At 30.8% G+C, this 71,073-nt stretch overlaps 6 protein-coding genes across 27 annotated transcripts; 3 read left to right on the forward strand and 3 right to left on the reverse strand.

Moving 5' to 3' along the window:
• The first annotated feature begins 2,947 nt into the window (after positions 1–2,947).
• Positions 2,948–4,187, forward strand: LOC130949000 (serine carboxypeptidase-like 18). The gene is made up of 7 exons (XM_057877843.1): positions 2,948–3,099; positions 3,207–3,296; positions 3,352–3,377; positions 3,495–3,571; positions 3,687–3,809; positions 3,950–4,052; positions 4,150–4,187. Exons 1-7 carry the CDS (start codon positions 2,948–2,950, stop codon positions 4,185–4,187), a joined length of 609 nt encoding a protein of 202 aa, XP_057733826.1.
• Positions 4,188–16,562: 12,375 nt separating this feature from the next.
• Positions 16,563–24,352, reverse strand: LOC130951131 (disease resistance protein RPV1-like). Of its 9 annotated transcripts, none has more exons than XM_057879754.1 (8): positions 23,138–24,320; positions 21,924–23,007; positions 21,483–21,788; positions 20,148–21,377; positions 18,543–18,907; positions 17,783–17,976; positions 17,589–17,690; positions 16,585–16,747 (listed from the first exon to the last, which is right to left on the reverse strand). In XM_057879754.1, exons 1-4 carry the CDS (start codon positions 24,124–24,126, stop codon positions 20,262–20,264), a joined length of 3,495 nt encoding a protein of 1,164 aa, XP_057735737.1. In that variant the 5' UTR covers positions 24,127–24,320; the 3' UTR covers positions 16,585–16,747; positions 17,589–17,690; positions 17,783–17,976; positions 18,543–18,907; positions 20,148–20,261. The 9 variants fall into 9 exon arrangements, with proteins under 9 accessions (XP_057735734.1, XP_057735737.1, XP_057735735.1 ...); XM_057879756.1 differs by having other exon boundaries at positions 16,617–16,747; positions 17,585–17,690; XM_057879751.1 differs by lacking the exon at positions 17,589–17,690 and having other exon boundaries at positions 16,563–16,747.
• On the reverse strand, positions 24,284–32,023 carry LOC130951129 (disease resistance protein RPV1-like). Of its 7 annotated transcripts, XM_057879749.1 has the most exons (8): positions 31,068–32,023; positions 29,791–30,889; positions 29,387–29,680; positions 26,812–29,273; positions 25,735–26,057; positions 25,386–25,486; positions 25,250–25,285; positions 24,284–24,301 (listed from the first exon to the last, which is right to left on the reverse strand). In XM_057879749.1, the coding sequence occupies exons 1-4, from the start codon at positions 32,021–32,023 to the stop codon at positions 27,861–27,863; spliced, it is 3,762 nt and encodes a 1,253-aa protein (XP_057735732.1). In that variant the 3' UTR covers positions 24,284–24,301; positions 25,250–25,285; positions 25,386–25,486; positions 25,735–26,057; positions 26,812–27,860. The 7 variants fall into 7 exon arrangements, with proteins under 7 accessions (XP_057735732.1, XP_057735733.1, XP_057735728.1 ...); XM_057879750.1 differs by lacking the exons at positions 24,284–24,301; positions 25,250–25,285 and having other exon boundaries at positions 25,293–25,486; positions 26,812–27,032; positions 27,733–29,273; XM_057879745.1 differs by lacking the exons at positions 24,284–24,301; positions 25,250–25,285 and having other exon boundaries at positions 25,293–25,486; positions 26,812–27,040; positions 27,733–29,273.
• Positions 32,024–32,068: 45 nt separating this feature from the next.
• LOC130951133 (G-type lectin S-receptor-like serine/threonine-protein kinase At4g27290) lies at positions 32,069–36,097 on the forward strand. 3 transcript variants are annotated; one of them, XM_057879762.1, is made up of 8 exons: positions 32,069–32,351; positions 32,527–32,627; positions 33,173–34,352; positions 34,615–34,671; positions 34,969–35,073; positions 35,199–35,344; positions 35,423–35,633; positions 35,756–36,097. In XM_057879762.1, exons 4-8 carry the CDS (start codon positions 34,626–34,628, stop codon positions 35,866–35,868), a joined length of 621 nt encoding a protein of 206 aa, XP_057735745.1. In that variant the 5' UTR covers positions 32,069–32,351; positions 32,527–32,627; positions 33,173–34,352; positions 34,615–34,625; the 3' UTR covers positions 35,869–36,097. The 3 variants fall into 3 exon arrangements, with proteins under 3 accessions (XP_057735745.1, XP_057735743.1, XP_057735744.1); XM_057879760.1 differs by lacking the exon at positions 34,615–34,671 and having other exon boundaries at positions 35,756–36,084; XM_057879761.1 differs by lacking the exon at positions 34,615–34,671 and having other exon boundaries at positions 32,527–32,576; positions 35,756–36,084.
• Positions 36,098–39,688: 3,591 nt separating this feature from the next.
• LOC130948622 (disease resistance protein RPV1-like) lies at positions 39,689–51,735 on the reverse strand. 6 transcript variants are annotated; one of them, XM_057877420.1, is made up of 5 exons: positions 50,748–51,735; positions 41,794–41,885; positions 40,821–41,703; positions 40,647–40,698; positions 39,689–40,073 (listed from the first exon to the last, which is right to left on the reverse strand). In XM_057877420.1, exons 1-5 carry the CDS (start codon positions 51,569–51,571, stop codon positions 40,050–40,052), a joined length of 1,875 nt encoding a protein of 624 aa, XP_057733403.1. In that variant the 5' UTR covers positions 51,572–51,735; the 3' UTR covers positions 39,689–40,049. The 6 variants fall into 6 exon arrangements, 4 of the variants coding, with proteins under 4 accessions (XP_057733403.1, XP_057733400.1, XP_057733401.1 ...); XR_009073128.1 differs by having other exon boundaries at positions 40,797–41,885; positions 50,748–51,734; XM_057877417.1 differs by having other exon boundaries at positions 40,821–41,885.
• Positions 51,736–61,493: 9,758 nt separating this feature from the next.
• On the forward strand, positions 61,494–62,873 carry LOC130951701 (uncharacterized). Its single transcript, XM_057880406.1, has one exon. It carries the CDS (start codon positions 61,539–61,541, stop codon positions 62,076–62,078), a length of 540 nt encoding a protein of 179 aa, XP_057736389.1. The 5' UTR covers positions 61,494–61,538; the 3' UTR covers positions 62,079–62,873.
• Positions 62,874–71,073: the final 8,200 nt, after the last annotated feature.

Raw genomic sequence — 71,073 nt, forward strand, 5'->3', positions numbered from 1 at the left:
AAAAAATTAAACTTGAATAAAGTTTAACTAGATTAATCCTATAAATTTAATTATGTATCATTAACCGAATGGTTTGAGGTAGAAAGCGTGTATGAGGTGTTTAAATTTGGGGTAAAAGGTGAGAATATGGTATTTTGAGAAGATTGAGTATGAGAGTTGAGTGAAACTGAAACTTTAATAAACTTTAATCATAAGCTTTGATGTTGGAAATTATTTGTGAACTTTGAATTAAAAATTTTAAAATAATTATTATGGTAAATTATAAAATTTTAAATTTTGTTAGTTTAATCATTATTGAATTTACATCTTTAAAATTATATATTAAATTTTAATTTTTTAAAAAATTAAAATTAAAATTTATCGTCCGTTAAATCTGCTAGCAGTTATTAATTTAATTACTAATAAATAATATATTACCGTCAAATTTCACCGATTACAAATTTATATCCACTGCTAAATTCGTCAGTAATTAACGGTAGATAAAAAAATCTGCCACTAAATAATTACCGACGAGATTTATACCATCAGATTTATTCATCGCTAAATTTGACGGTTCCGAAAACTTTCTTATAGTGTTAAATAACTAAAAAGTTTTTTTTTCAATTTTAAAATTAACATGAAATTTGTAATTTCTAATTTCTTATACAATAAAATAATATGAATTAATTCTAAAATGATAGTATTTTGTAAATTAACCTTAAAAAATTGTTTTATTATTTAAAATCTTTTAATAAGTTTATTTTGCTCAACCTTAGTCTTTTTTATAAAAAAAAATATCAAAATGTTCATGTAATCATGTGTAATATAATTATACAATGTTTTACTCTAAAAAGGTAATTACTCTTTTTTAAGTAGTATTTTAGTAATTTTAAAAATGTTGCTTAAAGAATATTTTAATATTTTTAAAATAAATACTAAAAGTTATTTTAATTATTTAAAATGAACTTTGCGAATATTTTAATATTCTAGAAGTAGAATACAAGTCTTTCGAAATACAATTAAACAATATTAAGACAAAAGATTTTTAGTCTTTTTAATATTAATAATAAAATACTGTTTTTTTAGAATATTATAAAAAATTTAACGCTTTTAATAAATTTATTTAAGAGAATATTTAAGTATTTTTATAATTAATGTAAAGGATATATTAATATTAAAGAATATATAATATATTTTTACCACAATAAATTATTTCTGCGGATAATATAGTCCACATGTTAATTTATCATTAAACAATATATGTATTAAATCAATACGTATTTATTTGTTAATGTATAATAGTAATCAGCATTTATTTTTTAATATATCGTGGCAATCATTTTATTTGTTGTAAGAAATTTACAGCTGTCAAACACATTCAAATGAACCCAGAACCACACGTACCTCCGTCTTGGCTTGTCCATTGATCGGCTCCCATAATAAATAACAGCTGGCTAGCTTCCACGCTAACCATCAAACCACAGGAGGACAAGGCTGGTATTATTAACCTGGATTGTTGGGTGAAGGGAGCAACACGTCTAGTCTCCACAGTGTTCTACATAGAAAGACTTCCATATGAGAAACTATCCTGCCAATCTGAACCTTATGTTTATTTTATTATTAAATCGAACGCCTAATAGACAAGGTATAGCAGTGTTTCAATAAAGTGCAATGGAACATGTGAAAACTTTCCTATAGTTTATACTCTACTAGAGTGTGACCCTCCTACGCTAAGATTCATTGTAAAAGTTATTCTCCTTCCATGTATTATTTTTTGATATCATGCTCATTTTGAGAAGCCTAACAATTTTGTTTTGACAGATAAAAGTGGACTATGATCTGTGAACCATTTTCAGTGAATTCATTCACAACCACTGTTAAAAAGACACAATTTTGTAATGTTTGATGGAACAACTAAAACTCCAATTCTTGCTTGGTTATCATCAAAGGATAATCTCTGAATCCAAAATATTTAATATAGAACAAAGGTTACTTAAATTCTAACATGTAAATTGTAATACAAAGTAAAGTGTTGATTAAATAATTCCTAAAGCTAGATACATATGTACTTTCTAAATTATCTATCAAAAAGATTTTAAAATTAAAAGTTAGTCACAAAAATGACTAGTTTATAGTTCAAATAATTTTCATGTGTTTATTTATATTTTATTTATTATTTTATTATAAAACGGTTTTTTCAATTCAACCACAGTCAAACCAGTTGAACCTATGAACTAATGAACCAGTCGTTAAAACGGTTCAATGATCGATTCGGTTTTCAGAACCTTGGAAAAAAGAGAGTCCAAGAAAACTAAAAAAAAGTAAACCTTTTCACACACGAGGACTTTTATCAGTTTTATGCATTAGATTGAGGATAGAAAATATCCTTCTCTTGGATCAAGGAAAGGAGAAACTTTTAACATTCAATAAAATTTGACACATGGCAATCTAATAATTATCAAATATTTTGTTGTGAATCTAAACATTTGGTATTTAATTATAAAAAAAGTTAAATAATTAATATTTAATTTAAAAATATAAATCTAAATAAACTTTAAATATTAAGATTTATTATAAAAAATAAGTTAAAAAAAAAAGTAAGTATCAAATAATAGATATTATACAATTAGTCTGTTGTCATTCCTTTTGTCTTTTGAATTAAAAAAGATTTTTTTTTGTGGCATCTTAAGAATTATTTTGTTTTCTTGTAATGTGACCTTAAGATTAATGTAGAAAATGACAATTGTACATTGAACTTTTTAAAGTGTAACATTTCAAAAATTTAATGGAAGGTTAAGGTGAAATTATTACATTGATTTAGTAACCAATTTTTTATTAATCCAATTAGGTCCGGTTTTTCAAACTATGCTTTTTATAGTATAAAAATTTGGCACAGGAAAGAACAATAAGAAGCTCCAATCAAAGGCCAGAGCAAATGCTAGCAGAGAAAGTAGAGAAGCCTATGAAAATGACAAGTTTATCTAATTTCATTTGCCATGGGTTGCTAGTTCCCATTCTTTTACTATTAACTACACTTTTCAGCTCAACATGCAAGTGTGGCAACATAGTGAAGTACCTCCCTGGGTTTGAGGGACCCCTTCCTTTTGTGCTTGAAACTGGGTCAGTAACATTTGCCTATGGGCTATGGTTTCTTACTCTATGGAATTTTGCATTCATATATGATAATGATATTAATATATATTATCATATGTGTTGATATTAATCAGGTACGTAGGAGTGGGTGAAAATGATGATGTGCAGGCTTTCAACTACTTCATTGAGTCAGAGAACAATCCTAAGGTGGATCCTCTCATGCTGTGCTCACCGGTGGTCCTGGCTGCTCTGCTTTCTCTGCCCTTGTCTTTGAAATAGGTATATGCCTCGTCTACGATACACAAGTTGGTAAAATAAGAAAGTAAATAGTTAACTATCCTTAAATCATTTACCAACTTATGCACTTTCCAGAAGTCAAATCCTCACTAATTCTTTGTCCTATGATTGAATGAGTGTTGCAGGTCCAATTACACTTAAGATTGAGGAGTACAATGGGAGCCTGCCTAATTTGATCTTGAGGCCACACTCATGGACAAAAGTGCAGATCATAGCTATATATCTTGCCATTTTTTTTTTCCATTTCACCAAATCCTTTGAAAGCCTTGTTAGTTATTTACGGCTAATAATTATGACATCTCTTCCACTTGTGATAGGTAAGTAGCATTATATTTGTAGACTTGCCTGTAAATACAGGCTTCTTATATGCCACAACAGAATCTGCTTCTCACCGGATCGATTGGTCATCAGTTCACCAAACCTATCAATTTCTTAGGAAGGTATCCCCAAAACTCGTGTGTTTTTAGTTTTACAGCATATATTCACAAACAATTTCCTTTCTCTGGTTTCCTTTGAAATTGCTATATCAACAAGTTTAATAGAATATTATCAACTCATGATCATGTTTAAATGTTTGTAGTGGCTAATTGAGCATCCAAAATTTCTCACAAGTGAAGTTTACATTGGTGGTGATTCATACTCCGGCATTCCTATTCCTGTAATTACTCATGAAATTTCTCAAGGTACAAGCATCATCTATGTTTGTCTGGAAAGCTAAACTCTTATAGCATATGAAGTATGTTACCAGATTAATCATTCAACAAATTCCAATGTTTACAGGAAATGAAGGAATACAACCTATTATTATAGCAAGATGAAAGTGTAACAAGTATTCGAATTGAGGAATGCTAGACGACTGGTAGAACTTATTATTTTTAGCTTTTTTATTGAAATAAAAAAAAATATTATTTCCCTAAATACGCACGATTGAAAACGGTTTTTAAAATATGCAGCACGGTATCATGTGAAGCACACACGAAATGGATTAAGCCTCCATCTCAATACTGGCGCCCACGAAATAGTGCCATGCATGGCACAGAAAGCGTTGAACACCAATCTAACCTTGGCAGCAACGAAATGGGGCACCTCACCCGCGGCACACGAATTGAGTTGTTAAAATATTTCCAATAAGATCTAAGATCTTGCTCAATCAGAAGCCATTATTATTCCTCATGAAAAGGTCTTCTAACTTGCGCTGTTGCAAAGAACACTTTTTTTATAATTGTGAAATTATTAGCTTTCTAAAATCTAAATTATTCTCCCAATCATATTTGAATTTCTAAATTTCTTGAAAATTTTTATTGATCTAAAAGGAGAAATAATTAACGAGTATATTGTTTGATTTATCTAAATGCTTTGAAAATATTTAACGGATAATACATTTATGTATTTTTCTTGTTTAGAATTTAGATGAATATTTAAAAAGAAAATAAAAAGTATATATTTTCTTATTACAAAATTATCCATCATATTTAAAAAACTTGAAAAATTTTAATTTTATTCAAATTTTAAATATATAAACAAAATTCAATTAAAAATGAACCAAAGAAGACAATTCTCTAATCTCTACGAACAACACAGACAACAAATGAACCAAAGATGATATGAATTCACCATGCAACAAATCAATGATGAGAAAAGACTCTTCTCGGTTAAAATTCACATCCTCAATTAAAACTCCAATCACCTGAGATAGACTAAAGGGGAAAGAACCAATCAGGACAAAATTCGGAGAAGATGAAATTCTCAGAAAAAATAGATGCAAGGATAACATAAGAAGAAACGTCACAGTAAGCATGCCTTTACTAGAACCTGAATTCTTCAGAAACCAACTAAAATCCGCATTAGCCAGCCTGAAAAAATCCAAAATCAGTTCACGAATTCAAAATTATCCTTTGGACTAATATTTAATTATTTTTAGATGTGGACAACTCAAAGTTGTCTGAACAATTTTTACTGTATTAAAAAGGTACATCAGATCCACACATTTGTTACCTGTAATTAAAATTATTGGACAACTTTGAATATTGGTCAAATTGCATTAGTGTTTTCCTTAAGTTCATAGGCTATAACCTTATTATGATAAAAAAGATGGCCACATATGCACTTTAGCAGGTATAAACTAATGTTCCCGAGTAAAGAGGATGCATATAATTTCTAGCAACATACAGATACATATAAGAATGCAATAACACTTAAGAATAACAATAACACAATAACAGTTAAGAATGCAAAACAATAAACCTAAAGCCGAGTTCAACACGTTGAGAAACAAAGCCAACATATTTTTTCTTCTTTAATTTGTATGTGTGTGTGTGTGTGTTTTTTTTTTTTTCTACCAATCACAAGAAATTCAAACCAAATACTACTTCGTAACACGTGTTTACATTTTGGATGATTGTTACCCTAATGCAGCCATCTTCGCTCATCCTTTTTCGTTAAACCTCCCACACTGCAGCCAACCACCACACACACAGCCCTCTCAAGCATCCTCGTTCATTCATGTTGCAACACCTCAGTGCCCAACCATGACAAACAACTATCTAAAGAAGCTATCACTACGGGTTTATGAGAGGACATGGGGGGAAAGACTAGCAATAGAGATAGTAGCAGTATTACTAGCTAGAATCTGTTATTATTATTATAACCCTTTGTCCCTTTTTGGGCATGTAGTCATAACAGATTCTAGGGAGTTAGTTACATAGGTTGTTAAGTTTCTTGATTGAGTATGCTGATAGTGTGCTCTATATATATATATCAGTGCTCATCCACTCTTGTGATCACCTAAGTTCAATAATCAATATTCATTTACTCAGGCATACTCTCTATTTCCCTTCTCTTGCAATCTCATGCACGGTCATATTTCATAAACTATAGTTTTAATATAAAGGACAAAATACATATATCATATGTCATCTGTTAAAGAGCAAGGAGGTCTAATGCCCTTGAAAACTATGGGGAGCAAAGTGTATTAATCAAAGACCTCAAGGAGAGTTAAAGTAATTGTCCCTATACAATACTCTTTTTTACATTAAAATATTATAAATGTAGGTAACGCGCGCGGTACTTGAGTTCTTTCTTCCGAACAATCTTAACTCTTGGTGAGGAAAAAAACATGTAGCCGAAAAGATGTCTCTCTATAGGTTAATGAGGAAAAATTAATAATAATTGGATAATTAGAGACCAGAGAAACTCGAGTCTAACACATACAAACCTAGGAGAAATTGAATATTATTTACCCAATATTTTGCATTGTTATACTCCAATTGTATCAATAAACCTATATAAATCAATACCTTGGATCCTTATCCAATTTGATAGCTGATTTTCATAGCCTATGGATGGTTCTCCCATTCTGAATCAGGGATCCTCCTCCATTAGTTTCTCCCCTTTATCTCACTGCTCGTATTACGTGGCTAGCAAGGAGAAATAGCAAACTATCCTCTTACCAACTCCTCAGTCTGGTGCTTCCTAGTTCCTTCTCTCCCTCATCATCAGCCCAATTACTTCATTTGGCTCAGTCTCATTTGTACAGATACCTTGCTTTAGTTCTATCAATTAAATAAAAAAAAAACAAAAAATATCAACTCAATGAAATGGAAAAATTAGTTTTATAGACATGAAAAACGTATTATTGCCTTGGTTGCTCATATTACTAAGGGATAAGTATTGTTTTGATCCCTCACGTTGAGGGTCGGAATCGAATCCGTTCCCGATCTAATTTTCGATTTAGAATCATCCTTAACGTTTTTTTTCGTATTAAAATCGTCCTTTTTAATTTTTATTCCTAAATTACCCTTCCTTTTTAATAAAAATTAAAAAAAAAAAACAGTCCCCCTCCCCTTCCCACCCCACCTCACCTCACCCCCGGTCTCCCCCTCCCCGTCTCCCATTCCCGCCACCCCCACCCCACTCCCCGGTCTCCCCCACCCCCGATCTCCCCCTCCCCGTCTCCCCTTCCCCCCTCCCCCACCCTCCGGTCTCTCCTTCCCCCCTCCCCCACCCTCCGGTCTCCCCTTCCCACCACCATCCACCCCCGGTCTCCCCCTCCCTGTCTCCCATTCCCGCCACCCCCACCCCACTCCCCGGTCTCCCCACCCCTGGTCTCCCCCTCCTGTCTCCCTCCCCCCACCCCAACCGTGTTTTATTTTTTTTTATAATTTTTTAAATTTTATTAAAAAGGAAGGGTAGTTTAGGAATAAAAATTAAAAATGACGATTTTAATACGAAAAAAAAACATTAAGAATGATTCTAAATCGAAAATTAGATCGGGGACGGATTCGATTCCGACCCTCAACATGAAGGACCAAAACAATACTTATTCCTATTACTAATAATTAATATTTTTTTCTGTAATAACATTACAAAAACATAAATATTTTAAAACTACAGTAGTCTACTTTGTCCTAACACTTATGTATAGTACAAAAAAATTTATAAAATCAAATTACTTTTAAAAAAAAATGATAGGTTGACAAAAATCTTCAATTAAAAAAATTAATGTCTCTATAGATAAAAAATCAAATAATAAAATTTTTAGTTATTATTTTTATATAAAAATATCTAATTTTTTTATTAATTATTAATTTTAACATTCGTTATCTAAATTTTGAAATAATTTAATGTGTATACTTTTATATTTAATTAGGTGTTAAGTCTATTGCACAAATAAAAATAATTAATTTTTATACTTGCTACTTAAAAATAATATTTTTTCTCTGTATATATAAAAATATAATTAGATATTAGTATAAAAAATTATATTGATAGTTATAAAATTAACTCAAAATTAATTTTTTTTAACAATTGAATCTTGATTCTAACTTTTAATTATAACATTAGTATTCTCTCCAAATTATATGTAATAAATATTTGAAAAAAGAAAAATAAAAATATAAATTAAAAAGATAAGTGATAAAATTTAAAACTAAATAAAAAATAAAAAGATATATATAATAATAATATTTTTTATTTAAAATATATTATTTTCTTAATTTTGTTTTTTGTAGAACAGAAAGAGAAAAAATAGAGAATGAATGAAAAAGAGAGAAGGATAAAGATGAAAAATGAGAGTAATAGTTTATTAATTTTAGAAAAAAAATTTATTTTAATTGTAGTAAAAAAATATCGGATAACATATTTTGATTTGTTAAATTACTAATATAAAATATAAATTATATATAGAGTGAAAATGCTAGAGAGAAATAGAAAAATGGAGAGAGGTAGATGAAAGAATTTAGGAAGTGAATTTATTAATTTTGAAAAAAAATATTTTTTCTAAATTTTAACGAGTGCCATGTGACACATTTGATTATTAAATTAGATAGTAATATATGATACATAATATATGTATATTTTAATTTTAATTTTAATTTTAATTTTAATGCAATTAAAAATGTCATGTTGCACGTTTTGATTGTCAAATTCATAATTAGTCGTTGAAGAGATAGAATGATCGAAAAAATGAGAGAGATAGAGAAAGAAAAAGGGAGGAGAAGAGAACTCTTTAATTTTAAAAGAAAAAAATTTGATTTTAATTATAATGAGGGAGTAACATGTGACACATTTTTATCGTAAAATTAATAGAAATGAGAGAAAAATTCTTTAATTTTGGCAAAAAATATTTGATTTCAATTACAATGATTTTAATTACAATGAAAAAGTGACATGTAATACTTTTAATTATAAAATTAATAAAAAAATTATTAATTTTAGAAAGAGGTTTAATTTTAATTATAATAAAAAAATGATATATAACATTTTAATTGAAAAATTAATAATATATAATAAAAATAGATATAATAGATAAGAGTTCAGCAATAACACTCTGACAATAGGGTACTTTCTTAGAGATCAGTATGCTAGGTACGGTCACTTTGTAAGTTTTATTTTGTCTTAAGTGATATAGAAAAAGATTATTTTATCTTTGAACAGTGATAGAAGAAGAGAAAAAAATTTTAAATCAATCTATTTTATCACCGTATTTTTAAAAGAAAAAAAATATTTTTTAACATCAAATATATAGATACTACGAAGAGAAAAGGAAAAATAATTTTTTTTAGTTTTTTTAAATTAAAATTTGCAAATTTTAATTAAATTGAAATAAAAAAGTTAAAAACCTTATTTTTTATGTGACTTACTAAATATTAAATTTAAATATTCATATATATAACTATATTTTCTATAAAAAATTGAATATGATCATTTTTATTTTAATAATATCATTTAAAAAATACAAATATACAATATAAAAAATTATGTGTAAAATGACATTATCAAAAATAAAAAATATTATTATTTAATTTTTTATGCATTATTTAAATAAAAATATTATTACATATACTAAAATATTTTTTATGTATATATAGTGTATCAATATTTTAAAGAAATAATTTTTATACTTAATTTCATAAATTATGATAATATTGTTGATATAGTATGTCAATTATTTTTTTTAAATTACATATTGTAAATTGAAACAAACTAGTTTGATTTATGCATGTATGTTGTCCTATTAAATCTAATCAGCTGTTTTGATTATGCATGCATACTATCCTAGTAAATCTAAACAGACTGATTAGATTTACTAGGATAGCATGGATGCATGTATAAATCGAAACAAATAATTAGATTTACTATGATAACATGCAAATATGTATAAATCGAATCAAACTGTTTCGATTTATATAGAAAGCTAAATCTAGTTTATTCGTTTCGATTTACATAGAAATGTGATTTGGGTGATTAACATTATATTTTTTATTTTGGGTGATATACGTAATATTCGATAAATGCTGGTTTATTTATGTGAATTACCCTAAATTTTATAAGTTTTTGTGTGCTAAAATATCTAAAATAAGAATAATATTTCATTGAAATTATTGTAAAAAAAATTAATTTCTATTAGAAAAATAGCAAACTATCTCTAATAAAATAAAAAATAAAATCTTGTTTGTTTTTTTAATTGTAAATAATTTAATTCCTCAATAATATTATTTTTTTTTAAAATGAGAATTAATTTATACTTTATTTTACAACAGATTATTTTTTAAAATAAAAATCTTAATTTTTAAATTCGTATTATAAACAAGTAATTTATATTTATCGATATTACTTAATAATTTTATTGTACAGACTAAAGAATTAAGAAAAAAAATGAGTATTTCAAAAACACAAACTACAAAATTATGAAATAGCAAAGAAAATTACTCTTATTTTTACATGTTGTGTAAGCAAAATTATAGTAAAAGATATTCTAATAATAAATTTTAATAAAAAAATATTTATATTTGTATTTAAATAAAATAAAAAGTAAAAACTGATACAAATTGAAATCTAATTTTTTTATTTTAAATCAAATTTATTTGAAAAATTATGTTTTTTATAAATTTATAACTTTAAATTACACATTGTGATTTTAAAATAATTTATTTAATATATAACTTTTTAAGGTGGCACAGAAATTCAAACTTAAGAGTTTAAAATAACAAATAATTATAATAAAATAAAGTAAGAATACTAACTAAGTTTATGCAATTATGATTTTGAAAATAATTAAAGCATAACATTAGTTAAATTACTATTTAATTTGTAAAATAAATATAGTATAACAAATGTTTAGATATTATTATATGTTATTAGTTCAAACTCTAAAAATTTTAACTTTGAATTCATATCTCATATGTAGGATTATATGTTAAGTGTATCTATTCAAAATAAAAAATTTCAGTAATAATTTTATGGAGGATGATAAATTAAATGATGATTTATAATAAAACTTAAGAAATCATAATTGATTTGTTTTAAATTGATAAATTTATAAAAAATATCATTTTTATTGAATTTGAATTAAAATACAAAATTTAGATTTTTATTATATTTTATTTTTATATTTTATTTAAATTCAAATAGAAGTATATATTTTTTTATTGATATTTATATTTAAAGGTTATGAAAAATAAAATAAATGATTAATTTAAAAATATTTTAATATAATTAAAATCTCTTTTATGTGATTTTACGTACATAGTCTGTGAAATAGGCATGAATTTTTTTTTGTTTTTTAATTTTGCAGGAAATACTTAAGAAATATATTTTTTTAATTTATCAATATATCTCAACAAAATAAGACTATTGGTGAAATAAAATTACCCACAAAATTAATAATAATATGTATAGTAATAAATTTGTTCTTTTTAACACAAATTAAAAAATATTTTTTTTAAATAAAAACTCTTAATATGTCTGATATTCTAAAAAATTAAAAACTAATTTATCTAATTTTTTTTTGTTAAAAACTACTTTGTCCCGAAAAAATTTATTAAAAACCAATTAAAGCATTACTAAAAAATAAATTAACAAATTAAAGTCTTAAAATTAACGTTTTCTAATATAAGCCAATGTTGTTTTCTTATTGTGTTTTGCAAATTTTGAATATTTTATCAATTAAAAGTATTATTATTAATTATAAAACAATAAGAAATTGATAAATTGTTAATATGTGTGTATAGTGAATTGAGTAAGAATGCAAGATTAATGGAAATTAGATGAATATAAAATTTGTGATAAACATAATCGAAAATTGACTTAAATGGACAAAATTACGAAATTTTTTGTGTTTTTAGGAAAAAAAATTTTCAGTAATTTTTTTAAAAGGTAAAAATAATTTTATATTTAAATATTTTGTGTAAAAATATTTTATTCTCTTATAATTATGTTTGATACGTTAATATAAAAATATTTTTTATTTATAATATTAAAGTTAAAATATTTTTTAAGTTATTTTTAAAAATTATAAATTGTAATTAAAAAAATATTTTTAATTATTTTTATTGTTAAAATTTTGTCAAATATATTAAAAAATTTATTAAAAAATATTTTTTTAACAATTTAATTACAACCAAATAAATTTGGTGACCATTCAGATAAAGTCGCTTATTTCATCTTTTGCTAAAAATATTTTTATGTTGTGTTTTAATTGGTTTCTGTATAATTTATTCGGTGTTCCTTATCACATATTATTAAATTTCTCAAAATATTTTTTTTTCAAAAATAATAAAAATATTTAATTTGGATAAAACCAAAAAGATAATAGATTAACTATTAGATTTTTTAAAAAATTATTTATATAAAAAAATATATCACATTCATCAAAATATATATATATATATAAAACAAGTTGAAGCCTCTTAAAACTTTTACAAATAAAAAAATAATTAATTTATATCCGTACAATATATAAAATAACTATATTATTATTATATTATAGATTAAAATTTACTAATTTAATTTTTTTCATTTTTAATATAAGTATTAGAAATAAATAAAATTTTTATAACTAAATGTAGTGTAACAAAATATACATAATATTAATTAGTTCTTAAAAAATTATAAAAAATAGTTTCTTTCATTTTAGTAAAATAACTATTTATTAAAGTAGACAAATTAATTATTTTCTTCTCATATACAGTTTTTTTAAGACATTGGTTAAGATAATTAAAGTCACTATTTCATTAAATTTTTAATTTAAAGAGAAATCCTAGTTATTTTTGGTATAGAAATTTTGAATTTGAAAACATTGATAAAAATTATGTTGAATTTTGATTTATTTTATTCTCATTTAAATTAATTACTACATAAGTTAAAGTTCTGTTTTGAAGTTATATTCGAGCTTTAATCTGATTTTTAAAGTTTCAATTTACTTAGTTTGATTTTTTAACTTAGGTATCTGTGACTCATATTAGGGTTTTAAGTGTTTAGTTGAAAAAAATTAAGGTAAAAAAATATTCAATTGTCACATCAAATAGTCGCTAGAACATCTAATGTAGCAGTCGTTAGTCCATCTCAGCATATCGTTACCGATTTTTTGAGACTGTGACAGATCAGGAACCAACGTGAGTCATAACTATTAAGTTGGAAGACTAAATTGAGTAAATCGAAATTTTTAAAATTAGATTGAAATACGAACATAATTTCAGAGACCAATAAGTATTATCTCTTTGTTGACAATTAAGTTGTTTGAATGGTAATTAAGATCTAATAATGGTTTATAATAAAAAAAAGCATTCTTTTGCAACAATAAACCTATAGTAGTAGTTAGAGGTGTTCATAGATTAGATCATATCCATAAATTCACAGTATTTATCCTGATCTGTAATTTGTGGATATGATCTTATCTGTAAGATAATCGGATTAGATCGAACCGAATCCACACTCTAATTAGATAGAAGTAAATATGTTTAAAAAAGTAAAAAAAAAATTGACTTTTTTTATAAAAATAAAATTTTTTAATATTTTTTATTTTATGGATATATTTGATATCTGATCCAAACATGAAAAGTGCGAATATCGAATTTGATCTAATGAGTTTAGTACGGATTAGATCGAAATTTCAGCCATATCTGATCTGTGAACACCCCTAACAATAATAACTAAAAAATTATAATGATTATATTTTTAACTAAGAGGAAGTGCCAAAAATATACTAAATACAAGAACATTTAATCAAATATTAAAAAAAACTTTAATTTAAAACAGTTGGACTTTTTTTGCTTTTATATATATATATATATATATATATATATATATATATATATATATATATATATATATATATATAATAATAATAATATGATAATTTTTTTATATATCACACAAATATAAACGTTTTTTTTTCTGTGAGCCTAAGAAAGGTTTTGTAAGTCCCTAACATTGTTATCGATTTTTGTAGTGTTAGCCCTCATATTATCAATTTGATTCATATATAATTCAGATGATAAATTATTTGGTGACATGCTTCCTTTTCTACTGTGACATACTTGTTTATTATTATTATTATTATTATTATTATTATTATTATTATTATTATGTATATTAAAAAATAATAGGCCAAATTATTGCCATAACATAATAGAAGTATAGAAATTTATCATTCTTCTCTAATGGAAGAAACAAAATTCTTTTCAATAGTTTATTTAACGTCTAGTAGAATAAAAATAAATTTTATTAGAATAAATTTTAGTACGAGTTTAATATTTTTATTCATCATAAAGCATTTATAGAATTATTTGTAGATAAATTTTAGAAAAAAGAAAAAAAGCATAATTTTTAATTTTATTTTTAAATAAACTTTATTTTTAATTTTAAAATAAATTTTATTTTTATTTTTTAATAATACTAATTTTTTACCTATATAATTATTCAATTATTTTTTAATTATATATAAATAAATTACTCTTAATAAGACTTTTGTGTTATTCAATTATTTTTTAAAAAAAAATTAATTATTAAAATAATTAAACTTTTCACAACAAAAATAATAAAAAATGATGAACGAGAAAAATTAACCATCATAATAATTTTTTGTATTTTTATTCATATTTTAATTATAAATATAAATATAATTTGATTATATTATTTATGAAATGTGACTATAGATGTAGATAAAATTTAGTTATATTACTTATATATAGTTTTATTATATTGTATTATTTATAAAGTTAAATTATAATTATGACAATAGAATTGTTCTGATATTTTTATATGTGTGACTGATTAGTGGTGTTAAAACATTACTCTTAATTATAAATAAGGTTTATAATTTAAAAAATCAAAGAGTCAATTAAAAATATACGAAAAAGATGATGTTAAAATATTCTAATTCTTTAAAATAAAAATATTCGAAATTTAATTAAAAATTATTTAAAATTTAAACTCAATAAAAATTTATATTCAATGTGTTTTGTATTAAATATATTTAATAACCTATTATATCATATTGGCTGAAATTAGCTTTTATAATGTTAATTTTCTAATAACACTTTATTAGAAAAAATCATTTTTTAGAAATTTTTAAAAGCTAATTAATATTATATATATTTTATTGCACTATATCTTGTTATAAAAAAATTTATTTATTTCTAATGTTTATATTAAAATTGAAAACAAAATTTAAATTAATAAATTTTAATCTATAATATAATTATAATATAGTAATTATTTTATTACTTTTATATATTGTATGAATATAAATTAATTATTTTTTTATTTGTCAAAATTTTAAAAGCTTGTTATATATATATATATATATATATATATATATATATATATAGAGAGATATATATATATATATTGATGAATGTGATATATTTTTTTATATAAATAATTTTTAAAAAAAATCTAATAGTTAATTTATTACTTTTTTAGTTTTAGTTTAAATTAAATATTTTTTTATTATTTGTAAAAAAAAAAATTTTTTGAAAATTTTAATAATATATAATAAAAAACACCGAATAAATTATACAGAAACCAATTAAAATATAACATAAAAACATCTTTAAAAAGAGATAAAATAGATGTCTTTAACTGAATGGTTCATAAATTTTACATCACTAACCAAGTCAACAAAACTGACTTTTATTTTGACATAAGCCAATCCACATCATCACAACGTACTGGACATTATAGACTTCTTCCATACCCACGAACTTGACAATAGAAAAACAGGTTAACGCTCCACCATGCACCCATTTACCTCATCTTCACAACATTCCTCTCTCCCATAATCTCATCCCTTCATATATTTTATATTATATCTTAATGGTTCACAGCCATGGCACACTGAACTTCCAACATAGTACAATACCTCACCTGAAACGCTTCCTATAAATAAAACCAAGGTCCAAGGGGATATATATCCCCCCTCAAATCTCTAAAGTCAAAGGCAACAGTCCTAGAGAACAAGACAAAGGCAACAGTGCTAGAGAACAAGACAACTCGTCAACGTGCTTTGTAATAATTTTCAGCCAAAACAAACCAAATTATTAAAGTAATTCCCTCAACATTTCCAAAGTATTTCCATTTTGTCCATCTAATTAAATTGTCAACCATTATTCAGCTCTCTCTTTCCAAATTTGACCCTGTCCTATCCACACACCATTGCCACTTAGGGGTGGCATTGGGGCGGGTAGGGACGGATTTTTGCCCTACCCAACCCCGCCGTCCTGTTTTGCATATACTACCCGCCCCCATCACTACCCGCGGGTAGTAAATAACAGAACCCGAACCCGCCCCTGCGGGTACCCGCCCCACCCCGACCCGCCCCTGTAACAATTAAATATTTTAATTTTTACCTATTCATATATAAATTAAGACAAAAATTTAAAATTCATAGATAAATTAAAATATAAACATAAAATTCATACAATTTCATTAGCTAAAATAACTTGAAATTAAAAAAAAAAATATTGTTAGATCACTACAAATTTAACACCATAATAAAGAAATTACAATATTATATATAAAATGATTTTCAACCCTTATTCTTGATCACTTTCAATATCTTCATCATCATTAAAAGTTTGCAAATCAAGATTTAAACCTGAAAATTAAAAGAGATAACAATTAACAAATTAATTGGTACTATGAAAAAAATTACCATAAAAGTACTTTTCCTACAAATTTAAAAAGAAAAAAAAGAAGCAAATTAGTGAAAAGGCAATCAAACCAATTTTAAGTGTACAATAATTGGAATTTTTAATTTACATACCGAAAATAAGAAACACCTCAAAATCAGAATGCACAATTTTTCAAAACTAAGTAACAGTTGCTCATGATTCAGCATGTAGATGAAGCATACTAATCAAACAAACTGCCGATTGAAATATAATTTCATGTCATGAGAAAATCAAGGCACAAAAGTGCACAATAAATTATCCACATACATATATATATCATGGAAAAAAGGGGAAACAAGTATCTATGCACAGATGATTTTATCCAGAAAATAACAAACGAACTGATCACCCGTTTAGGAAGACATTGATGAAAATCATAATCAAAAGACAAGAAGAAAGATAGTGTGCGCTGCATTGTGCCGAAGTTAAGAATCTAGTTTTTCCTATAACAGGACATCTGTCTCAACTGAATAATATCTCAGATGAAAACTGTATCAAAACATTCTCTTTCACATAAGATCTCTCATAATTTCTTCAAACAGATACTACAAGATAGTTTTTGAACTAAAATTTCTGACGTAGGGATAAATCAACATATAGAATTTTAGTATACCTATTTCTCATTTCTCACTGTAATTATGACCATAAATATCATCCAAATAATTACTGAGGTAACTTTCAAATTTTGGGGGATCCCCTAGGATAAATCAAGAGACACACAATTTGGAATATGCAAAATAAGATTAGTAGATTACACACACCAACCCGGTAGTTTATAGAACTGAGTTTCCAAACTTTCAGAGAATCCTTTCAGCCAAATTCAACAGAAAACAATTTGCAGTACCATCAAAAGAACTTCTTCTTTGTCTATTCGCATGACATCCAAAATTAGCCAGAGATTAAACATATCAAATCATTCAAAAAGAAAAGAAAGGCTGGGATAGGGGCAAGAACTGTACTGATGCTATGCGGGGAGAATCTGGTGGAGGTGGTGCGTTTTGGGACCAGGAAAGGCGCGGACGACTGGACGAGGGTCGATTTCGATGCAAATAGTAACTTCCAAATAGTAACTTCCAGTAGAAACAAACTTCATTGACTCTTCAAAAACCACTTTGTTTCTTTGAAAAGGAATACAGCTCATTCTCCAAAACAACTAGAAATAAAGAGTAAGCAATGAGACTATCCCAAAAAGACCATGCTCTAGTACATTCAATAATACAGTACCCAAAAAATAGAAATCATCCACAAAAGATCATAAATGAGACCTTGAAGATGACTGTGGCATGATGAAACAAACAAAAGCTCGACCTTTTCAAAGTCTCAAATAAAGTAAGAGAAAGGAGAAGCAAAAGCATAATTAGCACATCACAAATCTGATTATTTTGCCAATGTTCTCTGAAGCCTAATCATGAAATGAATAACAGGAACATCACTTTGTTTACTCTACTATAATCTTTATTCTTATAATTGAATCTTATATATAAAAATAAATAAATAAATAATATTCAAGAGAAAAATACAGTGGCAAAATAAGCATGATTCAACCATTTTTATCATATTAATCTGAACAGGTTTGCATACAAATAGAATTGCATGCAACAACAAATCCATGCTCAAATAAAAATTAGGACAAAATTGTAACTCAAATTAAAATTAGGGAACATTGCAAACCCTGAATAAAAATTATCAAAAAAAAGTAGTGATTCGCAGCAGACTCACGGCAACGGCGACAGACTCACGGCGACGAAGGACGGAGGACGGAGGACAGAGGACGTCGGGTAAGTTCTGCGCTTGGACGGAGGATGACGGTGGCAAAGTTCTGCTCAGCTGCTCTCAGACGAAGGGTACGGCGATGGACTCACGGCGACGGTGACAGATACACAGCGACGAAGGAAGGAGGACGGAAGACGGAGGCTAGGTTCTGCACTCGGACAGAGGACGTTGACGGCGAAGCGCTGCTCAGCTGCTCTCGGACGGAGGACGGTGGCAAGAACGAGTAGGTGTTGGAGAAGAAGAAGGCAAGAAGCTCGATGCTTTATTGGCTATTGCTCTCAGCCTCAGCCTCTCACTGTGATTTCTGGAATCTGGAGAAGAGAAAAATAAATTTAGAGTTTCAAACTTTCAATGTTGCATCTGAAAGAAAAGTTGTTTATATATTTTTAATATTTAATAATATTTATTAATTTTTATATATTTATATTATATATTTTATTTTATATTATAATATATAATATATACTGCGGGGCGGGTAGGGGCGGGTTCACCCTAACCCCGACCCCGCCCCGTCCCGCCAACAAACCCGCCCCGATAAAAACCCGCCCCGCACTCGGGGCGGGTAATAACCCGCACTCGGGGCGGGTAATAACCCGCCCCGACCGGGTAGGGGCGGGGCGGGTACCCGCGGGTTCGGGTACTCCTGCCACCCCTATTGCCACTGCCACCGCCGTCGCCACCGCTGCTGCCGCCACCGCCATTGTGCGGTGGCGTGCACTTCTAGATAAAGCCAAGAGCAAATCTGGAGGGGGAAAAAGGTTGGAAAAGAAAAAAAAAATTATACATACATTTATAAATCACTAAACTTTCATGTGACTAACCTGAAATAAATAGTACCAAAAATAATTAATTTAATGATTTAGTTAAAAGATTTCTAAGGACAATAATATACTCTTTAAAATTTTTTATATATTTAATACATTAAAAATATCAAAAACTTCTCACCAGAAATCAAATATATGAAAAGCTTAAAATAGGTCCTTTTAAGTTATGTTTGGTTAAGTTATGTTTGGTTGGAGAAAAAATGGAAGAAAAATAGAATGAATGAAAGAAAAATTGCAGATTTTTATGTGTAATTTATGAAGGGTGTTTTACAACTTCTCTTCCTTTCCTTCTATTTTTCTTTCACTTATCTCCTATTAAGTAAGAATACAATTGTGATCCATAAGATAAAATTAAAAATAATAATATTATCATTAAGTATCAAATTTATTTGATTTTAGATTCATAAAACATATAGAAATGAATTTTATTAACTTTTTCTTAAACCAAATTATAGTATAATCCAAATGCACGATTACCCCCCCCCCCCCTCTCTCTTATAAAACATAGTAATGAACATATTTGGTTCAAAAAAACTTTTGTTTTTTCAATTTCAATTATGAAAAATCTAACAGTTTTATACTTTTATTCTCATTTGTAAGATTTTGTCAAGGGATTCATGAAAGCAAGATTTTCTTTATGGAATTAGAAATTAGCCTAAGGTAATAAGAGAAAGCAAGGTAAACAAAGATAAAAATTCACGAGGGAAAAAGAAAAAGACAACCGTACACGAGTTTTAGCTGGGGCCCGGGAGCTTCCAACTCCAACATCATGGTTCCATGTGCTACAAAATCCAGCATCCCAATGCCTTGTTTTCCATGCCCAACTCCAAAATAGTAGCGTCTATTCAGTTCTAAAATTGGAGTCATTTAGTGGATAGACACCACACTCTTTGATCAACAAGTTATCATCTTGTTTACTTCCAGTATCGCCACTACTGACAAAGAATTCAAATGTGACTTTCGGGTTTTGCCCGGAAGACGCAATCTTATTCTTCAATCTGTCCAGCTTGATTACATCAAAGATGCCTCCATAATTATATGCCATATAAACATGATCAGAACACCCTTCTGCCGGAATGTGATTTAGAAATAATATGCCAAATGAATATTTGTGCATGTTACTACCATCTTCCAAGTAGCAACGGCATTTAATATCAAGTTCATAATCCAAACTATACTTAGGGAGAACAACGCAGAGAAGGGAACTAAAACCATAACTGGAAGGTGAAGAAACTTCAAAAGTTATGGAAGTACCCTTTGTCCGATGCATGAACCACTCTGGTACTCTGTAGTCGGGATAACAAATCTTGAAGAAATCACTTCTCCGAACTACTCCTTTTCCTCCTCTTCTGGATTCACACACGTAAGCAAGTTTCCTTATATCTTTAAGGTACCAATAAATACAATTCGCCACATCCAACTTCATGCAATTCTGGAACGAGATGTTTATGCGTTTTTCTTCTTGTAGTCTAGGAATATTTGAACTGAATGTCACAGTTTGCAGCATTATGCAGTCCAGAGCAGTCAAATGACGAATGGATGATGGAAGCTCTGGCAAATGTTGAAGCATCTTACACCCTTTTAGTGACAGTGTTTTCAGCCCCGTAAGGTGCTTGATGCTCACCGGCAATGTCTCCACAGGGCTTCCATCTAGAAGTAATTTCCGTAAAGATGATAAGTGACTGACATAGGGTGGGATTAAACTTGTGTGGCTCTTGATAGAGAGGTGCTTAAGAGATTTTGAATGCATCTTAGTTTCAAGCATCTCAAGTTTTGCACAGTTCAGAAGATCTAAAAGTTCAAGTTTTCCAAGTGATAAAAGAGATGGATGGACATGACGCAAACTTCGACAGCCAGACAGATGTACACTTTTGAGATTATCTGCCTTGGAGAAATCCGGAAGCTCCACCAACTTTCGGGAATCTGTTAGATCTACTTCCTCTAAATTAACAAGATTCTGCAATAATGCAAATGGAAAAACCAAAATGGTAAATCATAATATGGGGTTAAAAAATCACACCCATCCATCAAACAAATGACAAAACATGCATTGTGTACAAACCTGAACCCCATCCCAAAGTCTTTTAAGTTTACTGTTCCGGATGCGAAGAGTAACAAGCTTCTCAGGACAAAAATTCGATGGCAGAGATGGCAAAGGGTAGGCATCCCACTCCAAGTATCTTAATTTAGAAGGAAATGGCTTTAGTCCTACGGGAAGATGCAGTTTATTTAATCTGCCATCATTTTCCGATGGGATATATAATTTGAGAAATCTTAACTTAGGCATCTTTTTGAATGTATCAGCATTCAACTGTAGATCTTCTATTTGAGACATATCCAATACTATGCTTTCAATAGAATCAGTTCCCTGATAAACAAAAAGAAAAAGAAATGAATTAAATCAAATGAAATCAAGTACTATCAAAACATTGCCTCTAGGAATTCAACTAAACTATGTCTCTGTTCTAACAAATTTTCTCCCAGATAAGAGTGTGTGGCTTACTTTGTTGTTTCCCAAAACATCCCAAATATCATTAGAATCCCACAAGTGGCTACGATTTTCAGCATTTCCACTAGATTGTTGACAAACGATATCCCAACCTAATTCTTGGATCAAGTCATGCATCCGCACACAATTATGAGATATAGCTATTAAAGCTCTATCAAGAAGGGATCTCATGCCAATAGCTGCATAGAAGCCACAACTGTCTAACAGATTAACTACGTATTCTACAAGCTCTCCCTTAAAAAAACATGCGATGTCTAGAAAAATTTGTTTAGCCTCATCATCTAATCCATCATAACTCAATCTTAAAATATTCTGAATTTCTGGATCTGGTGTCTTCTCAAGCTTTTGCAATGCACTATGCCAATCAGTTTTACTCTTTGAATGGAGAAAAGAACCCAATACTATTAAGGCTAGTGGGATGCCTTTGCAACAGCCAACCGCTTTCCATGATAGCTCCTCATATCCAATTTGTGGACAGTCTTCATTGAATGCATTCAAACTAAACAGTTTAAATGATTCATGAGAATCTAACATCTTCATCTCATATATTGTTTCAACCGTTGGAACCAGCACATTTTTGTCTCTAGCTGTGATAATGATCTTACTACCTGCGCCACAGCATTGAAGCTTCCGAACCAGGTAATTTAATTGCTCTAAACTACTCACATCATCAAGAACTATGAAATTTCTTTGTTTGCTTAACCTGTCCTCAACAAAAGTGGATTTTCCTGTGTTATTTTGCCAAAATTTTCCCTGTAAGAGCTCCAAGTAAAGTCGACGAACTAACTCAGTTAACCCGGACTTTCCTGATCTTTTCCGTACATTTTCTAAGAAGCAGGAGCCTTCAAACTTATAAGAATATTTCTCAAATATAAGTCTTGCTAGAGTTGTTTTTCCTATACCCCCCATGCCACAAATTCCAATCATTCTGACTTCAACAGATTCACTTAATAGTGATTTTACATTTTCAAGATTTTCACCAATGCCAACGAGACTTTTACTATCATTGGGTGGGTTATGGTCAATCAGCTTCTGCAAAACATCTTTGACAATATTCTGAATGAATTCAATTTCGTCCCTACAATATGAAGGAAGAGAGAGAAGGGGGGGGGGGGGGGGGTGAAGACATAACATTAGGAGCAGTGTAACACGATCGTCAACAAAATTGAACAAAAAGGGGTTCCTTAACTCAATAAACGCATACTTACCTATAAGAACGGGAGTCCAAGCCTTCTAAATTTGCTGCTGCAGTGAGAGCTTCCCTCCACTTCTGAACCTCAGCCTTCTTGTTTTTCTGCAAGTGTTTTTTAAACGCTTCACTGTAACTTCCTAGCTGATACCTTACATGTGATGGATCAACGTTGTAGAAGACAGGTATAACAAGCCGTCCATATTCTTTCTTGCACTCCATTATTTTAACCAGTTCTTGCAAGCACCACTTTGAGGATGCATAGTTCTCTGAGAATACAACAAGCGAAAGGCAAGACTCTTCAATTGCTCTGAGGAGGGACATGATCGAATCTCCTTCGTGAAGCAAGTCATCAGTGTATGTAACTATCTGCTTTCGGGTCAGAGATTTGAAAAGATGGGAAGTGAAGCTTGCGCGTGTATCCTCACCTCTGAAGCTGATGAAAACATCATACTGTAAAGCAGGTAACGGACTATTCAAACGGGAAGAACCGGAATCTTCGACCGGTCGATTCACTTTTGGATCCGAATCCAACACCCGGTCTGAGGTATTAAAATTGTTAACCGGTGGCAGATCTTGGAACTTCACCGGCGTAATTTGCGGAGGAACAACAGCACCGCCGTTGACTTTGGAGTTCAGTTTAGCTGGGAAGGGTTGGGTGGACGCGGAATCAGGACCGTTACCAGGGAAGATGAATAATCTCATCCGAGCGGTTTTAGCGGAATCTCTGTAGAGGTTATCATACTCAAGCATCAGGCTGTTTAGGTCGCTGTCGCTGGTGACGGATATTAGGGCGTCGAAGTCATCGCCGGGGAGCTGATACTTGAAGTGGATGTCACCGGCGGCGTCAAAGAGGGTGGAGAGTTCGGCGAGCATGGCGGTCAAGTCGATTCCACGGTTAACGTAGTGGAGCTTGTTGTGGCCGCCGACGTAGGAGATCTTCTTGTTGGGGCGGTGGTGGATCTCGCCGCCATAGCTGCAGAGAAACTTCACGTCGTAATTCTCCATGTTCTGAACTTTTCTTTCTGCGTTTGGAGTTTGTAATCAGAAGGAGCGTTAGCAATGGAAATCGATGAAATAACTTCTTTTTAATTTCGCTATCGGCAACGAAGTTACCAGGAAGGTTCCAGATTAGGTTTAGTCAACACACAGTATTTCCTTTTGTTTTCGGTGAGGGGAAAAGCTGTATTGTAGAAGACAAAAGTGATTGTTCCCACTAAATTTGCTCCAAAATGGTTACTTGCACAAAAAAAATATACTAGGTATTTAGATTAAAAACCATTAATTTATGAAAAAAAAAATTAGCCTAAAATTTTGTATAAATTAAGGGAAAGTACGATGAGCTATAAACAATGTGTACAATGGAAGTTTATGAAATATTAGAGATATAAATATTAGTGTTATCTTTTTCCATTCGCTGATGCTTTTGGGATGAGTGATATCATGATATAGTATTAAATAGTATGGCAAATGTTTATTTTATAATTCAATAGGCTATTGTACACATTGTACAAATAGTTCATTGTCTCCCGGAATCTTTATATAGGGAGTGGATCCTCTTCAGTGGAAAAAAAACTGGATGATATCCGGTGAAAGATCTCACCCTTCATTGTATTCTCTCTCTTATTTATTTCTGGTCCCACTTGTAGAATTAAAAGTGAGAGATTACACTTTATTCTCTCCAGTGACCAAAAAAATGGAGAGGATCCATTTCCCTTTATATACTCTTCATATACTATTTGTGTACTATTTATGCCCTCTTTATGTATTCTTCTAATCTTATTAACATGTGTTGTGACTCTTCTGATAGATAAAGAGTGACAAAGGCAACTTTGGTATATTAAAGACCCAAACACTAAAAGCACTATTTATATTTAAAGTCCAAAAAACCTAAATAAAATAGTATCTAAAGTCCAAAAAATAATTATCACAAGGACAAAAGATAATATCTGATTTTATTCTCATTTAATTCCAAATCAAAAGTAATTATGACTTATTCAATTTAGCATTTATAGCAATAAATGAAATCATCATTATATAAGTCATCTAATTTAAAATAGTATAATTTATGATTATAATTAATATATATATTATCCACAAATAAATTAAAAAATTAAAATAATTTCCTAACCTCCACATTTTGATATGGCAATATTTAAATACGAAGCTGCAAGAATCACCAAACAAAATATTTTCAATCTAAAATGTCATAATTGCAGAACGAAGGATAATTAGATCATAAGAATAAGAAAAACAATTGAACTTACTATTTCAAAAAGAAATTATTTGTTTTAACTTCTAATCACACAAAGATTCAAAGAAAAACTCCTTTTCCGTCGCAGCTACACCTTGATGCCATTCTAAGGGCCTGCAAATAGATACAGCACCGAATAAGATGCCAAACCAGAAATGATGAATACAAAAATGATATATACATGGACAAATCAAATTAATCAATATACACAAATATAGAACAAGATTAACTTGACAATACGAATGAAAAGGCATGCAGTTTTTCACATAAAGTTCATAAACTGATCAATTATTTCCTAGGAACAAAAAATAAAAGAATAAAAAAGAGGCATAGTCAGAGAAAATGGAGATGAAAGAACGAACCAATGAAGAGCCAGCAATGCTGCAGTTTTGGGTGGTGCTGTGATCGGTTGTCTTCCCTAAGGTGACCACACAATCTAGGGGGAGTACCAGAGACACCATCAGTTGTATTCTCCAGCAGTAACTCCGGGCCGCACTAGTGGTGCTGCCAATTCTTGGGTGTGGTTGTGGACTTGTGGCTTGTGGGTCTAGGCAAGTGAAAAACGCAAGAACAGGAGGACATCCGGATGGGGCTAAGAGCTTCCTGCTTCAACCTTTTGAGAAGAGAACCCAGAGAAGAGAGCAGCAGAGCAGCCTGTAGACTCTTTAAGGTAGTGTTGTACTAACTAAATTTTGAAAATAAATTGACCTGACTTGAGTTTATTTATTTATAAATTAAATCTCGTGTAATAATTGTGCAAAAATTGAATTGACTTCAAAATCAAATCTAATGTGTGAAATATATTAATTACGTTAAGAATGATTAAATAAATTATTTATTTCATTTGGCAAAATAAGAGTTTATGCATGAGTTGACTAGTTTTTGCACGGTAGAATTGTATAGTCCTTTTTGAGGTAACTCGATAACTGTAAATTTGTATAGTGAGAAATGAACTAAAAATTAATGTCTAGTGATAATAAACGTTACTTTTTGAAAAAATAAAATATATGATGATGAACAATGTAAAATTTTGCACAAATGACAATGAAGTAAAATGGATCTCTGCCGATGTTACATATTAGTTTGAAAAACATAATATATATGATGAATACATATTTTGTTGAAATCATTATTTAATAAAGGTAAATCATAAAGAAAGTACCAAGATCTTGCAATTTACTGTTAAAAAAAATGGAAAAAGCAAAAGATAGACACCAAAATTTTAAAATTAAAAGCCAACAAAGTATATAACTTTTATTTTAAATTAGTTACCTTAAGATATAATTATTTGAGTAACATAGACTAGAGAATCATTTTCAGTATAATTACTCTCATAATTTTTTATTGAAAAAGGATATTTTGGTAAGTAAAATAAAATAAAAGTATAAATTGGATCAAAATGTAACTACGGTTGAATTAAAACACCTAGAAAATGGTACCTTATGCAATTCAGAGAATAGAATTTCCATCCTGAATTAGACACCATTCTTCGTTGACTTCTCTTTCCATCATTTACCCATGTGTGCAGCTGTGCCAGGCAGAGAAAAGCTACAAACCATCCTCTTGAATAAGTAATCTTGGTGCTCCTCCTCAGCCGCTTCAGTCACCCCAATTGATTCATTGTGCAATGTGCACAATCTCATTTGTGACAGAAACCTTGCTATTGTACTTTCATTTAACGATATTTAAAAAAAAAAGAGGAAAAAAAATCAAACAACAATATTCACTATATCAGTAACAAAAATAGGAGGAAGATAAGACTTAATAAAAGCTTTTCTTTGACTTCCAACAATAATTATTAGAGTTTAGAAACATTAAAAGATAATAACAAAAATAAAAATAAAAAAGAGAAATGTAAGTGTTGGAGGAGGGGGAGAGCTACCAGACCTGGACCTGTATATCTACCAAAACAAAACAAAATTTCAAAACACGTCCTTAAGAGCTCTCTACGTGCAAAGCATAATTGGGGGAGGCAAAAAACAAAAAAACAAAAAAACAAAACAAAACAAAGATCATACATAAATATTTAGAGGCCTCATGCAAGGTAACCTCTCCTTGGCTTATAATAGTTCATGTCAAATCAAATTATTACAATAATTGATTTTTTTTTAAAACTTGAATAATTGAAATATGTTGTTAATTATTACCTCAAGAATGCATTTTATAAACAATAAATAAAATAAAATTTCAACATACGTTTTTTATGATATATTTCAGTAACACATTGTATTAAAACCTTCAAATCTTCAATCATATAATTTTTTGAAATTTATTTACTGTTAAATTTAACAGAGTCATCTTGTCAAATAGGCCATTCAATAGACCAAATATAAAATTGAAAGAAAGAAGGGTGTCTTTACACATTTAGCCGAACTCCTTTATCTTTGCGGGAGAGTACAGTCATTGCTAATTGGAACTTCCAACTCCAACACCCCACAATTCAGTGGTCTCGCCTATTGTTATATATCCCCCAACACCAAAAGATTATCTATTCCACGCAATTATTGGAGTCATTTAACGGATAGACACCACACTCTTTGATCAACAAATTTAAATCTTTTTTTCCCCGAGCCATGCCACTGCTAACAAAGAATTCAAAGGTGAGTTTTGGTTTATGTCCGGACGAGGCAATCTTATTATTCAATTGGTCCAGCTTGATCACATCGAAGATTCCGCTGAAGTTATACGTCATATAAACATGATCTGAATGCCCTTCCACTGGAACGTGACTTAAAAATAATATGCCAAGCGAATACTTGTGCATTTTTCCATCTTCCAAGTAGCATCTGCATTTAATATCAAGCTCGAAATCCAAACTGTGCGAAGAGAGAACAATGCAGAGAAGCGAACCAAAATAGTAACTGGAAGGAGGAGCAACTTCAAAAGTAATAGAAGACCCCACTGCCCGATATGTGAACCACTCTGGTACTCTGGAGTCCGGGTAACAAATTTTAAAGAAGTCACTTCTCCAAACTACAATGTTTTCTCTTCCTACTCCTCTCCTCCTAAATTCACATTCATATGCCTGTTTTCTTACATGTTGAAGGAATGAATAAATACAGTTCTCCACGTCCAAATTCACACAATTCTGCAACGAAATACTTACGCGTTTTTCTTCTTGTAGCTCATAAGTAAATAAACCAAATGCTACTTTTTGCAGCAATGTGCAGTTTAGGGCCTTCAAATGTCGAATGGATGGAGGAAGCTCTGGCAAAGATTGAAGCATCTTACAACCTATTAATGAGAGTGTTTTCAGATTTGGAAGATGCTTGATGCTCCCAGGCAAAGTCTCCACATGGCTTCCATCCAACTGTAACTTTTGTAACGATGATAAGTGGCTGACATTTCCAGGGAGTTCAAATAGACTATCACAGTTCACCAGAGACAGCTTTTGCAATGATTGCAAGCCATCAAATATATCATGTAATTTCTGCTTGGAAACCACCCTTCCACATTTAAAGAGCGAAAGTTTCTCAAGAGATTTCAAGCGAGACAACCCGTCTGGAAGATTCTTAAGTCTTATCCCACAAAGAGATATCTCTTTCACTTTGGTGAAACGCCCAATAGATGGGTGCAATACTTTGATGCCAGTGTGGCTTAAATCCAAGTATTCTATTTCTTCTGAAGATAGAGCAAATTCTAACAAATTTGAGCAGCCAGCAACGCACAGGTGCTTAAGAGATCTTGAATGCTTCTTGTTTCCAAGCATTTCAAGCTTAATGCAATTCAATAGATCCAAAAGCTCAAGCTTGCCAAGTGATAAAATAGATGGATGGACATGGGCCAAACTTCTACAGTTGGACAGCTGTACACTTTTAAGATTTTTTGCTTTAGAGAGATCTGGGAGTTCAATCAACTTTTGGCACCCAGTTAGATCTACTTCCTCTAAATTCACAAGATTCTACGAAAAATCAAATGGAGACATCAAAAAGGCAAATCATTAGAGACGGGAGGAAATCACAACCATTTTCAAGCAAAAAGTTAAAAAAGCATATACTATGTATATATACAAACCTGCTTTCCATCCCATAGTCTTGCAAGTTGACTGTTCTGAATACGGAGGGTAACAAGCTTCTCGGGACAAAAGTTTGATGGCAGAGTCGGCAAAGGGTATGCATGCCATTCAAAGTACCTTAATGGCTTCAACCCTATAGGAAGCTGCAGATTACTTAATTTACCATGCTTCTCTGACGAGTCATACAATTTGAGCAATCTTAATCTAGACATCTTTTTGAATGTGTCAGCACTCAACTGTAGATCATCTATATGAGACATATCTAACATTATGCTTTCAATTGCATCAGTTCCCTGATAAACAAAAGAGAAAATAAATCAAATCAAAATAGTGTCCAAGAATTCATCAAGGTATATACGTGTTCTACTAAATAGTCTTCCTGAAAACAATTGTGTATCCTTACCTTGTTGTTTCCCAAAACATCCCTAATATCATTATAGTCCCACAAACGGCTACGATATTCAGGATTTTTGATAGATTCTTTGCGAACAATTTCCAAAGCCATTTCATGGATCAAGTCATGCATCCTCAGAGAATTATCAGATATAGCTATTAGAGACTTATCATGAAGGGACCTCATGCCATTAGCTGCATCGAAGCCACAATTTTCTAACAGATTAACTACATGTTCTTTAAGGAATCCCTTAAAAAAACATGCAATGTCTAGAAAAATTTCTCTCTCCTCATAATTTAATCCATCATAGGTCAACCTTAATACATTTTGAATTGGTGCGTCAGGAATCTTCTTGATGTTTCGCAATGCACTATCCCATTCAGTTTCACTCTTGGAACGAAGAAAAGAACCCAACACTTTCAAAGCTAATGGTAAACCTTCACAATATTTAACTGCTTCCCATGATAGATTTTCATATCCCATTTTCGGATGGTCTTGATTGAATGCATTCAAGCTAAACAATGTAAGGGAGTCCTCAGAATTTAACACCTTCATCTCATATATTTCTTCATCTTCCCATTGAGCAAATACACTCTTGTCTGTAGCTGTGACAATGATCTTACTACCTGCACCAAACCATTGATGCTCCCCAGCAAGGTATTTTAATTGCTTTGAACAACTCACATCATCAAGAACTATGAAAATTCTTCGACTGCGGAGCCTTTCCTTAGCATTGGTGGATTTTCTTGTGCTGTCTTTGCAATTATTTTCCTGCAACAACTCTGAGTAAAGTTCATTGCGTAATTCATATAGCGAATGTCCATATTTTTCTGATCTTTCTCTAACATTTTCCAAGAAGCAGGAACCTTCATACTGATAAGAGTATTTCTCGAATATAAGTTTTGCTAGAGTGGTCTTTCCTATCCCACCCATGCCCCAAATTCCAATCATTCTTGTTTGGACTTCAAGGACTTCTCTTAGCGACGAATCTATAGCTTTAAGATTTCCGTCAATACCTACAAAACTTTTAATATCATTCGGTGGGTTGTGATCAATCAGCTTCTGCAAAACGTCTTTCACAATCTTTTGAATGAGCTCAGACTCATCCCTACAATAGTTCAAAGGAAAAATACATAAGGAGCAAATTGTATTTCCTGCATACGGTATAACCAAATCAGCAATAAACAAAATTGAACTAAAAGTTAAACAATTATCGCACGCTATAATTCATCATCTGAATAGAGATTTCTCAATTTACAATTAAAAGTACATCGTTAGTTTGTTACCTGCAGGAGCTGGAGACCCACCCAGATAAATTTGCTGCTTCAGTGAGAGCTTCCCTCCATTTCTGAACCTTCTTCATGCTATTATTTTGTAACTTCTTTAATGCTTCACTGTAACTTCCAAGCTGCTTCCGCACATGTGATCGATCTATTTTATAGAACACAGGAACAGCAACCAGTCCATTTTCTTTACTGCACTCCATTATTTTCACAAGCTCTTCCAAGCACCACTTTGAAGAAGCATAGTTCTCCGAGAACACAACCACCGATACGAACGACTCTTCAATTGCTTGGTGGATCGAAGCAGAGATCTCATTTCCCTTCTGAACAGTAAAATCCACGAAGGTCTTTACCTGCTTTCGCGACAGAGCTTTACAAAGATGGGAAGTGAAACCGTTGCGTGTGTCTTCGCCTCTGAAGCTCAGAAACACATCATACTTTGCAGCAGATAACAGGCTATTAAATCGGGTCGGATCAGAACAATCAATCCGCTCTGTTTTAACATCAACTGGCGGAGGCGGAAGAACAACAACTAAACTGTCGCCGTTGACTTTGGAGTTTTGTTTGACTGTCTTCTTGGTTTTTAGGGTTTCGGTGGAAGCGGGATTGCGATCCAAATTGAAATGGTTGCCAGGGAAGACGAAGAGCCTTATGCGAGCGGTTTTAGGGGAATCTCTGTAGAGATTATCATACTCGAGCATCATGTTGTTCAGGTCGTTGTCACCGGTGACGGAGATGAGGGCATCGAGTTCATCGTTGGGGAGTAGGTACTTGAAGCAGATGTTGCCGGCGGCGTCAAAGAGGACGGAAAGTTCGGCGAGCATGGCGGTGAAGTCGATTCCACGGTTAACGTAGAGGATCTTGTTGAGGCCACCGACGTAGGAGATCTTGGTGTCGTTAGGGCGGCGTTTGATCTCGCCTCCGTAGGTGCATAGAAACTTCGCGTCGTAGTTCTCCATGTTGTGATTTTTGTCTTTCTGCGTTTCCACTGTGCAATCTAGAATGCGCCTGTGGTGTGTTTGGTAAAGGAAATCTTTCAAATATTAAATAACCCCCTTTTTTTTTCTTTTTCCTATCAGCAATGAAGTTACCTGGAAGCTTCTCATATTGATTCGTGCTCTTTCTCTAATTTCTTTTCATTTTTAATTGATTTTCCTTGCGTGCTTACCTTTTATGAGTCATTCATTTCAGTATTTCACTAGTTTTGTTAGCTTTTCTTTCAATAATTGCTGCAATAGACAAAATGAATGAGGAGATGCGGGATTTGCGTTTGGATCTATTGTGAAGGTAAAGTAACTTAGCGGGTATTTTTATTCTTTAGATCAAATTTTCATTATTCGCGTTTTAATTACAAGTGATTTTGATTGTACAAGTTAATGCTGATACTACTATCTCTTTTGTAAATGACTTTTTAAAAAGTGTTTTTTTAAATTGATGTTGCAATTGTCTGCGATTGTTGCAGCTATGCGAAGCACCGGCCAATTAACACAAGAAGAAGAGTACCCTGTACAGGTTAGGTGTCAATCTTAGATGGGCCTCAAAAGTTCTAATAGCACAAGTGAGGTATAAAGAATTATATTTTTGAATCAATTTGGTGTCTATGGATTGCAACAAGTAGCAAGATATTTAGAGACAAAATGGTACCTTTAGACGGGATAAAGCAAGATAATATCGTAATGTGATTTTATGGCAGCAACAACGGGTGAAATATGGTAAAGATAGAGAGAGGAAGAGAATCGGTGATGAGAGAGAGGGAACAAATATGATCTAAGAAAAATTTTATTGAATGGATTGTTGTGAAAGGAGCTGCCAGACCAAAAGAGATGGATTGTAGGAAATGGGTGTTTTAGTTATCTTATCCTTATTTAATACTAATTAGTTGTTCTTGTTGCTACCTTTTTTTAGAATAAAGTTGCTTTGAATTTTGCTGTATGTTCGGTTTGTTAGCTATTAGTCAATGTTTGTAACTACTGCTCCTCACTCCCACAGTAGTATATTATCGCAAACTGTTTGTTCTATATTTAAAAAAAATGAATAGGGTTCTTTGCTTTTCACTTCAAGTCTTCAGTTTTTGGTTATTATTTTTGTTTTCCTGTATATTATTTCAGGTATATTAGGATGCGTTGCAGCTTAAAATGAATTACTTGCTGGAAGAGAATGCAAGACTCAAGAGCTAGCAACATCAGACATGCATCTACGTTTATATACATACATACATACATTATATTACTCATTTAGATCAGATTTTCATTCTTCGCATTTTAATTACAAGTGATTTTGTTTGTTTATGTTTGCTTTTATGGTGATACTGCGATCTCTTTTGGTGGATACATGATCTAGTAAATGTTTAGTAAAAGCTTATAGTAGCAATTGTAAATTGTAATTATGCATCTTGTGCTTATTTTGATTGCATAAGAATTAGAAACAAGCGTGAAGAATTTTTTGTCATTTGTCAAAGAAATTAGGATTGTGTGTAGTTTAGATCAGATTTTCATTCTTCGCATTTTAATCAAATTAAGTCTTTACTTCTATTTTTTAAACAGTGTTCTTTAAAAAAATTTAGTCTACTTTTTTTTAAACAGTGTTTATGTATATTTATATATGTATTCTTTTTAAACTGTGGGTTTATGTTCTTATTAAACTTCATGCCTTATTTATGACAATGAACGATGCAAAAAGCAGAGTTGAAATAAATAATTTTTTTTCTTTTTCAGTGAAAATAAAAAAGACGTATTTTCAAAAAGTAATTATGTTATTTGATTAGTAGCTAAGATTGTGCATATACTTCAGTAATATGAGATTGGCGGAAACTTGCACAGAAGGTGTTTGTGAAATTGACGAGATTGCGACACGGAAGGAGAGAAAGTATGAAAGTGTATGCCTATTGTGGTTCAAATGCTATATGCATTGTGGATAGTAATGTTGCAATATGCAAGTGTCTGAAAGGGTATATTCCCAATCCCAAGTTTCCTAGACCACAAAATATGTCATGTTGGTCCAATGGTTGTGAGAGAAAGGTTGCACTGGGTTGCAATAACACCAATGGCTTCTTGAGGTACACAGGCATAAAATTGCCAGACACATCTTCGTCATGGTATAGTGAGACAATGAACCTCCAGGAATGTCAAAAGTTTTGCCTGAAAAATTGTTCTTGTTCAGCATATTCAAGTTTGGATATTCGAAATGGAGGAAGTGGTTGTCTAATTTGGTTTCATAATCTTACTGACATTATACAATTCTCACAAGGGGGTCAAGACCTTTACCTAAAAGTCCCTTCTTCAGAATTGAGTACCTTTCTTTTCTCCCTTTAGTTTCTCTCTATTTTGATTTATTGTGGATTTTGGAATTATTCTAAGGTAACTAATAGTATTTTGGATTCCATTGCTATGTCTCACCTATGGTTTGGATAATATTTTCTCTCCTATAGATTTTGTGCATACTATACTTTTGGTTTTGGAAACAAAAGTACAAACACTATAAGTAGAATTGGGTAGTTTTGTAAGTTTGAAAACTGGAAAGGTGAAATAAACTAAGCATTTTTGTATTGTAGCTTGAAATGCCATGCTTAAGAAGAGAGAGAATACTGTACTTGAAACAAGATCTTCTGGTAACAAGATTTTTCTGGCCTCTTTGGTATAAATGTACCTAAATATGTTGAATTATTAATATACGGAAGTTTCAAAGTCACAGAAATTTTTGGAATAGGAGTAGTACTTATTGTTATTATATTAGCAATGCAATGAATGCATATTAGTTGTTAAATAGTAATTATTTTTAGAATAAATACACTATCTTTATTAGTCACTCAAAATTTGAAGAAAGTGGAACAAACTATGTCAAAGTAGAATCTTTTGTACTAAGTTGGGGAGTAATGAAGTTCAACATTTTTCTGACAATATTGCAGCTGCTAATGGCCATGGAAACATCAAGCAAAAGAAGGTAGGAATTGCAGTTGGTGTGATTATTTTCGGATTAATCACATGTGTCAGCATAATGATTATACATCCAGGTAGATATCCTTATGAGTTAATTTGCCATCTTCCATAAATACCGAAAAAATAGAGAAAACAAAATATGGAAGTTGTTTGTTATAGACCCTCAGCTATTATTGACTGTTATCTTCCAATCAATTAGGGACAAGAAAAATAATTTACAGAGAAAAACAGATGCAAGAAGATATTGATCTACCAGCATTCAATTTCTCAGTCTTAGCTAAAGCTACCGAAAAATTTTCAAGCAGTAACAAACTTGGAGAAGGTGGTTTTGGAGAAGTATACAAGGTGAAATAGTAAAAAAAGAATTCATCAGTTTCTATTTCCCTTAAACAAACTCTAATGGTGCTAATGATTACTTTTCAGGGTACATTGACTGATGGGAAAGAGTTAGCCATAAAAAGACTTCCAAAAAAGTCTGGCCAACGGTTGGAAGAGTTCAAAACTGAAGTAGCGTTAATAGCCAAACTTCAGCATCGTAATCTTGTGAAGCTTCTTGGTTTTTGCATTCAAGGAGTAGAAAAAATATTGGTCTATGAATACATGCCAAACAAAAGCCTGGACTACTTCATTTCTGGTTGGACCCTTTTCTACTGTATATTCTAAAATATTTGTGACAATATTAATATTTCATATGTATAGTTTGTGTAGTTTTGAATTCTACAAGTGGTAAACTAAGCATGTCTACTTGATTTTTAGATGAAATTAAAAGGAAGTTGCTAGATTGGCCTAAACGAGTTGTGGGAAAGGGAGTGTGGGAAAAACAAGTTGTGCCACCTCCCTTGCAGTTTTCCATATTGGTGTTTTACTAACGGTTTGTTTCATTCTTCATGTCCCCTTATTTCAAGTTTGTATCTTAATTGCTTAGTTGCTTTGTATGTGATTCTAAAGAGAAATGAGCTGCGACTATCAAAATATATGAAGAATGAAAAACTAATCAGATAAAAGAGTATAAATGATAAATATGTCTTGTGTGTTTATCAAGTGGATCATCTCATTAACAAAAGAGTAACAAAAGAGAACACATCAAAATATTTGTAGCTGAAATATATGCTTCTTTCTATTCATTAACTTGCTGCTACACTTTTTTATTGTTTATATCCATAACTTATTTGATTGGCAAGGCAAAATATTTTTTGTTCATTTCTCAGAAATTAGGATGTATATAGTTTAAGAATTCAATAAGATTATAGCTTTAGGTTTTATGATACAAATGTCATTGAAGGCATTGAAATTGCTTTGGAAAACTTATTAGGAGCTTGGTAAAAACCAAAGTGTCTCCTTTGAATATTGTGACTCAATAGAGCCTCCTCACTCATTCTTATTTCTTTAAATACTACAAAAACATCCAAATTTTAAAGATCTCTTGATGGTTGAAAATTTTGTTCTTTTGATTTGTACATGTATAAAATTCAATAGTTACACAATCAAATACAATTACTATTGCAAGTTTTTACTAGAATTAAATGTTTGCTATATCCATTTTATTCTTTTTGGTTTGCTCTTTAAATGTAAATTCTGAACATATAATATTGGATGTATCATCTTTGGTTGTTTGATAAAATTTGAAGAAAATTAAATTGTTTTCTTATCTCTCTAAATTCTTATTGTGTAACTATTTTTTTCCTCCTCCCTCATTCTTATCTTTCTAAATCCTACAAAAGTTTTAACATTTCTTGAGGGTTGAAAATTTTGATCTCTTTGATTTGTTTATGACTTTATGGATAACATTCAATAGTTACACAAGCAAATCCAATTTCATCTTGGACACCTATATAGATTTTGTTTTCTCTCAATGGACTCACAAGTTTATGCTTTAGTATTAGCTCCAATAATGGTAACTATCCTAAGAAATAATGTTTGGATGGAAAATGAATTAGGAACAGCAGAACACATTTGGCATGCATATGATAAGAGTTGTCGCATATGTTTCTCATCATTTTAGTAAATCTTGGATTTACATATTGTCGTTTAGGTGGTAGGTCTCTGTTGCACAAAATATCTTCGCTGCATATTTCTTTCGATGAAAATTTCACGAAGTTTAAATGCTAAATTGTATGCATTCGACTGCCACTAAGTATTTGTGCATTGTAAAATACGGTATTTTTCTTAAAAAAGAAAAATAGAAGAACCAAATTCGCTAATTCATGGTGACCACTTTGTTGTTATTGTTGTTGTGAAATTGGACATGGTAGTGGTGGTGGCAACGGAAGAGAGTAAAGCTTAAGACTAAGGGACAGCTCCAGACCTCCGGTGTAAAAGTAAAGGATTTGAATTCTCTAAATTTTAAATTTTATTTTAAGAAATAAAGTGTGATCTTTCCCTATTTATTTTATAAATGAGATTAAGAGAAAATATGAGAGAAAAACTATTCAAGATGTGAGATCACACTTTATTCTCTAAAATAAAAATTCAAAATTTAGAAGATCCAAATTTAAAAATAAATTAGTAAATTGAGATACCACTTGTAACTTCGACGATTGAATTCGTTAAATATTTAAAATACTGAATTAAGTCGATTTCCAAATTTTAATGGCTAAATTAAGTCTTTACTTACACTCTTCTAAATTTGATGAAAATATATTTCGATCTAAACTTATTATAAAGTTATTATTATACTATCTTAACATATAATCATTTTTTTCTTCTTTTCCATGTATTTTTAATTTGTTTTGTATAAACTTTCCAAATTTTCTTTTTATAAATTTCTAGAATTTAATTTTGATGCATAAAGCAATTTTACATGTGCATGAGGTGCATCTAATTACGTAATGTAACATCATTAAAAATAACTATTACATTGTTTAGTGCATCAAAATTAAAACTCTCAAAAAAATTCTTTTTTTTTTATCAAAGATAAGAAAACTCGAATTCGCGGTCTCTTAGATGAATGTGGGGAGACTATGCCATTTGAGTTATAACTCATTGGCCTCAAAAAATCCTTAATAACTATTAAAAATTTAAAATGTATTGAAATTTACATAAAAAAAATTCAGTAAAAATCATATTTGTTATATACTATAGTTCTTGTTTAGTTACATAATTATATTCATATCCACTTTCAAATATTTTACTCATATTTAAAAAGAAATGGTAAAGACATTAGATTTTCTTAATTTCTTTTGTCTGTATATAGAGCCACTGCTATACAAACAATAAAATCATATTAATTTGTTTCGCTTAACTAGGATTTCCTTACAATTTTGCTGTTCTTATAGTAGCAATAAATTTCTAGTAGTAACCAACATGATATATTTCGAAGCAATTTTATAAATTTGAGGGGAAAAGTGTAAAAGTTGTTTACGTTATTTCAAAAAAACATTCATTACTCATCATACAGAGAATTTGGTTTGGGTAAATTTTTAAAAAAATATATTTTTAGTTATATTTTTAAAAAAAATCTTATAAAAAAATAAAAATAATTTTATATTTAGATATCTCATACAAAAAAATATTTTTATTTATCAATGATGTTTAGATATAACAATATAAAAGTGTTTTTTATTTATTTATTATGTAAAAAATAATTTTTTTTAAAAAAATATCTTTTAAAAAATACATAAATTGTAACTTCTCAAAAAAGACGTTTTTTTTTTTATTTTTTTAGTACTTTTATTTTTACTACTAAAATTTTACCAAACATATTTAAAAAATCTTTTTTTTATTAAAAAAAATTCTTTTTCTATCAATTTAATCATTTAATGGTACCAACATAAGCAAAAAAAGCAATTCTCCAAACTAATAGTGTGAATCCTAAATCTGTTACCAATTAAGAATATAATAAGGTGTCCTTCAAAATGGAGCGAGGACATAACCCTTTGGGTCAAGATTTGAGACAATGACTGTAACTCTGTAAGGCTAATCTTAGTTTAGAAATTTAGCTATCAGCATTGGTGCTTAAAAGTTGAAACATACAATCTTCAAGCCTCCCCAGTCGTTAGTCATGGTTCCTTCACTCTCACGAGTTGTTCTTGCTGAACTTTGTGAAAACTTCCTCGTTATTGAAGCATGGATATGGAATGTATAACAATACAATCCAAGCAATTGACAAATGTTACTCAACATTTAGCAGAGCAGAATAGCTAACGTTACCACTTGCAACAAAGCCAACACAGCAGTAAAGGGAGGCATAGCAGTAGAGGTCAATCGGCAAAATAGAGCAACAATGCTTATGAGTTATGTAAAAAGTTTAATATCTTGTATTCATAGAAAAATTTTCTATTTGTGAAAGTCGTAATCCTCCAAAGATGTCAAGATTCAATATAACTCAAACTAACTACATAAAAATCTCGTAAGAAAAAATATTGGCAGTAACAAACAAGTCTTAGTTTAATATTTCAGAAACGACACTACCAAATCTAGAGAAATATCATGATAATTGAGATATATGATAAAATAATTCACTGCATAAACATCCGAACAAATATATTGCCATTATTATTAGTAATAAAAAAATTATTAAAGAAAACCTAATTTGCCTTGTTGATATCCTCGAAGAGAACATGCTCAACAGGTTGTAGAACCTCAACCATAGCAAGAAGAATAATCAGACTATCAGTAAGTGGGAGATTAGTGTGCATTAAAGTCGAAAATGACACGAGCAACCCATAAAGTACGAAAAATATACGCACATAATAATAATAATAATAATAATAATAATAATAATAATAATAATAATAATAATAATAAATCAGATACAATGTTCAACTGAAAGGTAAAGCACAGATTATATACATATATGTGCATAATGTATATATACAAACCTGCACCCTATCCCAAAGTCGTTTAAGTTGACCTTTTGCCATGCAAAGTAACAAGCTTCTAAACACACGTGTTCTTTCTCTTTTTCTTTTTTTTTTTCTTTTTTATATCAGTAAATGACTCCAATCACATAGGAAGCTGCAGATCACATAATCTTCAAAGTTTAATTGGGGAGATGATTGAAAGTGCCAGTACTCATCATAGCTTTTATCAAGTTTGAGACATAACTTTATTACTCCTTCAATTGAATGAGTTCCTTGATAAACAAAATAAATTAAACAAAATCAGAATTGTGTGTGGGAGGTCAAACTAAATTGATCTCTATTCTACTCAATTTTATTCCTGAAAACAAGGATAAATAATACGAACTTCTCCTGATATTAAGCAATATTACATATAGAACTCCTCAATGTGTAAAAACATACACTAACCTCTCTGGAGGACTAAGTGATATTACACTCACTACCCTTAATTTTTGAATAAAGTATATTTTGAATCGTAAAGTTTGCTAAAAATTTTAAAAATACCCTTAACTTTGATTTTGTTGCAATTTTATCTTAAAAGTTTCAAATTTGGATCAAATAATACCTTTAGCGCCTAATTTTTTAAAAAAACTTACGATCAATTCAACAATAATTTCAGAAGAACAAGCAAATCATACATAATTGTCATGCATTATTGCTAGATTGGTTCTAAACATAGTAAAATTTAGCTGTCAAAAGTATATTTAATACAAATCGAAAACTTCTAGGACAAAATTGAAACAAAATAAAACTTAAGAATATTTTTAAACTTTTAACAAATTTCAATGACAAAAAATATACTTTACCTTTTTATTTTTTGACAAACGTGGCTCTGATGATATGCGAAATTGGCATATCCTATAAACATAACATTAAGGGATGCTAATGTAAATATGACAAATCAGCAATGCCAAGTGTAATATCAGATAACCTCAAGAAAGGTTAGTGTAATTTACCCTAAAAACAATTATGTCCGATACCTTGCTGTTTTCCAAAACATCACAATTATCACCAAAACCCCACAAATGGCTATGATTTTCAGGATTCTTGATAGATTTCTGACAAATGATTCCCCTCCCCATTTCTTGTTCAAATCCTGCAACAACTCAAAATGATCATATATAGCTAATAGAGCCTCATCAAGAAGGGAACTTATTAATACATCAATTCTCTGTTCTTTTTGCTCTCCCTTAAAAGATGTTGCAATGTCTAAAACAATGTGATTCTGCTGATAATCTGACCCATCATAACTCAATCTTAACACATTTTGAATTGATGCATTAGGATTCTTCTCGAGTTTTTGCAGCGCACTATCCCATTCAGTTTCACTCTTGGAATGAAGAAAAGAACCCAATACTTTTAAATTTAACGGGACACCTTTGCAATAGGTAACTGCTTTCCATGATAGCTCTTGGTATCCCGTTTTTGGATAATTTTGATTGAATGCATTCAAGCTAAACAGAGTAAGGGAATCTTGAAAATCTAACACCTCCATCTTATAAATTTTTTCAACTCTTTTTTCCAGCACACTCTTGTTCCTTGTAATTACAATTATTCTACTTCCTGCACCATAGCATTGAAGGTCTCCAACTAGGTATTCTAATTGCTTTGAACTACCCACATCATCAAGAACTATGAAACTTCTTTGTCTGCAGAGACAGCACTTTGCAGAATTTGTATCTGCCATGCTATTTGGGAAGTCTTTTCCTTCTAACAACTTGGAGTGAAGTTGATTACACAACTCATCTATCTCCTGCCCATACTTTTCCAATCTTTCCAGAACACCTTCTAAGAAACAGGAACCTTCATACCAATAAGAATGTTTCTCAAATAATTTCTTCACTACAGTCGTCTTGCCTATTCCTGCCATTCCACAAATCCCGATTATTCCAGTTTGTTCATCAGGAACCGAACTTAATAACAATTCTAACTTTTCAAGATTTTTATTAATACCAACTACACCCTTGATATCCTTAGGCAGGCAAGGATTATTCAGCTTTCGCAAAACATCTTTGACAATCTTTTCAACAAGTTCAAAGTCGTCCCTACAATATGAATACAACAAATGTAAGGAGCAGACAAGATTTACTGCATCATATGATCAGAAATTAAAATTGACTAAAGAAGTCAAATAGTTATTCCCTATTACAAAATCGATCATCTAAACAGCTATCTCTCTATATATAATAGGAGAGCAGTACTTGGTTAATTGATTGACAAGTGTCATGACCAGTTAAATAACACGTGTCTCAGTAAGTAAAATTACATTGTGAACCAAAAAAGTGAAATGTAAACATTGAAACGTGAAATAATAGCTCTGAACAAGGTGGGTTCGACAAAAGAAAGTTGAGAAGGAGATTTGGGTTCTTTCTCTTTTTGGGGTTGGAATTCAAATTTCAAACACAAAATTTGAATGAGCATTCCAAATCAGAAGTGAGTGAATAAATTTAAACTTAGGATTTTATAATTCAAATCATTGATTTTCTCTCTCTCTCTCTCTCTAAAAGAAAAAAGAACGAGCTCACCGGTGATGGAAACAGTAACTGGCATAGAAGATAGAGAATGGGCGTACTCAGTGTTGCGGGTTAGGAGAGAGCCTGTCGAAGGAAAAAGAAGACGATGACAGAGGCTCCGAATCTGTTTCCGGCGAGTAGCAAAGATGAAGAACAATAAATTTAAGGTGGCAGTGGCTGTTGGTGCAGCTGTAAGGAGAAAGAATAGTGGCACGGTGAGTGGTGCTACTACCGTCAGAGAAGAGGGAACAGCTGGCAACAAGTTGACGACTTTAAGACTGGAGAGCTCCGAGATTCTGTCGTCGGTGGTGCAGCAGAGGTAGTTTTTCTTCTTTAAAAACAGATATTTATTTTCTTTTTTCTTCTTTTCTTAACCAGAAAAAGGTTGCAGATAATGCCATTAGAGTTCGGGATGCAATCAGAGGAAACGCCGGAGCTCTGGTGCAATGTTCCGGTAAGTGTTCCGGCACTGTATTTTGTAGTGTGGTATTATTAGTATTTTAGTTTACTCTGTCCTCTGTTAGCAAAATCTTCTACCCAATAAATATGATGGAACATATTCTTCTTCCTTTTTTCAATGTGTTATTGTGTATAATATGCAGATTCATCCTCGCTCCATCTTCACTACTCTCTGGCTGAGGGAATAAACTGCAACATCTTTTGTGGTTTTTGGATCTTTTCTTTCATTTTGGGAGATTTCTGTGGTTATTTGTTTATGGCTTTGAGTATTTCGTACGATTGGAAGCTTTGAGATTTGGGTATGGAGAGTGTTGGTTTAGAAGAAGATAAGAGGAAGGAGAAGCCAGTGGAGGATGAGAACAAGATCAAGTGCAAAATGAAGACTGTGAATTAAGCGAGTTTTGGAGAAAACTTATGCTGGTAAGTGAAAGCTTTCTAGCCATTTTTTAACAATTTTGTGGTATCCCTTTTGTCTTTTGGTTTTTCCCACGGTTTAGGTGGATTATGAAGTGAATTTTGTGTTGAAAATTGATATGTGAAACTTTGTGTCATGGTGTTGTGCACTTCTTTGGTTCAGGGGAGGCTTACCTTTCAGAAGCAGTGCAAGGGAGTTATTCTGAGCATACTTTCAAGTATTGGTAAGTTGTAACTACGACCTTTATTCCTGTCTTCTACTTCAGTAACGAAAAATTAAACATAAAAAAAACAGAGAAGGCATAACAATGAGTTGTTGCTCTCAATCATGGTGATTCTGGGGTGAGGTTAGTTGTTCCACATTTGTTCCTTTTTAGTGACACAAAAAGTAATAATTCAGCTTTTGAATTGCATAACAATGAGGACATTTTGTAATGATGTTTATGCTTTAGGAAGCTCTTTGCAATTTACTGTAAACCATTAAGGATTTTGTGATTATGTTCTTTATTTAAAAAGCGATTAGCATGTTTACTCACTTAATTTCTTTCAGCAATTCAGTTGTAAGTAACTTGAGAAATCAACATAATGTCATAAACTTTGACAATTTATCTTTAGGTTTTTTTATGTTCCAACTTATGATTAAGGCATCATTGTTTAGAAAATACTTAGCAACGGATGATTAGAAGGCACTACTTTTATCTAAAGAAGGGCATAATAGGACTGTAAAGTTAATAATTTCAATATAATATATTAATGATATATCAGTTGTGAATGTTGTTGTTCCATTTAATTGAGGAAGGTGTGATGGTTTCGGCACCAGAACACCAGATTTTTAGAGCAAGGAGGATAACACGAAAAATATAAAATAAGAGCAAAGAGGATCATGTAATTTGCCAAATTCTATTACTTTTCTTCTTATTTGGACTAAAAATAGTTTTTTTTTTTTAATTTTAATGAGTTTTTTTCTCATTCCTTTGACTTAGTGTCAGGGACGGATGCACATGTACAAGTGTGGGGGCAAGTGCCCCCAGTACAATTTAAAATTTTTTTGAGTAATATATGATAATAAAATTTATTTGCCCCCACAATAATTTTTTACTCAATTTTTAGTACTTCATAGTCAATTTAAGAATTTTATATTAGATATCGTTAGAATGATCAATTTTTAATTTAAATAAAATTTGTGTTTTTTCTTAGAAATCGACTCGAAAGAGTATTATTTATCTTTTTTTATATTAGTTTTAATTTTTATCTGTAACAATTCCATTAATTGAAATAACTTTTTCAACTATGAATTTCAATAAAAATTGGCTTCTAATTATATGAAAAGTAATACTACACATATGTGTGTGTAAAAGTAATACTACATATTCAAGTCTTTTTATAAACTAAGTCTAATCAAGTTAAACAATAAGACTCTGAATAATGCTAGCCATAACTGATTTTTGTTATCTTAGACTAATTTGATTGGAATTACTTAACAAAAAAATTTGAATGTGTAGTATTATTCTATATAAAAAGAGATATATTTCGATTATATTATTAAGAAAAAGATTACTCAATTTTTTTAAAATATAAAACCTAAATAATAAAATTTTAAATAATATGTTATTATTTAAATTACTATTTTAGTATTTTAATTTGTAAATTATATATTTTAAAGATTAATCATATTATATGTACATAAAAAATAATCACATGTATACATATTGAAATAAAAAATTCATATATTTATATATAAATATATAACGATTAATGAATAATTTGATAACTGATTTTTATGTACACATAATATTTTTATTATAAAATTTTTTATTATATTATATTTATTTTGCCCTCACTATCAAAATTTTCTGAATCCGTGTCACTGCTTAGTGTAGTTCTTTTTGAAAAGCTTTGTATAATTTGCTATACATGCTGTGCTTTAGTGTTTTTAAGTTATCTTCCAGTTTTCAGATGGGCCTTTTTATTTTTTTTCTGTTTTTATTCATTTTAATGGCCGAATATATGGTAGGTGCACTAATTGTTTCAACTCCTCAAGATGTTTCATTAATGTTGATGGTCCAATATGATAATCATCTGGTGTTTTGATTACTTACTTTGGATCAGAATATACATGATCTCTTCCAATTTTTTGTTAACATGAGAATAATCATCTATTGTTTATTTAGAAAATGGTAACATCGGGAATCATCTCAATTATTCTAGAGAAAAGTCTTTACATTTCTGTTAAATGAAAATGGATGCATTATTTATGTTGTTTATGTGCATTCCAAATTCCAAGGATATCCCTCATTAGATTATATTATTTACGTTGTTTTTGTGCTTTCCACATTTTAAGGTTATCCCTCATTATTTACGTTGTTATTTATGTCACGTCACAGAGGAACATTGTGCATTGGATTAGACTCACAATGCATTTGTGGTTACTAGAATCACTACTTTTCTTAGCAAATGATATTTGAGAAAAGAAAAATCTCATTGATTTAGTGGGTATATATATATATGACCTCTTAACAATAAGTACTCAAGGTGCTAAGGAAATAGGTTCTTTCATATGCACTTATGTAGTATGCTTTTGTTTGTGTGAAGAAGAATCATTATATGAGTTCATAATAACTGTATTGGTTCAAAATAAAATCATCCCTTCTAAACTAAACATTTTTATTTGCCTTTTTTACTACAAATAGAGGAGAAACAGATTTTGTGAAATACTGCTTTTAGAATTCTAATTACTTTTGCTTGACCCAGTAAGCTTGAAAATAAAACATGGTGTTTTAACGATACGTACATCTTTTCCTTCTACCCGGTAAGTTGGAAAATTTTCAATAATGAATTACTTTATATTATGGCAGTTTCAAAGACATCATAGCCAGACACAATTTGCAGAAGCATTGTACGGTGATCTGACATGGTATAAGATTTTAAGCATTACATGTATTAATGCTGATTTTAGAGGGTTATTTAATACAGTACATACAAACTCTCTTTGTATTTCAACTTTCAAAGAGATCCATCATTTTAAATTGCAGTCACCATGGTGATAGAAAATTTAGTTTAATTTGTCTCAAGATATATACATAGATGATGTCAAAATGTGATTTTAACTGTCCATTTTGTAGTGTTCAAGTTAGTACTTTGCTGTGGTTATGTATGAAAATGGTAACTGCAAATGAAATAGAAGCTTTGTAGCTAACAAGTTAATGGCTAAATGCATGTTTGAGGTTAAATAAAAGCAGCTTGATTTATTTCATTTTTGCATAGTTATCATTGTAAGTAAAGCATTTTAATAGGCAACAATATTGGTATTTCTTGAGGTCCTTTATTGATTTGTTTTAATTAACATTTTTAAATGAGTATATTGTAAGTAAAGCGTTCTATGCTGTTCTGATCAATGATATTGCTGCAATGTAGTTTAATTAAGTTCCATGCTTAGTTCTATCTCTGCATGTGTGTAATTCTAAAATTAAAATTGATAAAGTTTGACGAAAGAAAACACATTGTTGTTGCTCAATCTGAAACATGATCTAATAGCTTTCTTTTTTCATATTTATAAATGCATTAGTTTTCTTTTGTGAAGCTATCTTTATCATTATGATGCAAAATTTTTAAGTCAACTTAATACTTTTTCTTTCGGATGTTCACAAACTACAATTGGTTTGCATTCCAAGAGGATAGAATTGACCAGATTGGAACAAACAATATAGAATTGATCAGATTTTTGTCCAAATCCTAAATTGAATTTCAGGCAGGGAGGAAAAATTATCTGCCTGTAAGTATCTTGGAGCTGATGTTGCCATCCATTATAAGACAGAGACCCCGTTGCACAAGTGAAGGAAAAAACAGGAAAGAAAGGTATACCATTCTCTAACTTTTGTAATTGATTTATGCAATCACTGAAACTTCTATATCAGTTGCCACTACCTGTGTTGCTGTAGGTTTTGATGTCATATGGATCAAAATTGAGAAATTGTACCTTAAGCGAAACCTCGACAGCTTAAACTTTGATGGAAGGCTTTTTCTCATTAGCATAATGGGTGGAGCTATAGAAAAAGTAAAATATGAACAGTATGCTAAATAGCCACCTCACAACTCCAGGTATGGCAAATATTTTCATTGATTTATTAACATTACATTAGGGAAGAGAATTTTTAGTGTTATCTTTTAAATGTTTGGTTAGTTTAAAATCAGATTCATCTTTATAAACTTCAGTGAATCTTATAATGTATTTCATCTGTGTTGCCTATGCATAAGATTTTGACTTGGTAGTTGTTTTGTTTCAATTAAGAAAATGGTTACTTATTTGCAAATTCTTTTTTGTTTCAACGTTTAGACTAAGTAAAAAATTATTTGCAAATTCTTATTTCAATTTCTGAAGTCATTGCTGAAATTTTCCTTTTCTCTTCCAGGGAGTAGTAATATATGTGTGCAACTATCTCATAAAAAGTTTGTGTATTTCTCTATGTAAACTTTGAGGAGGAATTAATGCCAATGTTTTATTTTGAACCATTAATTTCCTTTCTTTCTTTCTTTACGGACAGAAATGGATGCCATTGCCAGAGTGTGGTGGAAAATGGTTGCTCCTTCAAATGATGTTACTCCATGATAACCGATATTCATTTTGTTGTGCCTGCTGATAAATTTCAGTTTTAAGGGGATTCTTTCAAGTTTATTACAACTTATACCTTAGTGCTTGCATTTTTTGTCCTTTCATATGAGATCTTATTTGATGTTTTGTGTTCTTCATTTAGATTTGCTCTTTTGGAAATCACTTAACACGGATATTTTTGTGCTTTTTGGCTAGGAGAAGTGGTTTTTGAGTTGTCTTTGTCATGGTTTGGTGTGTTTCCTTTTGCTGCTGTTCATTATTTTTTTTTTAAATCTATTTTTGTTTGTTTTAAACATGTAAGTATAAAAATATATACTTGATTTGAAACTATTGATAACAAGTAGAAAAGGTTTTGGTTTAATTAAATTAACTTTTGATGAACAATGGAGCTGTTTTTTTTTTGTTTGCAGCTTAAATATGTGATGCTTTGATGAGATAATTTCATAGTGATTTCAAGATTCGTATATTAAAAACTTTTGATACCTATGCATGCTTACTTTTGTTAAGTTTAGCGAATTTTTTTTTTGCTTTTTTGCTCTAGCAGCTAATCTCGATCATAGTATGCTCCATTTGAATTATCTTATTTTGCAAGTGAATTTTAATAAACATTTATCTTAAGTTTAGCTATCCAGTAATAAAGGCTTTGGCAGAGATAGCATGTCAACTAAAGTGTTGTAGTGAACTTTTGTGTGTGACATTATACATTCATTCATTCTTAAAGTTTGACTTTTTGAAAATGGTTAAAAGTCTTTGTTTCGTTCATTTTGTACTTGATCTTTAATATATTTATATGGTATATATATTTTTTAAGTGTTAGAAGAAGATACTGAAAGATTATAGAAAAAAAGGTGGTTTTGTTTTTGTAAAAAAGGTCTTTTTTGTTCCTGTTAATTTGTATTTTATACATTTTATTATAGTTCAATATGTCATTACTTTATGTTTATTTTGTTTGTTTGATTGTTTATCTGTGACCAATACTAAGAATGAACCTCCAAATAAGAGAACTATTGAGGGATTTATTATTGATTTAGGATACCATTTTGACTTCATAATCAACTCTTTATAACTAGGAGTATGGAAGGTGCAGAGAAGGAAAAAGATGCAGTTTAGTGGGAGTATAGAAGAACGGCTTCTTAAAAATGTGTTAACTGTATATTTTTTTTATACAAGTTATTTGAATTCAATGTTGTAGATAGTAATATCTGGGTTTCAGTTTAAATTTTTTTTTATTTAAAATTAAATGTATAACACAAACTACTATTGAATAAGTATACAATCTAAGCATACTATCAGTGGTATTTTAGACTATGGAAGAACAATATTATTTGGCTATGAATGTGAACTATAAAAAGCTTTGTGGCATTTAAAAATTTATTTAACTAATATCTTATTTTATTTTTTTAATTTATTTTGATATTGTATCTTAAAACTAGAAAAGTTCATGTGTCCTGTAAATGTGATTTTATGATTTTTTGTACAATAGTGGTAAAAATTTAATAGAGTAAATCGAACATAAAAGTTTTAAATTTAAGTATATGATTAGTCTTTTATATAAGTTTGAGTATATGATTTTTTTTTTGCCAATTCTATCAAATAGACAAAGAGAAATTCTAGACACATGTGAGGATTGGATCATATCAAAATTCTTTGCTTTTCACTAATTCACTATTTTTGTTATAAGTATTTTTTTTGTATTAATAGTGATCTTTTTATATAATTTAAGAATGATATTTGATCTCATATATAATTTTTTATTTTTTTTATTTTAAGATTTATGTATTTAATGATGGTGGTGTATATTAATATTACTAATTTTGTAGGGAGTATTTTTTAGATATTGTATAGCATTTTTTTATAGAAGAATTAAACAAATAAATAAAACATACAGTTTGACTGTTATCAGAGTAGATAATAATTTAAATTTTTTTTATTTTATTTATAATTTTAGTGGAAGAGGACATACTACCATAAAAGATAAAATATATTTATGAATTTATTAATAATAAATATTTAAAAGAAATGTATTAAGTGATTAATTTTTTAATTCTCTCTGTGTGTACATCTTTTTTTAATAAATATTGTTTTCGATATTGGTATTTTTTTAATAATTATATACGGATTTATTACTTTTGTTAATTAAAAAAATTTAAATATGTAATTAATTAATAACAATTATATTTTTATACAAATATAAAAAATGTTTGGTATACGAATAATTTTTTATATATTTTATAATTTAATTAATATAATTAATCACTATTTTTCTACTAAAATATTAATATTTTTTAAAATGGCACACCATATATTAGGATACATAATAATATTTATATTTTATAAATATGCTTAATAATATATGTTCATGAATTAAAAAACATACCATAATTATTTAAATTCTATTTATAAATTAGAATATAATTTTTATATTAATGGATAGGTATTAATAATTTTTTATATTGAAATTATATTTGGCCCGGGCGAAGCGGGTTCTACACTAGTTTCTTAATTAAAAACAAAGGATTTACCCATCTTATCCTAAAGGTACATTTTACTAGCATAATGATAAAAAACTTATATATAATTTTTGTCCGTAACTTCGCTATTTTCTTCAAAAATAGCCAAACGTTTAATTTCATTAATTTTGTCCTAACGTTTTTTATTCATTCAATTTTGGCCAAATGCTTTCAATTTGGGTTAAAAGTTAAAACTCTCATGAATGTTTATTTTAGACAGTTAAACTTAAATTTTTTTTAATAAAATCACAAACATATATTTATCCAGATTTTTTCCAAATATTTTAATGCATTGAAGACGTAAATAAAAACTATAATTCCAACAATTTTTCAAAAATGTTTGCTTTTATGCTGCTCTTAAAATGTAAATCTAGAGAAAACCCAAAATAAATTCATCCTTACCTACAAGAGCTGGAATCCCAGCCTTCTAAATCCGCAACTTTGGCGAGAGCATCCAGCCATTTCAGAAGATTGTTAATGTTACTCTGCAAGTGAGACTTGAATTTTTCATTGAAACTTACTAGCTGCTTTCGTACATCAGATGGATCCACACCATAAAACACAGGTATAACTTTCCTTCCGCACTCCATTATTTTCAATAACTCATCGACGCACCAACTTGAGGTAACAAAATTCTCTGACAAGATCACAATAGATACAGATGAATTGTCAATAGCTCTTGTAAGAGAATCCGAGATGCAATCCCCTTTGTGAAGCTCATCACCAATGAAGGTTTTTATATGTTTTTTATTCAGAGCTTTGACAAGATGGGAAGTGAATCCGGTAAGAGTGTCCTTCCCTCTAAAGCTGATAAACACATCATGCTTCCAAAGATTCGAAGATAGCCCATTAGAGTCTGGCTTAACCGAATCGAGAGGTTTGTTAGGGTTTGGGAAGAGGAATAGTCTCATGCGGGGGAATCCAGGGGAATCGCGGTAGAGTTGATCGAACATGAGCATCATGTTGTGGAGGTCTCTGTCGTTGGTGACGGAGACGAGAGCATTGAGGTCATCGCTGCCGGGGACTTGGTATTTGAAGAAGTAATCGCCGTTGCAGGCGCCGTCAAAGAGGCTGGAGATTTCGGCAACTATGGCTGTGAAGTCAATTCTACGCTCAACATAAAGAAGCTTATTGGTGCCACCGACGTAGGCGAGCTTGTTGTTGCTGCCGCTGGACTTGATCTCGCCGCCGTAGCTGCAGAGGAACTTTGCTCGGTCGATCTCCATGAAACTGAAAGTATTATTACTGTGTTATGTGGTTTTGAGTTTGAAATTCACATATGCGGCAGCAATTTCAGTAATTGAAATACTCCTTTCGGAGCGCTTGACCTGAAACTGCAAGATAAGTTCGGGGAAACATGGAGGAAGGCTCCACATTTGGATTTTAGGTATTTTAAAGTGAAATTGCTGCTTTCGCGGAAGATGCAAAGTAATTGTGTTGAAACTTGACAGAGCATGTGGGACCCACTGAAACTACCTTACGTGCTTACCATTACTGCGTCAACCACGCTCAGTATCATGTCGGATACCATATTTACCAACATTCGTTTAATATGTATATCTAATCGTATTTTAATAAAAAAATAAAAAAAAAATTTCTAAACTTATCTGAATACATATAAATATCGTCAGTGTATCCAATCTTATTCTTAACATATATTTTTAAAATAAATTTAGATATAATATATATTATTATTTATTAAAATAAAAAATATTTTAAATACTTAATATAATTAAAATAAGACATTAAAAATAATTAAAAATTTTAATTTATATTTTAATATCAATAAAATATCAAAATATCATTACAATTTATCTAAAAATAGTTTATATTTTATATATATGCGTGTCTCTATGTCATGTAAACTTTTAAAATTCGCGTGTTGATGTATCCCGAATCGTGTCGTGTCGTGTCCCGTGTCCGTGTCAGCATCGGTACATCATAGGTAGAAACATTGGCAAAAATATTATCAATTAAAGTTTACAACCGTGCTTCTTTTTTAACCGGTAGATTTAAATCCGTAATTTTTTAGATGAATATGAGAAGATTATGTTATTTGAACTATAACTCTTTAGCGTATTTTTTTTATATTATCAAATTTACATTTGTATAATATACTAAAATATAAAATATAATTTTTAAACTTATAAAATTTATAATTAATAAATTAAATTAAAAATATTTTTTGTTAAATAAAAATCACAACAATTATATTTGAATCATCAAAAAATAATAATTATAGATAAATTAATTTTTAAATTTCAAAAAAAAATTATTAAACATAAATATAAAATTATAATAATCTTTTTAATTTTCATAAGTATAAATTAACTTTTTTTCGGTGCTTTGAAAAATATTCCAAGTTTTTTTAAATTTTAAATACAAATATATGATTTTTTTTTATTTAATAAACACAAAATAAAATATTTATGTATTACAAAAATTTACCAAACCAAATATAAATATTAACATTGGTAAATATATTTAAAAATTATTTTTGATAAATTTATTCTGTAAATAATTTTATTATTGAATTTAATTATACACTTATGAATTTAGTTTATTTACATTAACTAGCATCTTGTTTGTAGGGATTCGTGATTTTATTGACCATTTTTGTATAAAATAATAAATATAAAAAATTATTTCTTTTATTCTTTATGGTATTTCACGGCCTAATATATTAAGTAGTATTTTGCTGAAAATTTAAGTCTATTTAAATATTTATTATTGATAATAGATTAAATTTTTTTAAAAATATAATTCAATGACTAAAAAAATGCAACAAAAAAGTACAATTACAATTTAAAGGGTGAAATTCTATTTTCATAATGATTATTTTTATTTTTAAATAGTATAAATAAATATGAAAGAAATCTAAATTTAAATCAAAACAATTTTAATTTTTTTTGTATATAAATATTAGTTGATGTATATCTTGAAAAGTTCAAAATAAAAAAATATAGTATGGAAGCAAAATAAGATTCCACATAAGAAAAATTTAATTTTAATGTTAATATAAAATACAACAATAATAACAACAACGAAATTTTGTCTGATTAAGTGGGGTTGGTTACATAGATCAAACGATATTATTGAAGTTTATTATGTATTATGTTTACAGAAAGACCGTTTACATATAGACCTCACTTAATCATATCATGGATGATCTTTTTAAGTCTTTATCTGTCTTTCACCTGTTATTCATTTTCTATCTCATCCATCCTCCTAAGTGAATGCTCTGTCAGTCTTCTTCTCACATGTCTAAACCACCTGAAATGCAACTCTACTATCTTTTTCACAATAGGTGTTATTCCAATTCTCTCTCTTATATCTGCGTTTCTTATTCTATTCAATCGTGTATGACCACTCATCTATCTCAACATCTTCATCTCTGCCACATTTAACTTATGTTGGTGTTCTCCTTTGACCGCCCAACATTTTGTACCATAAAACATAACTGGTCTAATGGCAGTGCAATAGAGTTTACCCTTAAGTTTTAAAGGCATTCTTTTACACATATAAAATCATACGGTCTCCGTCATTTTGACCAACCTGCTTGGATCCTATAATTTACATCCTGTTCAATTTTTTCATTATCCTGTATGGTGCACCCAAGATGTTTAAAATTTTTAACTTTTCGTATGATATTTTCTTCAATCTTCACCTTTATATTAGGGTTTTTTCCTTCGGTGGCCGAACTTACGTTCTATATATTCTATCTTGCTACGGCTTATGCACAGACCATACACTTCTTGTAAAATCCAGTTAATTAACGGCTAATTAACCCATAAATGAGAATTTATTCTAGAAAGCCAAAAATGTGATTTTTATGGCTAAATATGATAGAGGAGATTGAGACGAGAATTTCGGTACTAATTTTGTAGAAATCGGACCAAGATTGGACCGAACGGGCCAAACCGGGCCAACCGGACCCAAAGTGGGCCCTTGGCCCAACTAAACTAAACCTAATATACTCATTTCAGCACTCTCTCTCCTCATTTGAGACACTAAACACACTTAAATGGAGGCCATGGAGGGAAGAACACTCTCTCAAGTTCTTTCTCTCATTTGATCTTCAAACCACCATAACTTTTGATCTAGAGATCCGATTGCCGCACCGTTTACGGCCACGCGTTCACCGTAGAGAGCTCTACAAAACCGATACAATCAATCTTGAGGTAAGCCACGTTTTGCTCTTCGAAATTTCAGCCCTTGTTTTCGAGTTTTATGGGTGAAATATTGAGATTTTGGGTTTTTTAATGTTATAGAACCCAACTCTCTTGAAGGAGAAGATTAATCTTGTCTCTTTGGACTTTGGGTGTGGTAAGATTCTCAACCCTAGTATAATTTGTTATTCTATGATATTTGGATATTGTGATGTTGTGTATGGGTATGATGATTGTGGCTTATGTTGTGTATATGTGAATATTGGAGCTTGATTGAGACTTTGAAAAGCTTGAAAAGGGATTTGGTGGTAAAAATCTATTCTTCGATGTGTTGAGACCTAGAGAGCATTGTGGACAAGTGGTTTGGAAGTGCTCCGGTTGAGCTTGGGAAATCGGCTAAGGTATGATCTCGATTTCTTGTATCTAATATGTAATGTGGTAGGAAATACTTAGGCTAGAGGCCCTAAGATAGGCATTGAATTATTGATGTTGTTGAATGGTTGAGATATATGATGTGGTCATATATATGATTACGATTATTGATGCCTTGATGTTATGATGTATATGCATGTTGTGATATATGTTTGATGATTGATTGAGGTTGAATTGTGGGTGAAACCATGTTGATGGTGAGTATGATATTGGTTATGTGCAATGATGGTTAATTGAAAATGGTGTTGTTGAAAATTGGCATGAGGGAGAGTATATGATATGTAAATGTGTTTGAGTTTGAGCCACTTGGGTGAAGTGGGTTAAGATGATGGGATGATGTTTTTGTAAATTGTGGTAAAGTGTTAATGTGTGAGTTGAGGAGGCTTGATGTTGACTTTGGTATATTTTGATTGATTTCAAAGAAAAGGGATGAAATTGGCATATTTTGATTGATTTTGAAAAGAGTTGAAAGTGGCTTGTTTTGAAAATGGCACTTTGTGGTTTTGCATGAAAACATGATTTTTGGGCATGTTTTGATGGGACATAATTTGGACTCCGGATCTCCGTTTTGTGCCAAATTTATTTAGAAATGAAATTGGATACGGGATGTCCACGCCGTTCAAAGAACGGGCAAAAAACGATTTAAAATGATGAAGTTATGTCCGTCGAAAAATTGGGGTTGAACTAGTGAATTCTGCAGCTTTTAACTTAGAAAAATTTCTAGCAGAATGACCACCCATGCGTAGGCGTGCTTGACGTGTGCGCGTCGTTTTTCAGAAAAACGCCATCCACGCGTGCGCGTGGCTCACGCGTACGCGTCAATGTGCTGAAATGGTTACCCAGTCATTTTTCCGAGAGTTGTGCCAGTTTTGTGCTTGGGGCACAAATGCACCCGCGTGTACGCGTGGCTGACGCGTACGCGTCGCTTGGATATTTTTCAACCCACGCATCCGCGTGAAGGACGCATACGCGTCGATGGACTTTAAGACCATCCACGCGTGCGCGTGGCCCTGTTTTCTTTCCAAAGATGATTTTTTAGTTTTTAAAGCCAAATTTCATACTTCTAAGCCTCCGATCTCACCACTTGTGTCCTAAATCATTATGATATGTCTAGCAATGAGAAAAAGAGCTAGGAGATGTGGTAACTTGCGAGTGAAGCAAGGGAAAAATGGATAATCAATGAGGATCAAAGATGATTATATGAGATGCGGAGGATGGCGGTGGAAGTGTTGTATGTACCATGAGCCGATGGACTAAATTGTTTATGAATTGGCTGGTTATGAATTTAACCGTGAGCCGGATGGCTGGATTATTGCCGTGTTACGGCGGAGCCATCATTATGGCTAAGTATAAATGCATATATGCTGTTGAATGAATTGTGAATGTTGCACTTCCACTATCTGAGACGCGAGTTTCCCTGTAAGAAAACAGTGGCTAGTCACCACGTGCTCCAAGTGGAGACTTGAGACTCTTTTGACCCTATGTCGTCAGGGTGGCCGGGCACTGTGAAAGCCCCAAATGAGCTCGTGCCCGTGAATATTCACCAGTGAGGGTGATGGATATGGATCATGATTATGATCACAATTATGTTGAGTATAACTCGAGTTTGAGAGACACGACAGAGGGACAGTCCAATGGTTAGCTACCAGGACTTGTCGGGTTAGCTATATAACCGACAGATGATATCATCAGCCATTAGGGACAGGCATTCATCATATGCATACTAAGTGAATTGTTTAAGATTGCCTATTTGACTGCATATTACTTGCTATTTGTCTAAATGCCTTATTTATTCCTATTTGTATATCTCTTGTCTGATATAACTGTGTTTGCTATATTATACTCCTGCTGGTGGTTGGGAGGTCTGAATGAATTGGAAAAGGAAGTATTAGTTAGACTAAAGGATCTCTAGTCAGTTGCCATTTAAGGTTTAGCTTGTTTATAAGCTTTGATTTTATCTGGGGGAAGTTCTAGGATTGCCTTCACCTTTTCTCTAATATTACATGTTTTATATGTGGAAACTGTTACCATGCTGGGAACCTCTGGTTCTTACCCATGCAAATTTTGTGATTTTCAGATGCAGGACGCAAGACTTTTCGTTGAGGCATGCTGGAGACTTCCGGATTAGCGAAGATCCTTTGTTCTTAGGGCCTTATTTTGGTCTTATATGTTTTGCTTAGGTACTTTTATCTTCATTGAATAATACAAACTGTGATGACTCCCCTTATAGGAGGTTTTGGAGAATAGATTCTCTGTTTTTGTGTCCCTTTGGGTTTCCTTGGGATTTCCTTATTTTATTTACTTGTATATATATGTTGCTATGCTCGGACCGGTCATCTTCACAACCGGATTTTGAGTCTTGATATTCCTGTTTTTGACACTCTTGTGTATATATATAATCTCACGTTAGTTTATTCTTGTTCGCTACGTTATCGATCGGAGTGTTGCGCTTTTTGAGTTATGATTTTTGTTGTACCCCTTTTCTTCAAAGGCTCCTAGTTATAATCATCATTCATACTACTATACGTACTAAATTTTTATTTTAGAGGTCGTAATATCTTGTCATATCTGAATTATGACTTAAGCATAAGACTCTGTATGGTAGGGTGTTACACTTCTAGAGCTTCTCTCTATAAATCCAACTTCTTATTTATATCTTCTCTTGACTCTCCCATAAGGACGATATCATCAGCAAAAAGCATGCACCAAGGCACAGGCTCTTGGATATGTTTTGTGAGTACTTTCAAGACTAATGTGAAACTGTACAGACTTAAAGATGATCTCTGGTGTAATCTTATACCAATAGAAAATTCATCTGTCACACCACCTTGAGTTTTCACACTAGTTGTAGCCCATCATACATATATTTACTTACATGAATATATGTCATCCTTATTCTTTTCCTTTCGAAAACCTTTCATAAGACCTCATTTGGCATTCTATCGTACGTTTTTTTCAAATCAATAAACACCATATGTAGATCTCTTTTATTATTACGATACCTCTCCGTCATCCTTCTTAATAGGTATGTAGCCTCAGTGGTGAATCTAACTGATATAAAACCAAATTGATTCTTTGTTACTTATGTCTCTTGTCTCAACATCCATTCTATCACCCTTTCCCATAACTTCATAATATAGCTCATGAGCTTAATCCCTCTATAATTTTCGCAACCTTGTATATCACCCTTATTCTTGTAGATAGGTACCAATTTGACATCTTCTTTGACATTAAAATCCCATTAAAAAATATAGTTAACAAACTGATACCTTTCTCTCTAATACCCTTTCAAACTTCAATCGGAATATTATTGAGTCTTACTGCCATGCCATTTTTCATCTGCTTTAGAATCTCTCTTACTTCGAAGTCTCGAATCCTTCGATAGTAGTCGAAGTTTTGATCTTCTTTCCTCGTACATAACCGACCAAGGCTCAAAAGAGTCTTCTGTCCTTCATTAAATAACTTGTAGAAGTATCTCTTCCACCTTTAATTGATCTTCTCATCTTGAGCCAAAATCTCTCCGTCTTTATCCTTTATGCACTTAACCTAATCCAAGTCTCTAGTTATTATTTCACGGCTCTTTGCGATTCTATATATACATTTTCCTCTTTCTTTCATGCCTAAAGACTGGTAGAGACCCTCATATGCTCTTGCATGTTTTTGTTTCACTTACAGCCACTTTTGTCTCTTTCTTAACCGCCTTATATTTTTTCCAATTATCTATATTGTGGCACAAATATCACCCTTTAAAGCACTCTATGTTTGCCTTTATCTTTTCTTATACACTCGCATTCCACCACCAGCAGGACTCCTTGTCTCTTGGTCATATCCCTCTAAATTTACAAAAACTTTCTTTTGTTATTCTTCTAATAACTTCTGACATCTCCCTCCACATCTCTTCCGCGCTTCAATCCCTTCCCACTTTGCCTCTTTTTCTACCCGTCTTAGGAAACTTCTTTGTTCCTCACCTTTCATCCACCACCACCTCATCCTTAGGTTTTTCTTATGATATTTTTTTCTCAACTTATACTTAATGTGAAAATTCATGATGAGCATCCTATGTTGTGTTGTTAAACTTTCTTTCAAAATAATTTTACAATCAATGTAAAATTTTCGGTCAACTCTCCTCAATAAGAAAAAGTCGATTTGAGAGCTTGTCATGCCACTCCTATAGGTTATAAGATGTTCGTCTCTCTTTTTAACACATGTAGTTGCGATGAGAATGTCAAAAGTTAAGGAAAAGTGTAAAATAGTCTTAATGTGAAAATTCATGATGAGCATCCTATGTTGTGTTGTTAAACTTTCTTTCAAAATAATTTTACAATCAATGTAAAATTTTCGGTCAACTCTCCTCAATAAGAAAAAGTCGATTTGAGAGCTTGTCATGCCACTCCTATAGGTTATAAGATGTTTGTCTCTCTTTTTAACACATGTAGTTGCGATGAGAATGTCAAAAGTTAAGGAAAAGTGTAAAATAATCTTACCCTCGATATTAACCACCCTGAAACCATAACCTCCATGAATAATTCTATATCTAGTCACTTCTCTTCCAACATGGCCATTTAAATCTCCTCCTAAGAAAATATTATCTCCCGAAGGTATTTCTTTGATCAAACTCTCTAGATCCTCACCAAATCTTATCTTGTGTTGCTCGTCCGAACATCACTTGCGATGCATAAGCGTTAATCACATGAAAAGTACCTCATTACACCACAAGTTTAATAGAGATGATCCAATTACCCACCCTCTTGATATCCACTACATCCTTCTTCCACTACTTATCCACGATAATACCTACCACATTCCTATTCTTTACATTTTCTATATACCAAAGTTTGAACCTGAAGGTATCCAACTCCCCAGCCTTCGCACCGACCTATTTTGTTTTTTGTAGGCACATGATGTTGATCTTTCTCTTTGTCATGGTATTCACCACCTCCATAGATTTTCCTATTAGAGTGTCTATGTTTCATGTCCCAAATTTTAACCTTCTGTCGCTCCGACCTTTACCTTTATCTTTTTCTTTGTGAACTAGCTTATTTATCCTCATCTGTTCACGAAAATGCAGGAACCCTTATTCATTTAACACTACTCACGGGCACTGATGCAGCGGCTCTTGCTCATTTAACATTGTACGCGAGCTATACAACACGTTGCTTTTGGACAACGACCTAACTTTAGCGTAATAACGTCTTTGATCTACGTCATGAAAATTCGACTAAATTTTTATATTAACTGTTAAATGCCTAACACAACCCTCATCTTTTATCCGAATTTGGGACCAGTTATGTACTGCTGGTGTAATATAGGCAAAGTTACCGTTAATATAAAATAACTTATAAAATATTTAATTATAAATAGCTATATTAATAAAAATAACTATTTTACGATTTTTAGGGCTTGTTTGGGTGAGTTTCTAAGAAAAGATCTTTTTTTGAGTTATCTTTTTTTTAAAAGATCTTATGAAAAAGTAAAAGTAATTTTATGTTTGGATATCTTATGTAAAAAATCGTTTTATCTATCAATTATGTTTGGGTATAACAATATAAAAGTACTTTTTTATTTATCTACTACATGAAAAACATCTTTTTTTTCAAAGAAAAAAGATCTTTTAAAAAAAGATGTAAATTACAACTTCTCAAAAAATATGTTTTTCTGATTTTTCTAGTACTTTTACTTTTACTACTAGAAATTTGCCAAACACATTAAAAATAAAAAAGATCTTTTTTCATTAAAAAAAATCTTATTTTATCAAAATAATGGCGCTCAAACAAACACTTATTCAGTTACTTGATAATCCACAATAAAAAATTTAATTTAATAATTATATAAAACACTTGCAATCATCTTTCAAGTAATTTACATCATTACTTTAATAAACAAGTCATATTTAATTTTATTTAAATTTAATATATATACATTATCAATATAAAATAATACTATCTAAATACCAAATTATACATTATCGTATACATAAAAATTATATATTCAACCACATCTTTACAAAAACAAGCATATAATCAATAGAAAAAGCATAATAATAATAATAATAATAATAAAATAATAATAATAATAATAATAATAACTAAAATTTAATTTTAATATATTAATAATATAAAAAATTACATAAAATTATTTAATTATGTATTTATATGATTTTTAAGTGATATAATTAAAAATTATTTACTATTATTAAGGTGAGAATATAAATTCCTTATATATTACTTGGAAGGTAGTTTTTTTTTTTTTTCAAATATTGATCGCCGGTTCACTATTCCCTCCTTTGCCATGTTTCTCTCCTGGTTAGTCAAAAGTGTAATCACAAATTCACGATTCTCGAAAAAAAAAAAGAGAAAACATTGCAGTAAGTGCCTGGTTGGTGCCACTTGCCCCATCGATCCTGTTTCTCGTTAAATTTTAAATAATTAAAAAAATTAAAAAAATTTTCCAAGCCCACTGAGAGTGACGTTTAAATTTTTAATCGCAGCCATTTCACTCTGCAATGCACGGAACCTACGTGGTCGCTTCGTTCTTATTTAATTCCAAATCCAACATCACGGCAAACCCGAACACTACCACCACAGAAAACAATATGGCGGAGAACACGGCAGCGAGGTTTATGTGCAGCTTCGGCGGCCAGATCAGGCACCACGATGGCGGCGGCAGTAACAACCACCAACACTTCTTTTACTACGGCGGCAACAACAGGATTCTCGAAGTCGATCGCAACATCAGCTTCCACGATTTGACCGCTGAGCTCTCCGCCCTCTGCGGAGGCGCTGCCATTAACTTCTTCAAGTATCTTATCCCCGGCGACGATCTCGACACACTCGTTACAGTCACCAACGATAGAGACCTCGGTTACATGATGAGGGAATATGATCTGCACTTCCCAGGTTCTGCTTCCGCTGACCGGATGAGAATCTTTCTTTTCTTCGATCCCGTCCACAACGGTGCTGCCGCAGTAAATTCCTCCTACGAGTATCAGGGCGTCAATGTCATGGTGATGATGATAGTGACAGTAGTGTTGATGTTGATCTTGACGTGGTTGCTGTTGGTGGTGGCGACGGCTGTCGTCGAGGTGGTGATGGCTATAATGGAGGTGATGGTGGTGGAGTGGTGGTGGTGGTAATTGTAACGGTGATATCGGTATTGATGTCTGCTGTCGTCCATCGTGATGGTGATGGAGTGGAGGTGGTGGGTGGGGTAGGGGTGTTGGACTGGTGGCAGTGGACTAGCTAATGGTGATGCAGGCGTTGGCGTTCACAATAATGGTGTTGGTGTGGGTGGAATTGACGGAAGAGGTAAAGAAGAAGGGAAGGGTCTATGTGGTGATAGATTGGGATGTTTGATTGCTAAGCTCTTTCGCCCCTAAACAAATGTTAGAAATTTGAATTCTGTCTTGAATACAGCAATTCATTTTCCAATAAGATACCCTCAAATTCGCGACGGATAACGCCATGTTGGTGGAATTCAGGGAAGAGAAAGAAGATAGAAATGTTTTGGTGCGATTTTAATTGAAAAAAAAGGGGATAAAATTTGAATTATATATATCGTGAATAATTTTTAAAAAAAGGATACAGAGCTAATATTATTAAAATATAAAAAATTAATTTGATCGAGAGGGAAAATGAAACTGACTTAGCGAAATAATTTGAGAGATTATTTGTTACTATATTAAGTATTAACAGTATAAAGGAATATTATATTGTCATCTAAATCACTGGCAAGTTGTTGGGGCTTGTGGAGTAGTGGTGTATGATACTGTATGTGATCTTAATTTAGCCTGGGAACCTAGGAAGCTTTTTCTGCCTCTGTTGAGGACCAAGATTCAGGATCTTGCTGACCCCGGCTAGGTTTGCTGCTCCTGATGCTCATACTTGCGCTCAATAGAGCCAATTCTCTCGTTAGGTCTTGTTTTCTTTTCTTGACCTGTTAGTTTTTTTTTTTTTTTTTTTTAAAGTTACTACCTTTATTGTAATCAAATAGTTCAATTACAGTACCCACATAATCAGAGATAAACATATGCAATAATAAAAATTTGGGAACTTCCATAAACAACAATACCAAACTAAAACATTAGGGATTTAAAAAAAAAGGTAAAGCTATTCTCTCTTCTTTAGTTTCAATTGCTATGCCTTTCAAATTGTCCAAATTCTTCCATAAATATCAGATCTTGGGACGATTTATATCCGTAAAAAATGAAAACATTAACATATATATCCATACTAAATTAAAATTAAATTTATACTCACGTGAGATGTCTTTCGTATAACAAAATCAAAATTAAACTTGTATTCACGTAAGATGTTCTTCCTGTGACAAAAATACCCTACGTGACAGTGGCACTCTAACCCTCTAAAATTAGAGTACTTTTATCATGTGAAAAAGCATCTTACGTGAATACAAGTTTAGTTTCGATTTAATGTGAGTACATATGTCAGTGTTTTTATTTTTTATGGGTATAAATGATCATTTATTCTTTTTTTTTATGGTTATTTACCAAGTTATTACAAAAATAGATCCTTTTAATTTTTTTAATAATTGAGGGAGTAAAATATAATCTCCTACTATTAATTTTATAAGTGGAATAAAAAATAAATATGAGAAAAAACAATAAAAACTTAAAAATCACACTTTACACTCTCAATTTTTTTTAACAATAAAAAAAATCCATTTCTAATTATTACTATGTAACTATGTTTCTGTTTTTAGGATTTTAAAGCTAAGTTAGTCAAGGTCGGATCAAGTTACGGGGTGAGGGGACACTTGCCCCGTAGAGTAGTTAAGACAAAAAATGTATAATTATATATAATAAATATATAATTGCTCCCATTGTTATGTTATTTTTGTCTTCACAATCAATTATAAATTATTATTATATTGTCTTTGTCTTTATTTTATTTTATTTTATTGTGTTAAATTTAATTTAGTATCAGTACTAAAAATAAATAAATAAATTAACTTAATAAAAAATTATTAAATAATAATAATATAATTTTTAAAAATAACAAATAAATTAATTATCAAACTAAAGATTAGTTTTTAAATATAAGTATAATTATTAGTTTTTTTATCATGAAAAATGAGTGCAGATAAAAAAGATATTATTTATCTATTAATTAATATTTTATTTTTAAAATAATATAATATTTTTTTATTTTTACTCTTAATTGATCTTGTTTATAACAATTGGATATTGTTAATAAATTTCTTATGTGATAAGTATTATAACTATGCAAATAGACTTTCTAATTGAGCATGAGATAATGGATAGTTAGAAATTACAATGAGCGATGGAATAATTATTTAAGAATATAGAATTTAATTTTTTTCCATTTTATATATAATTCTATTTTTAAATTATAAATTAGCATACATGTCCATTGATTTACGTTTTTATTTATTAAATATGTGTAAAAGTAATAAAAATAAAATTAATTAAAATGATAAATTATTTATAATTTAATTAAGTTCAAATCTTAGAAATAAAAAAATATTTTTTTATAAAAAATATATATAATGGAAGGTATTTTAGAATAAAAAGTTGTATATCAATCTTTTATAATTTTCATATTTTATTATATATAATATAAATATAGATAGATAATATATATATATATATATATATAAATATCACTTTCTAACAAAATTTATTTTTATTACACAACTAAATTTTTTGGATTCCTCTCACTGAAATTAGTATATGATTGAAAATACTTTAGTCTTTGGCTGATATATTAATCTAGTCTATTTTAAAAAAAAATACAATTTAATCTTAAAATAATAACATAATTTATCACTACGTAAACTTATATATAATTCCATCACAATTAAAAGTGTTTGATTGTTTATGAATCGGATTATATCCGAAAGTTTTATAGTATTTATTCACATTTAATTTATAATTTATGGATATAATCTAATTTATAAAATGATCGGATCGAATTACATCTATATTTGCAGATTCGATTATATATTCGCAGATCTAAATTAAATAATAAATAATATATATGTACTTTTCATGTTTTATTTCAATTACTATTTTTTATTATTATTCATATGTATTATATTATTTTATTTTTTTGTTATTTAAAAAATCAATTTAATAATATTTTAGGAGTTAATATATTTAAAAGAATAAAAAATAATTTAGTGAGTTTTTTAATAGAAATAAATTTTTAATATATTTTTATTTTACAAATACATCTGATATATGATCCGATTTAATTTCATCTGTAAATTTGTGGGTCAAATCTAAGTATAGAAAGTACATATATTATATTCAATTTAATTCAATGAGTTAAAAGCGAATCGAATCAGAATTTTAATCATATTCAATTCGATCCAATTTAATATGTACACTTCTAATCATAACTCAATTATAGAATTTGTACAAAATGAAAATAAGATAACATTAAAATTCTATATTAAAGAAGTGACTTGTATCTTATAAGGTATTATATGTTACTTTTAATTTTTATCTATCTATATTTTAAATATATAAATTTAATTAAATAATTATATAAAATTATTTATACTAAAATTAAACCCTTACAATTTTTGAACTTCCTTTGGTAAATCTTTGTCCACTAAACCCAATTCCATATTGGGCCAACCCGCTAACACTTATATGACATCCCTATTGTCATAGTCAACTCATCCTGACTCAGTTAAGTTTGTTTTTTTTTTTAACAGCTACTTGCAAGGCAGCAAATTCTGCCACTAGCACCAAGCCTCGGCTGCAGTTAAGTTTGTTAAAAAAAAAAACGTAACATGAATCAACTAAATTTGGACCCTGCTTGTCATTTGTCAACACTAACACTGCTGAAGGGCTGATAATGATCAAGATTTTAAAAACAGTTAAACTAGATTAAACATATCATAACCAAATCATTTTAATGTCCATGAAATAAGAAAGAAGGAAAACAAAAAAAAAAATCAAATCACTTCGGATAAACAGTTATCCAAACATAGATCTTTTGGTCAAATTTGGATATGAATTAAAGATTTTTATGTCAAAAACAAGGACAATAAAAAAATTAACATGCTATCACTTAAATAGCATAATTTTTTTATACTAATTTAAAAGTTATAAATTTTAATTTTATTTTTAACTTAAAAAAAAGTCATAGTCATTAAGATATACTAAATTCAACCGACCAATAAAATCTTTCAACTTATACCTGCTTTCAATAAGGTCCAAAATTAGTTCTATATGTCAGAGAAGTGCCAACAAGAATAACCTATAAGAATATGATAACCAAGAATGAAAAATAACCCAATAAAAAGTACTCTTTACTCTGATTAATTAAAAACAATTCATTCATAGAATAAAATTTAGTACATAAAGTACTTATTATGGTTAGTGATTCTAAAAAAGGAAGATTTTTTATGCTCATGAAAAGAACGGTGTAGTATCAAATGACATAGTTTTCTCATACTCATCTAAAAAGTTGCGGGTTCAAATCTTTCTATCTTTGAAAAAAAAAATTAAAAAAAATTCTCATTTAGCGCCTCATGAGTTCTTCCACGCATTGCTAGGATTTCACTGCGCCGCCTCTACAGTTACACCTTTCTTTGTCTTTTCTTCGTCAAAGTCTTTTCCATCATCTTCTATTTTCTTCTCTTAATTTCTTTCCCACTTAGTTCCTTAATTTTCGTTTTCTCTCTCAATTCATTCCTCTTTTAGTTCTTTCTGTTTTCTAATTCACTCATTCCATATATCTTATTTTTTTCTGAAATCATTAAATACCTATTCTGATTTTTTCTACACCATGAACAACAAATTAGAGACTCAAAACCCTCATATAATTGATAGTGATCAGGAGGATGATTTGATCATTTTAGTTTATAAAGATGTTTCTGAAGGAATTCAAGCCTGTATCGGATCTTTTCCGTAAGTACCATGGAAGGAACTCTCTATGCAATATGGAATAAACCAGAAGAATTTAGAGTAGTCGAAAAATCCAGGAACCCGTTTCAATTTTCCTTTGAGAATGACTTTGATGTGACTCGAATTGAGAGAGGTTCGCCTTGGTTATTCAAGAGTTATGTTATTCATGTTCGCAGATAGAAGCCGTCAATAAACATGGAGGATAATCACATCTTTTCTTTTCCTGTATGGGCACAATTTTGGGGATTGCTTGAACAATACAAAATGCTTGATGTTGGCCGAAAATTAGGTGGGAGACTTGGTGAAATTGAAGATGTTGCTCTATTTGAAGTTAGAGACAAAGATACACGCATAGTGAAGGCTAAAGTGAAACTGAACGGTGATTAAAAAAATGAGGGATACATTGAAATTGCTTGATCCTAATCAGAAAATGCTAGAAATTGGAGTACGCTATGAACGTATAGGTGTGTTCTATACTTATTGTGCAAAATTAGGGCATGAATATAAGAACTGTCAATTTTTTATTGATGATTCTACCCAAAACAATATCAAGGAAGATAGAGTTGGTGAATGGCTTAAGGCAGATCAAGTCGGTAGGCGTTTAACTGAAAAGAGAGCTTCCTTCAATCATAACCAACCTCGGGATGATTCTATTCTAGCTCAACCGAAGAAAAAATCTCCACCTGCTTGGCTTTTTGATAGTTTCTCAAAAATGAGTGTGCAAGATGATAAAAAAAAATAGAATAATAAAAAAATTACTGCCAATTCAGGTTCTAGAGCAGAAAATGAGGGTTAATCAGAAAACACAAGTACGACTACTGATACTAATTCTTCTTCTAATACTTTATTGGAGATATCCTATCCCATGAATAATGTCCAACATAATAACAACATCATATCCAAGCTTAAAAAGGAGAACAAAAAGCCAAACCTGAAAGAACTTACCAGAAAATCTGTGAAAGATTTCAAATAGAGGAGTGGAGGTAATGGTACTGAAGATATTTCCAAGGAAATTTGTTTCAATGATATTGTCTCTGATGCTATAATGGTGGAGGGTGCCAGCCTTCAAGTGGCACCCAAAGAAATATGAAACTGCTCTCGTGGAATTGTCGGGGTTTGAGGAGACCCCTGACAATCCACAATCTTAAAGGGATTTGTAAATCCAACTCCCCCGAGGTTGGTTTTATCTGTGAAACCAAAAATCAATCTCGACAAGTTGAAGGAAAACTAAGATCTTATGGTTTTAAGGAATGGTTTATTGTGGATTCGGATGGATTATCAGGGGGTTTGGCAATGGCATGGAGGGATGGTTGCACTATTCAGATTTTACAGCATGGTAGATTCTTCATTGCAGCATCAGTTCTGAGAGCTAGTTCTAATGATCCCTATGGTGTTCTAGGTGTTTATCTCAGTTCAAATGATCAACATAGAATGGCTCAGTTTGCTTAATTAACTTAAGTCACCCAACAGTTTGATGGTAAAGTTGTGTTAATGGGTGATTATAATGCCATTTCTAATCAATTGAAGAAAGCAGGTGGGGGTGCTAAATCTCCTTCTTCTATTGAAACATTTAACAGTTTTATTGATGATAATTCCCTGATTGATATTGGAATAGTCAGAAGACCATTCACTTGGTCGAGTAGACGGAGGGGTGATGAGTTGATACATGAAAGACTGGACCGATTCCTGGTAGGAATTGATTGGCAGCAACTCTATCCCAATGCAACTGTTCTTAGACTGTCAAAATCAGGGTCGGAACACTCTCCTCTTCTCTTAGACTCTAATCCGAGAACTGAGAGATCTAAACACCGATTCAAATTCTAAGAAAGATGGTGTTTCAATGATGAAATAAGACAGATTTTTAGAGAGGTTTGGCACGAACAGATTGATGGTTCAGCTATGTATATCCTAGCTCAAAAAATAAAGCGTTGTCGGCATAAGATTGTCAGATGGTAACAAGAACACAGATCTAATTCGAAGGTGGAGATTGATTTACTACAGTCTAAATTAGAGGAACTTCGTTTAGCAGAAATTCATGGAGGCGACATCATTTCAGAAATAGAGGACAAACTTGAAAAAACATTGCAAAATAAGAAATCTTATTGGAAAGATAGGTCTAGAGTCAAATGGCTCAAATCCGGTGATCAGAATACAGCTTTCTTCCATTAGAAATTTAGAAATCGAACCCGAAGAAATAAAATTTGGCAACTAACTGGCAGTGATGACGTTTATTTTTCAAATGATTCATATCATCAAGTGTACCCATTCCAAATTTCATTCCAATCAAATGATCGGTAGCTGCCAATATATCTCGTGGTAACAAAAATGTACTGTTCTGAGGTATATCAAGATTCAATCTTCGATTCAGATTTCGTCGACCAATCCTTCCTAATTCACATCGTTGGTGAAATTTTTTTTTTGTAATTCCTTGCACAAAGATTCAGAAAATACAGGATCTCTGCCTACACAAGCAAATTGTTGATAAAACTCTAAAATGACGTTTTCTTTTGACCCATTTTTTTCCTTATCATTCAAGAAATACAAGAAGAGTTTGGGATAGCAAACATTCTCTAGAATTTCATTTAAATTCAAACCCATAGCTGATAGTAGAACTAGAATAGATATTTTCTGTTTTCTACTGACACGAGCCCATATCTTTGCTTTTCTATCAATCTCTAGGAGAAGTAGCTACTTCAAATGATGATATTGCTTCTGTGGCTGAATCTTATTTCAAAGACGTATTTTCCTCCACTTGTCATAAGAACCCTGAACCTCTGTTTACTGATTTTGAACCTAAGGTTACAGCTCACATGAACCGTAGGCTTCAAAGACTAGTGACTATAGAGGAAGTGAAACGTGCAACATTTAGCATTCACCCTCAGAGTGCTCTAGGAGATGATGGTATGACAGTAAATTTTTTTCAAAGCTTCTGGAACATACTTAGTGGTTATGTGTTTCGAGCAGTTAAGAGTTTCTTTTCAGGTGGCAGAATTTTGAAGGGTTTTAACCACACTCAGATCTGTCTTATTCCCAAGATTTCTGATGCTAAAGATATGACTCAGGTAAGACCAATAAGCCTATCCTCAGTCTTTTACATGATTATCTCCAAAGTATTTGTACATAGACTTCAGGGTATGATGAATAGACTAATTAGCCCTATGCAGAGTGCTTTTATTAAAGGCAGATTAATCTATGATAATATCCTAATTGCTCACGAGTGTATGCATTACTTGAAGAACAAAAAAAGGGGACTCGAAAATGAAATGGCGCTAAAATTATATATGAGTAAGGCATATGATAGGGTGGAATGGCACTTTCTTTGGTTTATATTGGAGAAGTTTGGTTTTGACTCCCGGTGGATCATGTGGATTCGAGAATTAGTGACAACTGTTTCTTATCCTGTTATTGTGGAAGGACAACCCTATGGTTTCTTCAAACCAAATAGAGGTATTCGACAAGGAGATCCTCTATCTCCCTATCTTTTTCTTTTTTTGTGCAGAAGGTCTCTCCTTCTTGCTACACAAGGTAGAACAAAACAGACTAATTCAGGGTCTTCAGATACATAGGCAATGTTCCAAGGTCATCCACCTTCTCTTTGTTGATGATTCCATCTTATTCTGTAAGGCTAATCCTGAAGCATGTTCAAATATCCTGCATTTTTTGAATTCTTATGAAAGCATCAGTGGCCAAAGGGTAAATCTTAATAAATCCGCTGTATTCTTTAGCCACAACACTTCCTCCACTACTCATACACTACTGGCTAACTCTATAAATCTTCTATTGTCATAATTTTTCTTTGTTTTTTTTTTTTTGCTTTTATTCTTCTTCAAAGAATGTGTATTGGATGCCTCCTGTACGGGTTGTGAGATGGATCGAAGACTTGCGGGTCGAAACAGCGACCGGATCGTCTGACTTGGAGCAATGGGAGATGATACTTGCAAAGACACTCTGACACTCAAGTCAAAATGGATCTAAGAGGTGTAGAGTGTGGAACGAATGACATCTCTGAGGGAGCCTGGGGCTCCCCTTTATATAGGTATAGGTGATTTATCTTATCTTATCTTGTTTAACCAAAATAAGGGAGATACTCAAATTTGAATGTTAGTTAGAGAATCTAGTAGGCCGGTTTTGGGCCTTCTAGAAGAAGGAAGCGGTCTAACCCGAAAATCTGGGTTCGGAGGCTGTTTCGGGTGGGGAATTTGAAGGTCGGATCCGTAACAGTTGCCCCGGC

Source organism: Arachis stenosperma, chromosome 9, assembly GCF_014773155.1.
Source record: "Arachis stenosperma cultivar V10309 chromosome 9, arast.V10309.gnm1.PFL2, whole genome shotgun sequence".
NCBI classification, from domain to species: Eukaryota; Viridiplantae; Streptophyta; class Magnoliopsida; order Fabales; family Fabaceae; genus Arachis; species Arachis stenosperma.

What these genes read in the sequence shown, in the direction of transcription:
- LOC130949000 (XM_057877843.1), top strand. Translation starts at nt 2,948, where the DNA reads ATGACAAGTTTATCTAATTTCATTTGCCATGGGTTGCTAGTTCCCATT. An exon ending in GGCCACACTCATGGACAAAA is followed by an intron (nt 3,572 to 3,686) that starts GTGCAGATCATA and finishes CACTTGTGATAG; the next exon opens with GTAAGTAGCATTATATTTGT. An exon ending in TACTCATGAAATTTCTCAAG is followed by an intron (nt 4,053 to 4,149) that starts GTACAAGCATCA and finishes CAATGTTTACAG; the next exon opens with GAAATGAAGGAATACAACCT.
- LOC130951131 (XM_057879751.1), bottom strand. Translation starts at nt 24,126, where the DNA reads ATGGAGAATTACGACGTGAAGTTTCTCTGCAGCTATGGCGGCGAGATC. An exon ending in TTGGACTCCCGTTCTTATAG is followed by an intron (nt 23,008 to 23,137) that starts GTAAGTATGCGT and finishes TTCATATTGTAG; the next exon opens with GGACGAAATTGAATTCATTC. An exon ending in ATGTTTTGGGAAACAACAAA is followed by an intron (nt 21,789 to 21,923) that starts GTAAGCCACACA and finishes TTTGTTTATCAG; the next exon opens with GGAACTGATTCTATTGAAAG.
- LOC130951129 (XM_057879749.1), bottom strand. Translation starts at nt 32,023, where the DNA reads ATGGAGAACTACGACGCGAAGTTTCTATGCACCTACGGAGGCGAGATC. An exon ending in ATGTTTTGGGAAACAACAAG is followed by an intron (nt 29,681 to 29,790) that starts GTAAGGATACAC and finishes TTTGTTTATCAG; the next exon opens with GGAACTGATGCAATTGAAAG. An exon ending in GACTATGGGATGGAAAGCAG is followed by an intron (nt 29,274 to 29,386) that starts GTTTGTATATAT and finishes GATTTTTCGTAG; the next exon opens with AATCTTGTGAATTTAGAGGA.
- LOC130951133 (XM_057879760.1), top strand. Translation starts at nt 33,932, where the DNA reads ATGAAAGTGTATGCCTATTGTGGTTCAAATGCTATATGCATTGTGGAT. An exon ending in CATAATGATTATACATCCAG is followed by an intron (nt 35,074 to 35,198) that starts GTAGATATCCTT and finishes CCAATCAATTAG; the next exon opens with GGACAAGAAAAATAATTTAC. An exon ending in CCTGGACTACTTCATTTCTG is followed by an intron (nt 35,634 to 35,755) that starts GTTGGACCCTTT and finishes CTTGATTTTTAG; the next exon opens with ATGAAATTAAAAGGAAGTTG.
- LOC130948622 (XM_057877417.1), bottom strand. Translation starts at nt 51,571, where the DNA reads ATGGAGATCGACCGAGCAAAGTTCCTCTGCAGCTACGGCGGCGAGATC. An exon ending in TGGGATTCCAGCTCTTGTAG is followed by an intron (nt 41,886 to 50,747) that starts GTAAGGATGAAT and finishes TTCATATTGTAG; the next exon opens with GGACGACTTTGAACTTGTTG. An exon ending in GTTTGTCAAAAAATAAAAAG is followed by an intron (nt 40,074 to 40,646) that starts GTAAAGTATATT and finishes TTGTTTATCAAG; the next exon opens with GAACTCATTCAATTGAAGGA.
- LOC130951701 (XM_057880406.1), top strand. Translation starts at nt 61,539, where the DNA reads ATGGCGGAGAACACGGCAGCGAGGTTTATGTGCAGCTTCGGCGGCCAG.